This window comes from Lampetra planeri, unplaced genomic scaffold (genome assembly GCF_965212315.1).
Source record: "Lampetra planeri unplaced genomic scaffold, kcLamPlan1.2.h2 scaffold_118, whole genome shotgun sequence".
In the NCBI taxonomy this organism is placed as follows: Eukaryota; Metazoa; Chordata; class Hyperoartia; order Petromyzontiformes; family Petromyzontidae; genus Lampetra; species Lampetra planeri.
In genome coordinates, this window is record NW_027613893.1 from 208681 (window position 1) to 279272 (window position 70592).

General features: G+C 52.7%; 3 protein-coding genes across 10 annotated transcripts in view; 1 reads left to right on the forward strand and 2 right to left on the reverse strand.

Moving 5' to 3' along the window:
- Window positions 1–2922: 2922 nt before the first annotated feature.
- On the forward strand, window positions 2923–14771 carry LOC144738830 (uncharacterized). 2 transcript variants are annotated; one of them, XM_078621819.1, is made up of 8 exons: window positions 2923–3227; window positions 4427–4508; window positions 5871–5914; window positions 6614–6695; window positions 8011–8147; window positions 10347–10398; window positions 12408–12462; window positions 13228–14771. In XM_078621819.1, the coding sequence occupies exons 1-8, from the start codon at window positions 3192–3194 to the stop codon at window positions 13403–13405; spliced, it is 666 nt and encodes a 221-aa protein (XP_078477945.1). In that variant the 5' UTR covers window positions 2923–3191; the 3' UTR covers window positions 13406–14771. The 2 variants fall into 2 exon arrangements, with proteins under 2 accessions (XP_078477945.1, XP_078477944.1); XM_078621818.1 differs by lacking the exon at window positions 2923–3227 and having other exon boundaries at window positions 3531–4508.
- Window positions 14772–27074: 12303 nt separating this feature from the next.
- On the reverse strand, window positions 27075–33993 carry LOC144738833 (chitin-binding domain protein cbd-1-like). Its single transcript, XM_078621829.1, has 5 exons — window positions 33730–33993; window positions 33274–33295; window positions 32324–32482; window positions 28118–28276; window positions 27075–27776 (listed from the first exon to the last, which is right to left on the reverse strand). Exons 1-5 carry the CDS (start codon window positions 33985–33987, stop codon window positions 27769–27771), a joined length of 606 nt encoding a protein of 201 aa, XP_078477955.1. The 5' UTR covers window positions 33988–33993; the 3' UTR covers window positions 27075–27768.
- Window positions 33994–43261: 9268 nt separating this feature from the next.
- Window positions 43262–70592, reverse strand: part of LOC144738832 (chondroitin proteoglycan 2-like) — a 29526-nt gene continuing 2195 nt past the window's right edge. The window contains exons 2-24 of one of the 7 annotated variants that reach the window (XM_078621821.1): window positions 69578–69763; window positions 67248–67269; window positions 64846–64992; window positions 62274–62432; window positions 60614–60772; window positions 60292–60339; window positions 59143–59301; window positions 58673–58714; window positions 57494–57652; window positions 57048–57089; window positions 55915–56073; window positions 55220–55261; window positions 53565–53723; window positions 52863–52904; window positions 51289–51447; window positions 50959–51000; window positions 49492–49650; window positions 49162–49203; window positions 47590–47748; window positions 46511–46669; window positions 46111–46158; window positions 45635–45799; window positions 43262–43731 (exon numbers count right to left, since the gene is read on the reverse strand). In XM_078621821.1, coding sequence (XP_078477947.1) covers window positions 43724–43731; window positions 45635–45799; window positions 46111–46158; window positions 46511–46669; window positions 47590–47748; window positions 49162–49203; window positions 49492–49650; window positions 50959–51000; window positions 51289–51447; window positions 52863–52904; window positions 53565–53723; window positions 55220–55261; window positions 55915–56073; window positions 57048–57089; window positions 57494–57652; window positions 58673–58714; window positions 59143–59301; window positions 60292–60339; window positions 60614–60772; window positions 62274–62432; window positions 64846–64992; window positions 67248–67269; window positions 69578–69646 — 2349 coding nt within the window. In that variant the 5' untranslated portion in view covers window positions 69647–69763 and the 3' untranslated portion in view covers window positions 43262–43723. The remainder of the gene's footprint in view (window positions 43732–45634; window positions 45800–46110; window positions 46159–46510; window positions 46670–47589; window positions 47749–49161; window positions 49204–49491; window positions 49651–50958; window positions 51001–51288; window positions 51448–52862; window positions 52905–53564; window positions 53724–55219; window positions 55262–55914; window positions 56074–57047; window positions 57090–57493; window positions 57653–58672; window positions 58715–59142; window positions 59302–60291; window positions 60340–60613; window positions 60773–62273; window positions 62433–64845; window positions 64993–67247; window positions 67270–69577; window positions 69764–70592) is intronic. The other 6 variants (XM_078621823.1, XM_078621824.1, XM_078621822.1 and 3 more) reach the window with 6 other exon arrangements.

Genomic DNA, 70592 nt, shown 5'->3' on the forward strand with positions numbered 1-70592 from the left:
TTCACAATGGCCGTGTCAGATTCATAATGGCCGTGTCAGATTCACAATGGCCGTGTCAGATTCACAATGGCCGTGTCAGATTCATAATGGCCGTGTCAGATTCACAATGGCCGTGTCAGATTCACAATGGCCGTGTCAGATTCATAATGGCCGTGTCAGATTCATAGTGGCCGTGTCAGATTCATAATGGCCGTGTCAGATTCACAGTGGCCGTGTCAGATTCATGATGGCCGTGTCAGATTCATGATGATCATGTCAGATTCACAATGGCCGTGTCAGATTCACAATGGCCATGTCAGATTCAAAATGGCCGTGTCATATTCACAATGGCCGTGTCAAGTTCATAATGGCCGTGTCAAGTTCATAATGGACATCTCCTTGATTCTGGGTGTGTGTGTCTCTCTCTAATGGGGTTCACAATGGCCGTTTGTCAGCTTCACTATGGCCGTGTCAGGTTCACAATTGCCGTGTCAGATTCATGGTGGCAGTGTCAGATTCATACTGGCCGTGTCAAGTTCATAATGGCCGTGTCAAGTTCATAATGGACATCTCCTTGATTCTGGGTGTGTGTCTCTCTAATGGGGTTCACAATGGCCGTTTGTCAGCTTCACTATGGCCGTGTCAGCTTCACAATGGCCGTGTCAGATTCATAATGGCCGTGTCAGATTCATAATGGCCGTGTCAGATTCACAATGGCCGTGTCAGATTCACAATGGCCGTGTCAGATTCATAATGGCCGTGTCAGATTCATAATGGTCATGTCAAGTTCATAATGGCCGTGTCAGATTCATAATGGACATCTCCTTGATTCTGGGTGTGTGTCTCTCTAATGGGGTTCACAATGGCCGTGTCAGCTTCGCTATGGCCGTGTCAGCTTCACTATGGCCGTGTCAGCTTCATTATGGCCGTGTCAGATTCACAATGGCCGTGTCAGATTCACAATGGCCGTGTCAGGCGCGCTGAGCGAGCGACCCTTGAGATACTGGGTTTCAGGCTCCGTGTTCGCCCGGCTCATCGTTGCCGTTGGGCTTGAATCTGCGTCTGCAGCTGTGACGTTGACAAAACGGAGTCGGCGCAAAGAAGACCGCGTCTCCCCGGGGAGATGGCATCGGTAGATTTCTGCTACGCTTCCGCGCTGAGACGCGGTGGTGGTGGTGGTGGCGCTGCTGGTGGTGGTGGTGGCGGTGGTGGTGGTGGTGGTGGCGCTGCTGGTGGCGCTGGTGGTGGTGGTGGTGGCGGTGGTGGTGGTGATGGCCGCAGTAATTAAACTAAACTCAACCACCCACTCACTCATTTACCCACTCACCCACTCACTCATCCACCCACTCACTCATCTACCCACCCACTCATTTACCCACTCACCCACTCACTCACCCACCCACCCACTCAATTACCCACTCACCCACCCACCCACTCATTTACCCACTCACCCACCCACCCACTCACTCACCCACCCACCCACCCACTCATTTACCCACTCACTCATCCACCCACTCACTCATTTACCCACACACTCAGTTACTAACCCACTCACTCATTTACTCACTCACCCACCCACCCACTCATTTACCCACTCACTCACCCACCCACCCACCCACTCACTCACCCACCCACCCACCCACTCACTCATTTACCCACTCACCCACCCACCCACTCATTTACCCACTCACCCACCCACCCACCCACTCATTTACCCACTCACTCACCCACCCACCCACTCACTCACCCACCCACCCACCCACTCACTCATTTACCCACTCACCCACCCATCCACTCATTTACCCACTCACCCACCCACCCACCCACTCATTTACCCACTCACTCACCCACCCACCCACTCATTTACCCACTCATCCACCCATCCACTCATTTACCCACTCACCCACCCACCCACCCACTCATTTACCCACTCACTCACCCACCCACCCACTCAATTACCCACTCACCCACCCATCCACTCATTTATCCACTCACTCACCCACCCACCCACCCACTCACTCATTTACCCACTCACCCCCCCCACCCACTCATTTACCCACTCACTCACCCACCCACCCACCCACTCACTCATTTACCCACTCACCCCCCCACCCACTCATTTACCCACTCACTCACCCTGCCCACTCACTCACTCATTTACCCACTCACTCACTCATTCACCCACCCACTCACTCATTTACCCACTCACCCCCCCACCCACTCATTTACCCACTCACTCACCCACCCACCCACCCACTCACTCATTTACCCACTCACCCCCCCACCCACTCATTTACCCACTCACTCACCCACCCACCCACCCACTCACTCATTTACCCACTCACCCCCCCACCCACTCATTTACCCACTCACCCACCCATCCACTCATTTACCCACTCACCCACCCACCCACTCATTTACCCACTCACCCACCCATCCACTCATTTACCCACTCACTCACTCACCCACCCACCCACCCACTCATTTACCCACTCACCCCCCCACCCACTCATTTACCCACTCACCCCCCCACCCACTCATTTACCCACTCACCCCCCCACCCACTCATTTACCCACTCACCCACCCATCCACTCATTTACCCACTCACTCACTCACCCACCCACCCACTCATTTACCCACTCACTCCCCCACCCACTCATTTACCCACTCACCCCCCCACCCACTCATTTACCCACTCACCCACCCATCCACTCATTTACCCACTCACTCACTCACCCACCCACTCATTTACCCACTCACCCACCCATCCACTCATTTACCCACTCACCCCCCACCCACTCATTTACCCACTCATTCACCCTGCCCACTCACTCACTCATTCACCCACCCACTCACTCATTTACCCACTCACCCCCCCACCCACTCATTTACCCACTCACTCACCCTGTCCACTCACTCACTCATCCACCCACCCACTCACTCATTTACCCACACACTTACTCATTTACCCACTCACTCATCCACCCACTCACTCATTTACCCACTCACCCACTCACTCATTTACCCACACACTCAGTTACTAACCCACTCACTCATTTACTCACTCACTCACCCACCCACTCACTAATTTACCCACTCAGTTATCAAACGTCAGCGCCTGGGGAGGCGTGTTTGGGTTGCTGGCTAACCCATCCCCTTATTAGCTACACGGGTGGATCTTTTGTCTTCGTCTGTGCGTGTAGGGCAGTGGATGATGTCCGATGGAGGTGCGATGGAAGACTGTGAGGTATTTTATGTTTTATGCGGCAGCCCTGGGTCTGGGTGTCTCTCATCCACCCATTCACCCACCCACTTACTCATTCAACCACCCACCTAACCACTCGCCCACCCACCCACAATCACCCAGCCTCTCATTCACCCACCCACTCATTCACCCACCCACTCATTCACCCACCCACCTACCCACACGTTCACCCGCTCACCCGCTCATCCGCCCGCCCACCCACCCACACGTTCACCCACCCACTCACTAATCCACCCACTCACTCATTCACCCTGCCCACTCATTCACCCACCCACTCATTCACCCACCCACTCATTCACTCACCCACCCACTCATTCACTCACCCACCCACTCATTCACTCACCCACCCACCCACTCATTCACCCTGCCCACTCATTCACCCACCCACTCATTCACTCACCCACTCACTCATTCACTCACCCACCCACCCACTCATTCACCCTGCCCACTCATTCACCCACCCACTCATTCACTCACCCACCCACTCATTCACTCACCCACCCACCCACTCATTCACCCTGCCCACTCATTCACCCACCCACTCATTCACTCACCCACCCACTCATTCACTCACCCACCCACTCATTCACTCACCCACCCACCCACTCATTCACCCTGCCCACTCATTCACCCACCCACTCATTCACTCACCCACTCACTCATTCACTCACCCACTCACTCATTCACTCACCCACCCACTCATTCACTCACCCACCCACTCATTCACTCACCCACCCACTCATTCACTCACCCACCCACCCACTCATTCACCTGCCCACTCATTCACCCACCCACTCATTCACTCACCCACTCACTCATTCACTCACCCACTCACACATTCACCCACCCACTCACACATTCACCCACCCACTCATTCACTGACCCACCAACTCACACATTCACCCACCCACTCACACATTCACCCACCCACTCATTCACTCACCCACTCACCCATACATTCACTCACCCACCAACTCACACATTCACCCACCCACCCACTCACACATTGACCCACCCACCCATACATTCACTCACCCACCAACTCACACATTCACCCACCCACTCACACATTGACCCACCCACCCACTCACTTGCTAATGACACTCCTACCCTGGTCTGTCGAGTTCTCACGCCCCCCTGGTTGCACAGAATCAACCTGGAGACTTGGTGACTCGTTACAGAATCACAGGAGGGGAGCGATGCGTGAAGATTATGGCAGAGCGAGATACCCTTCTGACACGGATGCGAGCGTTATCGCCACGGGTATCTGTCACTTCTTCTTGCGTACGGACGATGTCGTGGATGCAGAGGCAACGACCACATCCACAATAACACTGGTCAACACACTTTTTCTGGCATAAGGTATTCCAACGGTTTTAAGGTCATTTTGTGGGGTGCCGATTCCAAATCTGGCATCAGTTTTTGTCTATCATATCAAATATTGCATTTTCAATAAGAACTGCGGAAGAAAAATATTAAATAAATGTGGATATCTACATAAAATTATATTATAAACACACTATCCTAAAAATACAGCACCATGTTTTAACACTAAAGCAGTCACTGACTCGCAACAACTTGCAATCATAAGTGACAGTTAATTTTCGGGTAAAATCAATGAAAATGGGGTATGCCGATAGCATAAAAAATTAACCCGTAAAAACAAAGTTTTTCACTATAAATCCTTATATGCGTGGCGGCTAGAGTCCTCTCGTCCTCTGGCTTGAGATGGCTGCCACCTATGGGTCAGATGATTGTCTGGCAGCATTAAGCAATTGGTAATTAAATATTTAAAACAATGTAAAATTTTGGAAAAAAATGTTCACGAAAATTAATTGTCACGCACAACGAGTCTGTGCAAAATGTCAGCTCGATTGGATCACAGGAAGTGGGTTAAAAAACGACCGAAAGATTTGCACGGTCGTAAGCGCGCAAGCAAGCAAGCAAACTTAATATAAAGGATTTAAAAATGAGATGTGATGGAGCAAATCTGAGATCAGATTTGGAATCGGCACCCTGAAATTAGTCTAAAACAGCTGCAAAAGTCCAGGCCAGAAAAAATGTTTTTTTTTTGTTGACCAGTGCAATAGAGGTTTCTGTGGGTTAGATCGCTGTGCAAATATATTTAAATGTCGTGTCGTTAAAACCCACCACCGCCCGACACAGCCAACTAGTAAGGGTTGTCACGTTAACAGAACGTGCCAATTCGTCACTAGTACAGCACTAGTGTAGTGTATAGTGTAGTGTGTAGTGTAGTGTATAGTAGTGTATAGTGTAGTGTATTGTGTAGTATACTAGTACAGCACTAGTGTATAGTATGGTGTATAGTAGTGTATAGTGTAGTGTACTAGTACAGCACTAGTGTATAGTGTATAGTAGTGTATAGTGTAGTGTATGGTGTAGTGTATTGTGTAGTATACTAGTACAGCACTCGTGTGTAGTGTATAGTGTAGTGTAATAGTACAGCACTCGTGTGTAGTGTATAGTAGTGTAGTGTATAGTGTAGTGTATAGTGTAATATACTAGTACAGCGCTGCTGTTACTCGCTACTCACAGGAAACTTGCACCCAAGGGTCTGTTGAAAGGCTACATGGGTGGATATTTTGTCTTCGTCTGTGCGTGCAGGGCAGTGGATGGTGTGCGATGGGGATGTGGTCGAAAACCACGAGGTGTTTCTTTTTAAATTTAGCAGCACCGGGAGACACCGAGATTCTGGGTTCAAGCCCTGGGTCTGGGTGTCTCTCTCATCCACCCATCCGCCCACCCACTAACTCATTCACCCACTAACTCATTCACCCACCCACTCATTCAACTACCCATTCATTCACCCACCGACTCATTCACTCACCCACCCACTCACACATTCACCCACCCACCTACCCACTCGTTCACCCACCCACCACTCACCCGCCCACCCACTAACTCATTCACCCACCCATTCACTCACTCATTCACCCACTCATTCACCCACCCATTCATTCACCCACTAACTCATTCACTCACCCATCCTCTCATTCACTCACCCACCCACTCACACATTCACCCACTCACTCTTTTACCCACTCACTCATTCACTCACCCACATACTCATTTTACCCACCCACCTACCCACTCGTTCACCCACCCACCACTCACCCGCCCACCCACTAACTCATTGACCCACCAACTCATTTACCCACCTACTCATTCACCCACCTACTCATTCACTCACCCACCCGCTCACTCATTTAGCCACTCATTCACTCACCCACCCACTCACTCACTCTTTTACCCACTCATTTACTCAGCCACTCACACACACATTCACCTACCCACTCTCACGCCCTGGTCGCACCGAATAAACCTGGAGACTTGGTGACTCGTTACAGAATCACGGGAACGAAGCGATACCTGAAGATTTTGGCGGAGATGGGTACCCTTCCGACGTCTATACAATCATCAACAACATGGGTATCTATGGCACTTTTTCTCCTTCTAGCGTACGGCCTGATGTTGTGGATGCAGAAACGACGACTACAGTTTCACAATTTCTCGGTTCTTTCAGTAAAGTCACGTAGAAGGGAAATAATAAAAGAATGAAAATAAAACGTAATAAAATAAAAATTCTCACGACGTTTCGGCCACAACACAAGCAGCCGTCCCCAGGTGAAGAAACAGGTCTGTCGGAAAGACAGCGTCTGAATGAACACCGCCAAGCTTGGCAGCGTATTTTTAAGCTGCTGGGTTAGAGGAGGAAGGGCGCCTTGACAAAGGAGTTTACATATCAACAGCAAAATTTAGCCTATTGATGGAAAATGCAGATATGGGATTAGTGTATAGTGTGGTGTATAGTAGTGTATAGTGTGGTGTATAGTAGTGTATAGTGTAGTGTATAGCGTAGTGTATAGTAGTGTATAGTGTAGTATACTAGTACAGCACTAGTATAGTGTAGTGTATAGTAGTGTATAGTGTAGTATACTAGTACAGCACTAGTGTAGTGTATAGTGTAGTATACTACTACAGCACTAGTGTAGTGTATAGCGTAGTGTATATTGTAGTGTATAGTGTAGTATACTAGTACAGCACTAGTGTAGTGTATAGTGCAGAGAGACCTGCACCTAGCCTGGCACAGTAGGGGGGTACAGCTGGTGGTGCATCTGCTGATCATCTCAGTCAGCTGACCCATGGCACCTGCTGGGTCTGTCCCATGATCTCCTGCCAGCAGCCAGAGCCTTCGACACTTCACGTGTCTCCCTCAAAGTGCACCTGGCCTGGCACAGGCGCTGTGGTGATGCCACCACCGTCACTTAGTGGCGAATGGCGGCATATTGGTTTTGGTGGTGATGGTGGTGGTAGCGGTGGTGATGGTGGTGAAGGTGGCGGTGGTGACGATGGTGGTGGCGGTGGTGGCGGTGACGGTGGTGATGGTGGTGAAGGTGGCGATGGTGGCGGTGCCGGTGGTGATGGTGGTGAAGGTGGTGGTGGCGGTGTTGACGGTAGTGGTGGTGGTGGCGGTGGTGAAGGTGGTGGTGGCGGTGACGGTGGTGATTGTGGTGAAGGTGGTGGTGGCGGTGTTGACAGTGGTGATGGTGGTGAAGGTGGTGGTGGCGGTGTTGACGGTAGTGGTGGTGGTGACAGTGGTATTGGTGAAGGTGGTGGTGACGGTGTTGATGGTGGTGGTAGCGGTAACGGTGGTGGTGGTGCACCTAGCCTGGCACAAGCGCCGTGGTGTTGATGACATCACCGCCACTAAGTGATGAGCGGTAACAGTTGTTATTATCCACAGAGAGAAACTTAATGGAAAAAGTCACGCTGCACAAGCAAATTTCTTTGCAATGCATCCAGAACCTGGTGCTCACCCATCATCGCTGCCTCCGCAACGTCCTGCACGGTCGACCACTCTCCCCTGACATGAACCAACAGGTAAACAACAATAACAAACGGTAGCAATAACAACAACAAACTCCGATTGGCATGGCTGGCTACGAAGGGTGGTGTGAAAGAAGTTCAACATTCATACATAGACTCAAACAGGAAAACAGACTCGCTCAGAGACCCACAGACTACTCACACAGTAGAGACCCACAGACTACTCACACAGTAGAGACCCACAGACTACTCACACAGTAGAGACCCACAGACTACTCACACAGTAGAGACCCACAGACTACTCACACAGTAGAAACCCACAGACTACTCACACAGTAGAGACCCATAGACTACTCATACAGAGATGCATATACTAATCAAACAGACCCATTGACTCAAACAGAGACCCATAGACTACTCATAGAGAGTCATAAAATCATCACACAGAGACCCATAGACTCATCACACAGAGACCCATAGACGCACACAGAGACCCACAGACTCAAACAGACCCATAGACTACTCATAGAGAGTCATAAAATCATCACACAGAGACCCATAGACTCATCACACAGAGACCCAAAGACTCACACAGATACCCATAGACTACTCAAATAGAGAGTCATAGAATCATCACACAGAGACCCATAGACTCATCACACAGATACCCATAGACTACTCGTAGAGAGTCATAGACTCATCACACAGAGACCCAAAGACTCACACAGATACCCATAGACTACTCAAATAGAGAGTCATAGAATCATCACACAGAGACCCATAGACTCATCACACAGATATCCATAGACTACTCGTAGAGAGTCATAGACTCATCACACAGAGACCCATAGACTCACACAGAGACCCATAGACTCATACAGAGACCCACAGACTACTCAAACAGAGCCATAGACTCACACAGAGACCCATAGACTACCTACTCATAGAGACCCATAGAATCATCACACAGAGACCCATAGACTCATCACGCAGAGACCCATAGACTCACACAGAGACCCATAGACTCACACAGAGACCCATAGACTACTCATAGAGAGTTATAGAATCATCACACAGAGACCCATAGACTCACACAGAGACCCACAGTCTACTCAAACGGAGAGCCATAGACTGACACTGAGACCCATAGACTACTCGTAGAGAGTCATAGACTCACACAGAGACCCATAGACTCACACAGAGACCCATAGACTCACACAGAGACCCATAGACTCACACAGAGACCCACAGTCTACTCAAACGAAGAGCCATAGACTGACACTGAGACCCATAGACTACCTACTCATAGAGACCCATAGAATCATCACACAGAGACCCATAGACTCATCACGCAGAGACCCATAGACTCATCACACAGATACCCATAGACTCACACAGAGACCCACAGACTACTCAAACAGAGAGACATAGACTCACACAGAGACCCATAGACTCACACAGAGACCCACAGTCTACTCAAACGGAGAGCCAGAGACTGACACTGAGACCCATAGACTACCTACTCATAGAGACCCATAGAATCATCACACAGAGACCCATAGACTCATCACGCAGAGACCCATAGACTCATCACACAGATACCCATAGACTCACACAGAGACCCACAGACTACTCAAACAGAGAGACATAGACTCACACAGAGACCCATAGACTCACACAGAGACCCATAGACTCACACAGAGACCCACAGTCTACTCAAACGGAGAGCCAGAGACTGACACTGAGACCCATAGACTACCTACTCATAGAGACCCATAGAATCATCACACAGAGACCCATAGGCTCACACAGAGACCCATAGACTCACACAGAGACCCACAGACTATTCACACAGAGACCCATAGACTCACAGAGACCCACAGACTACTCACACAGAGACTCATAGACTCACACAGAGACCCACAGACTCACAGAGACCCACAGTCTACTCAAACGGAGAGCCATAGACTGACTCTGAGACCCATAGACTCACACAGAGACCCACAGTCTACTCAAACGGAGAGCCATAGACTCACACAGATACCCATAGACTCACACAGAGACCCTTAGACTCACACAGAGACCCATAGACTCACACAGAGACCCACAGTCTACTCAAACAGAGAGCCATAGACTGACACTGATGACCCATAGGGCCCAGTGGCTTGCTAATATCGGACGACTGGTCTCTGACGGCGTCTGTCGGCAGTGACAGACAGACGCGTCTCTGACACCGTCGATTTTACCTTCCAGGAGGATCCCTATGCGATGCAATGCGACAACCTGACTCCGGATTCAGACTTGGGTAAGAATTACACGTCACCTTTATACTGGTAGGAACCTGCTGGTTACACCAGCCCACAGGCGATTATTGTGTCCGTCCGTCCGTCGTGCAGGGAGGGGCTGGATGGGGAGGGAGGGGCTGGGTGGGGAGGGAGGGGCTGGGTGGAGCTGGGTGGGAAGGGTGGGAAGGGTGGGGCTGGGTGGGGAGGGGCTGGTCACCCCTTATAAAACTCAACACGTACACACACAGCATACACACACACACGTACACACACAACATACACACACGTACACACACATGTACACACACACGTACACACACAACATACACACACGTACACACAGCATACACACGTACACACACACGTACACACACAACATACACACACGTACACACACAGCATACACAACACACGCGTACACACACAGCATACACAACACACACACGTACACACACAACATACACATACACACGTACACACACAACATAGGTATGTACGTGTGCGTCACGAAGCCACGGGCATCTTTAACGTCCCCGACAAGCGGGGAGGGCGGCGTGTGCACCCTGCACACCGCCGGTGACGACCTGAAACCGGTCACGGGACTCCCCGAGGTCCACTCAGCCCTAAGACAAGTCACCTGGTCCAGTGGTGTGTGGTCACCCAGAACCGGCATTTATTTATCCAGCAGGGACGACGAATCCGATAAGCTATGAAGCTCTTTGCGTCACGGATGTTCCGTAAAGGGGCACGGGGTCAAAAACGGCAACCAATGGGTACGCACACAACAGGCGTAGACAAATCATCGGCGCTATTGGCAAGCGCTTGCTCCGACAGGTCTGTTGCAGGCTATGTGCGGGCGGGGGGCGGGGGCATCTCTATATTCTTTGGTTAGTTCGGTAAAGTCACTTTGATAGAAAAAAGAATAACAATAAAATAATCAAAAGAAAGTTAATAGAAAATATCACGACGTTCTTGATGACAGCTTGTGTTGTGCGATCGAAACGTCGTGATATTTTTGTTCACTTAATTTTTCTTATTTTATTGCGACTTTACCGAATGAACCGTAGAATATGAAGAAAGTTGTGAGTCAAAATTCATCTCCGTCGATGTTTAAGCAGGCGTTGAATCTCTTTGCAGGGCTGAACGATTTGGGGGAAAATATCCAATCGCGATTTTTCTGGCACATTGCGATTTGATTTGCGATAACAACATTTAAAGTCAAAGCTTCAGTTCAATATTCGCTGTGTAATAGATTTCAAACGTGTGATGGAGCGTTACCCCGTGATACCGTCACAATATGAACTGCTGTATATATATTATAATGCAAGGGTGAGAACTTAAAAGATGTGAACTGCTAATCCTGCATAATGCACGGGCATAATATGACTTTGAAACCCCCCGCCCACCTCCTACGCATTTCACAAGTAGTACTAATCACATACCTGCATTTCCTATAAAGATGCTAAATTCCTCTTGATATGCAAATTCTTTTGTCAAGGCGCTCTTCCCCCTCCAACCCAGCTTAAATATACGCTCCAAGCTTGGTGGTGTTTCATTCAGACCCTGTCTTTTCGACAGACCTGTTCTTCACCTGAGGACGGCTGCTTGCATTGTGGCCGAAACGTCGTGATAATTATTTTATTGTGTTTTATTTGTATTATTTTATTATTTCCCTTCTACTTGACTTTACCGAAAGAACCAAGAAGATGTGAATTGCTTCCGGCGTGTATTTATTAAAATGTTTTAATCGAAACAGAACGAGCAAACGTAGAACAATTGTTAAGTTAAATAAATAAAGTTATAAGAATCAAAAATAAAACCATTCCAATAAGTCCAATAGGACTTTTGAAATCGCAAAAATAAATCGCGGCCTTTGCCATCTGCTAATCGCAATGTTTCAAATTGCGATTTCGATTTGAAATCGATGAATCTTTCAGCCCTCATCTCTTGGCAGCGGTTGCAGGCTCCGTGCCTGTGCCCACTTCACATGTTCTTCGCTCTGACCCCACCACCCCAACTCCGTCTGCAGATCTGCCGAACCAACACTGCTGCGACTACCTCCACTCATCAGCAGTGCCGGCAGCGTGAGTCGACTCAACACACACACGCGCACACACACATGCGCACACACGCACACACGCGCACATGCACACACACACGCGCACACACGCACACACACGCACACACACACGCACTGTCCTTGCACCCTTCACCGTTGTGGCGTTCTCTGGTCCAACGCTGATGGAGAGACGTCCACTGGACGTGAGGGAGGGAATCAGATTATTTATGTCGACTGGAGGAATCTGATGAGTTATGAAGCCCTTTATCACAGCACTTGCCCCGCCACTCTGTGCAGGCTACACTTGGAATCTTTGCCTGTATGGCAGAGGTCGCAACCGGGTACCCGATACCCGTACCCTACCCAATACCCGGCTACCCGTACTCGACCGGGTACGGGTACGGGTACCCGTTTGCGACCCTGGTGCGGCCGGGTACGGGTACGGGTAGGCCGTGAGTCACTGGTGAGTCACCGTTTGTCACTCATTTCCCAATGTCTCGTCTCTTCTCACAATTCAAGTTCCTAGAATCAACCCACCCGCGCCTGCAACGTGGCTTCATCACAGAGGTCGCAATCAGGTACCCGATACCCGTACCCTACCCGTACCCGGCCGGGTACAGGTAGGGTACGGGTACGGCCGGGTACGGGTAAAGAATAAAAACCCGTTTGCAACCTCTGCTGTATAGGCACTGCTGCTCGCTACTCACAGCACGTGACCCCCCCCGCCTCCCCCGGGGGAGTCCTAAGATGCGAACCGCTTTGCCACCCTGCCCCGGCCTCATCTCCTCAGACCGCAGGCTCCCGCCGACGATGGCGGTGGTGGCGGTGGCTACGACGACGGTGGTTGTGGTGGTTGTGGTGGCGGTGAGGAGTTGGAGGAGCAGCTCAACGAGCGACTCCAGTCGGCGCTCACGAGCGCCGTGCGGGCCGCCATGGCTCTGTTTCGGTTCGTCGAGCGCGCGGTTTGAAACGCGCCTCGCCCCATGGGTGCCTTGGGTTCGTGGGTCTCTGCGGTGTGCGAGTCTGTGGGTCTGTGATGAGACTGTGGGTCTCTGCTGTGTGAAGAGTCTGTGGGTCTGTGATGAGACTGTGGGTCTCTGCTGTGTGAGTAGTCTATGGGTCCCTTGGGTTCGTCGTACGAGTCTGTGGGTCTCTGCTGTGTGACCAGTCTGGGTCTTTGATGAGACTGTGGGTCTCTGCTGTGTGATGAGTCTGTGGGTCTGTGATGAGACTGTGGGTCTCAGCTGTGTGAGTAGTCTGTGGGTCTCTGCTGTGTGATGAGTCTGTGGGTCTCTGCTGTGTGATGAGTCTGTGGGTCTCTGCTGTGTGATGAGTCTGTGGGTCTCTGCTGTGTGACAAGTCTGGGTCTGTGATGAGACTGTGGGTCTCTGCTGTGTGACGAGTCTGTGGGTCTCAGCTGTGTGAATAGTCTGTGATGAGACTGTGGGTCTCTGCTGTGTGATGAGTCTGTGAGTCTCTGCTGTGTGATGAGTTTGTGGGTCTGTGATGAGACTGTGGGTCTCTGTTGTGTGACGAGTCTGTGGGTCTGTGATGAGACTGTGGGTCTCTGCTGTGTGAATAGTCTGTGGGTCTGTGATGAGACTGTGGGTCTCTGCTGTGTGAAGAGTCTGTGGGTCTCTGCTGTGTGATGAGTCTGTGGGTCTGTGATGAGACTGTGGGTCTCTGCTGTGTGACCAGTCTGGGTCTTTGATGAGACTGTGGGTCTCTGCTGTGTGACCAGTCTGGGTCAGTGATGACACTGTGGGTCTCTGCTGCGTGATGAGTCTGTGGGTCTCTGCTGTGTGATGAGTCTGTGGGTCTCTGCTGTGTGACCAGTCTGTGGGTCTGTGATGAGACTGTGGGTCTCTGCTGTGTGACCAGTCTGGGTCTGTGATGACACTGTGGGTCTCTGCTGTGTGATGAGTCTGTGGGTCTCTGCTGTGTGACCAGTCTGTGGGTCTGTGATGAGACTGTGGGTCTCTGCTGTGTGATGAGTCTGTGGGTCTCAGCTGTGTGACGAGTCTGTGGGTCTCTGCTGTGTGACCAGTCTGGGTCTGTGATGAGTCTGTGGGTCTCTGCTGTGTGACCAGTCTGTGGGTCTGTGATGAGACTATGGGTCTCTGCTGTGTGACGTGGACGTTTAAAATTAAAAAGTCGAAAATAAAACAAATCTGCCTTTCGAACGCGGCTCCATTCCAGTCGCGTGAAGCCTGCGGCGACATCTGCAACTATCGAGCGGCGTTGAAGGTTCCACAAGCGGAGGTCACCGGTCACCTTTTCTCGGTTTCAAAGCAACAGCGGCGTTGAGGGATTGGAGTTGAATTTCGATTTAAAGCTTTCGTGACTGCAGGGATTCATCTCATTGGTTCTTTCGGTAAAGTCATGTAGAATGTAAATAATAAAATGATAAATAATAAAATAATGCAAATAAAACATTAAATAATTCTCACGACGTTTCGGCCACAACGCAAGCAGAAGACAGACTCTTGTCTTCTCGACAGACCTGTTCTTCACCTGAGGACGGCTGCTTGCGTTGTGGCCGAAACGTCGTGAGAATTATCTTATTATGTTTTATTTTTATTATTTTATTATTTCCCTTCTACGTGACTTTACCGTAAGAACCAAGAAGATGAATCCCTGCAGTCACGAAAGATTTAAATCGATAAATAACACTGGTCAAAAAAAAACACATTTTTTTCTGGCCTGGACTTTTGCAGCTGTTCTAGACTAATTTCAGGGTACCGATTCCAACTCTGATCTCAGATTTGCTCTATCACATCTCATTTTTATGCTATCGGCATACCCCATTTTCATTGATTTTACCCGAAATTAACTCTGTCACTTATGATTGCAAGTTGTTACGAGTCAGTGACTGCTTTAGTGTTAAAATATGGTGCTGTATTTTTAGGATAGTGTGTTTATAATATCATTTAATGTAGATATCCACATTTATTGAATATTTTTCTTCTGCAGTTTTTATTGAAAATGTAATATTTGATATCTCAAAAAACCTGATGTGATAGACAAAAACTGATGCCAGATTTGGAATCAGCAGCTTAACACCGTTGGAATACCTTATGCCAGAACAAGTGTGTTGGCCAGTGTAATAATAGAGGTTTTTCCCCTTTTTTTCTGCCAACAAAACTGAAACCTTTTTACGAGGATTCACGTCTGCATTAACCACAATACTTGCAGTCAAAATGCAAACAAAACACACTATGATAATGTATACGCAACTGATCGGTCCACACCAGGGGCAGCTTTCTTTTGAGCCTCGACCCAATCAGTGCTCGACCAGGAAGATGCCAAAAGGACAATTCATAACACCATTGGAACCTCATTTGCCAGTAGCAAAATATGATAATTGTTTTTTTACCCTTTTATCTGGCAACAAAACTGACACCTTTTTTATAAGGAAGTATTGTGGTCAATGCAAACATGACAATGCCAGATAATAGGGTAAAAAAACAATTATCATATTTTGCTACTGGCAAAAGGAGGTTCCAATGGTGTAAATGCTTTGCCCGAGCTCTCATACTCTGATGGTGCGTTGTCTTTGAGTTGTGCGCCTATTGGCGTCATCTGGTCCAACACCATGTGAGACTAGGCTCTAAGGAAAGCTGTCTCGGGTGTGGACCAATCAATTTCAAGGACAGTGCACATACATTATCAGAGTTGTGTTTTTAGTTTGCATTCCGACTGCAGGTATTATGGTCTTATGTGTGGTGGTCATGATTGCCACACACGTGCCACAACCAGGGGGAGGGGTAGAAACCGGTCCGGACCGGTCGGGCCAACGGCGGTTGGAACCCCTCTGATGGGAGGGGTCTGGCAGGAGCTACGATCCCCCAGAGCCCTGCCCCTCGGGGAGAGAGAGTATATAAGGCGGGTCCCTGAGAGCGCGAGGCAGTCCGTCTCAAGCCGAAGCCAGAAGCCGCCTGAAGAAGAAGAAGACCCTGGACCCCAAGCCGCCGACGTCCTACTAAGGGCCGGGGCTCAGTGCGGTGCCAGTGGTCGTGGGGTTAGGAGGCTGAGGTTCCCTCGGCCTGATGCCCTTGTGAGGGCCAGGTCCCACCAACTCACCCACCAACTCACCCACCCACTCACCCACCCACCTACCAGCTCCCACCCACCCACTCACCCACCTACCAACTCACTCACCCACTCACCCACCTACCAACTCACCCACCTACCAGCTCCCACCCACTCACCCACCTACCAACTCACCCACCCACTCACCCACCCACTCACTCACCCACCCACTCACCCACTCACTCTCCCACCCACCTACCATCTCCCAGTGGTCAGGGACCCACCGGGCCAGCGGTGGGTCAGCCTCCCCTAGGTCTAGCTAGCCGGAGGGCTGAAGTAGGGAGAGTCGTAGGTACGATAGCCTGGAGGCTGTACCTCCCCAGGTTGTGGGTGAAAGGGGCCATTACCCCTTTGTGTTAGGGATTAGTGTAACTGTTTGGTGAAATAAAGTCTGTTGCCTCTACGAAGACTCCGTCTCCCTCCAAGAACATTACAACTGGTGTCAGAAGTGGCCAAGAACTTCGCCTACATGGAGACCAGACAGAAGGCGCTTACCAGGGCTCCAGACAAGGAGGCCGATGCCGCAGCTGCTCCAGAGGCGGAGGCGCCATTCCCGGGGACGGGTCCGCAGCGGCGGGCTCGCAATCTCCGGGCCCCTCAGGGAGCTCGCCACCGTTGGGATGGGCGATCCAGTCGGCACACGCTCGTCTGGCCGATCTCCTGCATGCCGCTGCCTCCATCCTCGACGAGCTCACGCTGGGTGGAGCAGTGGCTGCGGGTGGGGGGGCCAGGCCGGAGGTCGGGTGCCGTTCCCGCCGAAACGCGAGGGATTCCCGCGCAAAATTTTGATGTCTCTACCGGGTACGACGTCATTTCCGCCCGGGGATACGTCACTGCCGCTGGGAACGCCGCAGCCGGAAGCGACGTCACTTCCTGCCGGGGGTTTCACCACTTCCTCCGGAAATGACGTCAACTGCCCCGGAAGTCACGTGCCCCAGGGGGCGCGCGTCACTTCCGGCCTTGCCGCCCTCCTACCCGAGGCTGCCGCGTCATCGGAGATGCGACCGCCGCTTCTGGCGGACATTTTGTTGTCCGACGGCCCTACAAACGCCACGCTTGGTGCGCAGCTTGCCTCGGGGGTGGGGGGGACTACATCCCTGGCCTGCAACAGCGCTTGCCGTCTCTACAAGTCTTCGCGGCTAAAGGCGGAGACTGGGCAGCTTTTGCCCGACGATTCGTGGCAAATGCTGAGACGGCAGGGTGGACTGCGGACATTGCTCTCCGAGCTTTGCCTTCCGCACTGGACGACATCGCTTTGGCTACGTTCCTCCTCATCCCACGGAAGGATCGCTCCACGCTACAGGACGCCCTCAATCGGATGGCTTTGGTGTACGGGCCCCCATCGGAGGCTGACGAGACACCCCTCGCCTACCAGAGCGCACTGATGGCGCTGGCTCAAGCGGCCTACCCTCGGATGGACGACGTGGGCCTCGACACCGTTGTGCTTGAGAAGATGTTGCTGCTGGCACGTGAGTTGCGAATCGCCATTCACGTCAAGGACGAGGCGAATCTCTCCTCACTGCGCGCTCCCCACTATCTACATACGGAGCTGCTCCTCCAGCGGGACGGGCAGGTGGCGGCGTGTGCCACGCGCATCGCTGCGCAGGAGAACGAGGTCCTGGACAACCAGGCCTTTGCATCACAGCACGCCGCAAGCTGGAGAGCGACCGACCGGCCTCGCCAGGGTGAGCCTCGGCGGAGACACGGTTCCCCGCGGGCATGGGCCCGCGTCACGTCCTACAACTGCGGCCAGCAAGGTCATCTGTCATCGGGCTGCCCAGCTCCTCGACGCCGCGCTCCGGGTCGGCCGCCGTCGTCCCCCCGCACGCCTGCCGCTCCACGGGAACCGCAGGCAAGTCGCGACACCTCACGCATTCGGCCCCTGCTCTCATCTCACACTCCTCGTTTCCATGTGTAATGCGAGCAAGGATTGAGGGGGGGTGGAGTCTGGGTCACGTGGGGAGTGGGTGGAGTTAGGGTCACGTGGGGGAGAGGATTTAGGGAGAGAACCGGAAGGGGAAAGGGGAGTTGAGACTGAGTGAAATACGAGGAGGCCACGCTGGGCAAGACGGAGAGTGTGGCGCGGTTGCCACGCAGTGGGAGACGTCGACACCGACGGCCATCGGTGTCAGACGAAGAGAGCTAACGGGGCAGTGAGAGGCTAGCTGTGAAAGGGGCAGCAGTGACGCTAGATAGCGGAGCAGCGGTGTGGCTGCAAGGATTGCCTGACGGGGCAGCAGTGAGACTGCATATTGGAGCAGCAGGGAGACTGCACAACGGAGCAGCCGAGGGCTGTGGAGAGGTCATCGAGCGGGACGCGGGCCTGAGCGAGACGCCGTGGTACGGAGATTCTACGAACCCAATAAAGGACAACGGAGATCGACATCTGAGAGCGAGTCCTTTATTACACATGTACCGCTCCGTCGCGTTGGGTCGAATGGTCAGGGCCGGGATAGTGTTGATGTTCGGCAGCCACTCCGACCAGTTCAGTGGTCGGAGTTGGCCCACAGGGTTGTCGCCGCGGCTACGGGCTCTTCCGTTATCATCGGCGCCATCGAGGGAGTTGAATTTCGGTTACTGGTTGATACGGGCGCTTCAGCAACCATAATTTCTGATGTCATTTACAATGTGCTGCCCCAGAGGTGTCAGGCGCTCGCCCCGGTTTCCGTCCCTTGCTTTGCAGCAAATGGAGGTTCCTTGGGAATAATTGGTCAGATAACGGCACAAATTTGTATTGGCGATATTAAATTAACGGGTTCCATTTTGGTTTCACAGACCCTTGCTGTTCCCTGTTTGCTGGGCACAGATTCCCTCGGCAAATTGCCCATTAAAATTTTGATTGACAAAGGCTGCATTGAGCTCCCTTCGGGCCGCCGGATGTCGTTCCTGCCCTCACCCACCCGGCAACGCACGGCTTGCGCGACCGTTCCGGCGATGGCGTCCCAAACCGTTCGGATTCCGCCGGGCGCGCAAATGTTAATTCCGCTTCGGTTGCGGAAACCGCTCGGGTCGGAGACAATGTCGGGTATTTTGCTGGCTCCTTCCAACACGGCCGTACGGGGATTGCAGCTGGTGGGAGCACAAACACTTGTGCCTGCTGATGGACAACCCTTCATTCAGGTGCTGAATGCAGGGTTGCGGACAAAGGTCGTGCACCAGGGGGCTGTGATTGCTCATGCATCGCTGCCACTCCACACTGACTCCATCGTGGCTCATGTGGATGGTACGCCTCGGTCCGAGGCGCATTCTGACACCGGTGATGGTTGGATGGATTCTTTCTATTCGGGGGCTGAAAATCTTCCTGAGTCCCAGCGATTGCGATTGCGTATACTACTCCGTGAATTCGCCGATGTTTTTAGCAAGCACAAATTTGATATCGGGTGTGTAGTAACGCTCACGACTCGTTCACACCGGAGTTGGAGGCACACTTGTTTATTTAACACCAACGTTGTGACCTACACATTTGAGGGGGTATCGGCCCCCTCACCCGTCTATCTGAGGACACACCTCTCTAGCTAACCCTAGCCTGCCTCTGAGTCCTCCACTAATGGGCTAGGGGAGGCTATCTTGGCCCGACACTGGTCAGTCGGGCCCGGTACCCAGAGTCCAGACCAGCACCGGCTCTGGCTCTGGTACCATGCCACTGGCTCGAGCCTGCGCGGTCCTGATAAGGACGGCGTACCAGGGGGAGTCCAGGGCTCTATCTCAGACGTCTTCCGCCTCCTCTTCTTTAGCTAAACATCACTCCCGAGCCCTTCGATACAATCCCCTTTTATACCCAACCCCTCCCTGAGGGGTGGGGCCCCGGGGGATCATAACGACCGAATCGACCCCCCAGGGTGTCTGGCGCGGACGTCGCAGAGGGCACCTGCTTGTGCACACATGTAGCCCCGCCTACTGTGTTTGTTTACCATAGGCTGCCATGCATAACGGGCTCTCTCTCTAACACCCCTACATCACTCCCCCCCGCATAGCATGCAGCCGTCCCGGCTGCCAACATACAAAAATTTGACAATAAAGGTGCCTTCACCCCCTGACCGCGCGTGTGCCTCACTATTTTTTGAACAATAACAGGAACCAGAACAAGAACGCAACAACAAGATGAGAAACAACCCGACGCACCCCCCCGAATAAATACGAATTCCGTAAAAAAAAACAGCTTATATACAACCAGCAGGGAACCCACCCCGCACACACAACAAACGGTGAACCCAGCATATGTACATCCGAGGAGCGGGAACACACCATCCACACAACACCCAATAAACACAACAGCTATGTACACATTTTCCGGCCTCACAACAGTTTGCGCATTTTAGCGCGCGTCCTTGCAGCGGGCCCCTCACACGGGGTAACCCCGCGTGGCGGACAATCAGGTGGCGACTGTCCGTCTTGAGGTGAGCATTCCTCTGACTCCGCGTGACCCTCGGCATCCGCAGGAGGGGTGATCGGGCGTGAGCCCGTCACTCCTGATGCTCCTGAAGGTGGCACAGCCGGCAAGGCATTTGGTGAGAGCGACGGAGACGGACCCAGCAAGTCGGCCGACCCCCCACATGTTTGGCCACGCGCGTGTGAAGTGGGGTTGTGAACCGCAGCGAAGGGTTTTAATCTGGAGGGGTGCACGAACCATCGCCGCTTCCCCCACTTGATGCGCACGCACTGCGGACGTAACACCTCCACCACTTCCACAGGGCCCCGCCACGGCCGCACAAGTTTAGAGGAGGTTGCCAGTGGCACCTGGGGGCAGTGCAACCATGCCTTGTCCCCCGGCTTCCACTGCAGCATGTGCGCTCGACTCAATCTGAGGCGCTCATTTGCCTTCTGACGGAGGTCAGAGTTTTGCATTGCAGCATCCCGTGCCTCGGTCAATTTGTCCAGATTAAATTTAACGTGGTCAGCCAGATTAGTTTTTCCCTGCGGCACGGGGATCCGCAACTGGGCACGAACAGGCGGGTCTGGTTCTCGGCCGTACATAAGGTAAAAGGGAGAAAACCCCGTAGCCGCATGGGGTGCCATCCGGTACGCCGCCAAGACCCCCTGAATTTGTAGGTCCCAATCCGTTTGCGAGTCCGAAACTTGTTGTGATAACATGGACGAGATGGTGCGATGCAAACGTTCGACCATCCCGTCAGTTTGTGGGTGATATGGGGAGGTCCGAATTTTCTTTGTGCCCAGGAGATCGCAGACTTGTCTGAGTAGTTTACCGGAAAAATTTCTGCCCTGGTCGGTCAGCAGCCTCTCCGGAGCACCTTTGTCCAGGACATAACCCTGAACAAAGGCCTCCACGATGGCTGCTGCCGACTGGTTGGCCAAAGGCCAGGCCATAGGCCAACGTGTAAAATACTCGACACCCGTCAACAAATATCTATTCCCTCTGGGGGTGGCGGGGAATGGTCCCAAAATGTCCAGAGCGACCAGCTCGTTTATCCTGGACACTTTGATCGATTGCAAGGGCGGGTTAGACTCCCGTGCCGGCGGTTTGCGTTGTGCACATTGAGGGCACGATCCCAACAAATCCCCCACATCCCTCGTCATGCCAGGCCAGTAAAAATCAAGTTGCAGCAAGGCGAGAGTCTTTTGGGTCCCCAGGTGTAGGAGGCGCTCATGAGCGGCCCATACCACCCTACCCCGCAACCCAGTAGGGACAACCAGCCGATGTCGACGTGACTTCCCGTCCCAATGCATTAGCAGACCTTGGCACATTTCCCATGCGTCGGAACCACCACTTTTTCCCCCCGCCGCACCGCCAACGCGACGTCGCCACCCGAGGAGGGAGACATCCTCCATCTGGAGGCGCCCCCATTCAATGACGGGCAACCCCAACAGGGAATCTTTGCCCTGCTGTTTGATCGAATTAGGAACCATTGCATCGTCGTCGTTGGCGGCCGCCAAGACAGGTACCGATGTGTCCCCTGGAGGCCTGCAACGTCCAGACCCCAGGAGGCATGCACACTCGGAGGTGGTTGGCAAGCGTGACAGAGCGTCCGCGTTGGTGTGGCGAACGCCCTTACGGTATGTGGTTTGGAAATCGTAATCCTGGAGGACCTCCAACCATCGGGACAATTGTCCCGATGGCTGTTGAACCCTCAGGGCGTACTGCAGTGCCGCATGATCTGTGCGGACGGTGAAATGCCGACCGTACAGATATGGGCGATACTGTTGGACGAAATGGACAATTGCCAACAGTTCCCTACGGGTGACACAATACCGTTGCTCCGCTGGAGACAACACCCGACTGCCGTACGCAACCACATGTTCCACGCCGTCAACCACCTGGGAGAGCACGCCCCCAATACCCGTGTTGCTCGCATCGGTGTCGAGCAAGAACGGTTTTGAAAAATCAGGGTAAATCAGGGGAGGAGCGTTTACCAAAGCATCCCGAAGGGAGCAAAAAGCAGCCTCCTCCTCCTGACCCCAGCAAAACCGAACCCCTTTAGATGTTAAAGCATGTAGGGGTTTGGCGATAGTCGCAAAATTAGCGACGAAGCGTCTATAATACGACGCAAACCCAATAAAACTCCTAACCTCTCCCACTGAGGTGGGAGTCGGCCAGGAGCTTACACACTGCGTTTTGGCGGGATCGGTAGAAATACCTGAGCGCCCCACGATGTGCCCCAAATAACGCACCGACTCGCGTAACAAATGGCATTTTTGGGGCTTAAATTTCAAATTAGCAGCCCGCATCTTTAGGAAAACCGCCCGCAACCTCTGGAGATGTTCCTCAAAAGTTTTGCCAAAGACAATGACGTCATCCAAATAAATCAGGCACGACTCCCATTGCAATCCAGCCAAAACCAATTCCATCAACCGCTGGAAAGTTGCCGGCGCTGAGTGTAAGCCCATCGGCAACCGGTTGAATTGAAACAGGCCGTGCGGAGTACGGAAAGCAGTTTTAGGCTTTGAATCATCGTCCAGAGGAAGCTGCCAGAATCCCGAAAGTAAGTCCAATGTGGAGAAGAATCGCGCTCCCGCCAAGGCGTCAAGCGATTCGTCCATCCGTGGGAGCGGGTATGCGTCGGCAACCGTAATTTTATTAAGGCGCCGAAAGTCAACGCAAAACCGCAACGAACCGTCCTGCTTCTTAACCAGGACGATCGGCGCTCCCCAAGGGCTGTTGGAGGGAGAAATTATGTCGGCGGCTAGCATGTCATCAACAGCCGATTTGACATGGTCCTTTTCGGCGGGACTCAACCGAAAAGGATTTTGGCGTATTGGCGCGCTGTCACCCGTATCAATATGGTGACGCAGCAGATGAGTGCAACCCAAATCGTATTTATCCCGACTGAAAACGTCGGAAAATTCCCTCAGTAGTGTCTTAAGACGTTGGCGCTCTAAATTTGACAGGTCCGTCGATCCCGCGCAAAGCGCCTCGAGCCACCCTTCATCGCTGTCTGAATGTGGTCGCGGTGCAGGGGCAGCGCCGACATGACTCGCGACGGGTTCCTCACAGGGCACCGGCGTTGCGTGAGCAAGCACGGTCCCCTGTGGGACCACCACCGTCTGCGAGCCCACATTGAGGACCGCGATGAAGGGTTCTCCATCCCCTCTCACTATGGTCTGGGCCGGGAGTAAATTAGGTCCACTGACCCCGGCCCTAGACGGTCCCAGCAAAACCCCTTGAGCCCCAATGCCCTTAGCGAAGGGCCGCCGAAGTCTCAAAGGAATTAACATTTGCGCCCCCGGAGGAACGCGCACCGTTCTATCTACGAACGCCGGCACCGTCGCAAACGCCGTCCGGCTCGTAGCGGGGGATGGCAAAAACGCCATGCGTCGGCCCGATGGGAGCTCAATGCATCCCTGGTCGATTAATATCCTAATCGGCATTTTGGCCAGGAAATCCGTCCCCAGCAGGCACGGAACCGCCAGCGAGGAGGAAACAAAAATCGGCCCAGATAATTTAATATCCCCGACACAAATTTGGGCTCGAATTTGTCCGATGATGCCAAGTGAACCCCCGTTAGCAGCAAAGAATGGCACATTAACAGGCATCAAAGGACGGCTCTGGGCAGGGAGAATGTTATAAATCAACTCCGAAATAATGGTCGCCGATGCTCCTGTATCGACCAGGATGCGCACCTCGACCCCATCTATGTGACCCACAACGGCCGACGACCCCGATGACGCGGCTACAACCCGATGGGCCAACACGGACCACTGGCTGGGTTCAATGTGAGTACCCAGAGCGGTGCGTGTTGGTGCCATGGTACGCGATATTTGCCCCCCCTTCGCTGCGGTGTTCGAGTGTGTGACGGGCGTGTACGTGGGCCAAACATGAGGGGTGCCGCGACTCGCCGGATTATGATGGTGGAGCTTGTGACGAGGGCCGGCGTCCCGTTGAGGTGTCGTTCCGCGCTGCCGAGGAGAGCGGCACCCCGAGGCGACGTGGCCCCGGATGCCGCAGTTATAACAGCGTGGAAGCGCTGGTGGCGACGATGGACGTTGTAGACGGCTTGAACCGGCCCGGTCCTCCCGCGCTCCCGCTCCGTGCTGCCGTTGATGGTTGATGGCGCAAACCTCTTCCGCCGGGAGGGTGGCCGCAGCGACGGCGCGCCCGCTCGCCGCCTTGCTGGCCTTCCGTCGTTGAGAGGACAGGTTTGCGTGGAGGAGACGGGCCGCTTGGAGGGAGCACATCTCTGCATCGTCCTGTGCGACAATGACGATGTCTAAGTCGTCCGCCAGCAGAAGTATCTTCTCTGTCACCATGGCGTCGACACCCTCGTCATCCATTCGTGGAAAGGCCTCCTTCGCCAGTGCCAGGAGGCTTGTGCGGTACGCCAGGGGCGACTCGTTCGTCCCCCGCTGGCGATCGTAAAAGAGTTGGCGACAGTCCGATGGTGGACCATATACCGCCGACAGCACCTGCATCGCCTTCCGCAGCGTGGAGCGCCTCTCCTTTGAAGCCGATGTTAGAGTGGCGAGGGCGTCGCTGTCGAGAAGTGCTGGCAGCGCGCGGAGAGCCTCGGCGTCTGTCCACTGTGCCATCTCCTGGTGAGCGAGGAAGCGCCGCTGGAAGCCGCCCCAGTCGCCATCCTCGCCCACAAATTCCTTGAGTGGAGGTAGCCGCTGATGTAAGGCAGCGGCTGCAGAGGAAGAACGCACTCCCTCGTCCGCCTCACTCAACTCAGCGTCGGCACGAACCAGCGATGGCATCGCCGGTCGCACCCGTGGTGACGCGGCAGGCACTGTACTCCCGCCGTTGGACGCGATGCTTAGAGCGGCCACGCCCTCAACAGCAGCTGCGGCGATGGCGGGAGTTTCAAAATGTTGCTCCGTTGAAATGGCGGGAAGGCGCTGTGGTCGTTGGCTGCTGTTGCCTCGTGGCGGTCCCGCAGCCCCCAGCCGCGTGATGTTGTCGAGCATGGCGGCTGCGGCGTACAGCAGCTCGGCCAGCTTCGCGTGCGCCTGCCTCAGCCCCTCCGTCGACGGCTCCCCTTCCTCCAGCTGCTGTGGTGTGGATGCACCCAGCCCCGGCTGCTCGATGGCATCTTCAGCCATCTCGGGCCCTCCGACTGCAGCGGTGTCCTCCGCCCCTGGTACTCCGACTCGAGTCGTCCGGCGTGTATCCATGTTCGTACTTTGTTTCACTTCTGACGCCAGATGTAGTAACGCTCACGACTCGTTCACACCGGAGTTGGAGGCACACTTGTTTATTTAACACCAACGTTGTGACCTACACATTTGAGGGGGTATCGGCCCCCTCACCCGTCTATCTGAGGACACACCTCTCTAGCTAACCCTAGCCTGCCTCTGAGTCCTCCACTAATGGGCTAGGGGAGGCTATCTTGGCCCGACACTGGTCAGTCGGGCCCGGTACCCAGAGTCCAGACCAGCACCGGCTCTGGCTCTGGTACCATGCCACTGGCTCGAGCCTGCGCGGTCCTGATAAGGACGGCGTACCAGGGGGAGTCCAGGGCTCTATCTCAGACGTCTTCCGCCTCCTCTTCTTTAGCTAAACATCACTCCCGAGCCCTTCGATACAATCCCCTTTTATACCCAACCCCTCCCTGAGGGGTGGGGCCCCGGGGGATCATAACGACCGAATCGACCCCCCAGGGTGTCTGGCGCGGACGTCGCAGAGGGCACCTGCTTGTGCAAACATGTAGCCCCGCCTACTGTGTTTGTTTACCATAGGCTGCCATGCATAACGGGCTCTCTCTCTAACACCCCTACAGGTGCACTAAATCTATTGAACCACCACATTGATACGGGCGATTCCGCTCCCATTCTCCCTCCAAGAACATTACACCGGTATAAAAGCCAGAGCGCTGAGACCTCTGGCTCAGTTCTCCTCACACGAAGACCGAAGCCCGCGCTGAAGAAGATAGGGACCCTGGCTCCCAGCCTTCTAGCCCTTCTAAGGCATGAGGCTCTGCATGACCAGAGTTAGCCTCCCCTAGGTCCCAGCCAGAGGACGCTAGGTGATGCGGGTAGACTCGTGTGTAGTTACCGCCAAGCCCGGAGGCTGTACCTCAGGTTAGTTGGTAAGGGGACCGTATACCTCTGTGTGTGTTAGGGACCGTGTCGAAAGAAAGACAATGAACAGTGTGTGGCTCAAAGGAGTTTATTTGTCCGTGATTCAAGACACTACACAAAGACAAAGCTCCCACGTGTGGCCTCTAGCAGGCTGTAGGGGCAAGTGCCGTTAGTAGTGAGTAGCTGTGCCTATAGACACAAAGATAAAGGTCCCCCGTGTAGCCTCTAGTGGGCTTTAGGGGCAAGTGCTGCTAGTAGCGAGGAGGAACATCAGCTCCTATGATGATCATGGTGATTGTAGTGATAGTGGTGGTGATGGTAGTGATAGTGGTGGTGATGGTAGTGATAGTGGTGGTGACGGTAGTGATAGTGGTGATGGTAGTGATAGTGGTGATGATGGTAGTGATAGTGGTGGTGATGGTAGTGATAGTGGTGGTGATGGTAGTGATAGTGGTGGTGACGGTAGTGATAGTGGTGACGGTAGTGATAGTGGTGGTGATGGTAGTGATAGTGGTGGTGATTGTAGTGATAGTGGTGGTGATGGTAGTGATAGTGGTGATGGTAGTGATAGTGGTGGTGATGGTAGTGATGTGGTGGTGATGGTAGTCACGATGATTATGGTGATGGTAGTGATGTGGTGGTGATGATGGTGTTGGTGGTGGTGATTATGATGGTGGTGAATTGATGGTGATGATGGTGGTGATGTGGTGGTGATGGTGACATTGCAGGAGGCGTCTTCATTTCCTGGAAGTCCCGTGACTCCAACCTAGACTCCTGCGGGCACACAGAGAGAGAGACTTAAGGTGGTACGGGTTTACCCCACCGCCACCACCAGCACTACCACCTCCACCACCACTAGCACCTCCATCACCACTAGCACCACTAGCACCACCGCCACCACCTAGGTCTGCGCCGTGATCTCCTGCCGGCGGGCGTTCGACGCTTCACGTGGCTTCAAGGTGCACATGGCCTGGCACAAGCGTCGTGGTGACGTCACCGCCTCTTAATGGCGAATAGCAGTTGTTGTGTGTGTGCACAAGTGAGGAGGTGAATGAATGGGTGGGTGAATATTTGAATGGGTGATTGAGTGGATAGGGTGAATGTGCCATACGTACTGGGCCAGTCGCACACGCTGATGGCCGGGTTGAACACCAGGTTGGCTGGACATTGCTTGTGGTACGTCAGGGAATTGGAGCAGTGGTAGAAGCTCTGGGAGTCTGAGGGGTCTGCGTACATCCCATCAGCCTTGTCCTGGCAGAAAGCCGAGTTCACCACTGCAGGAGACAAAGGTGGAGCTGTTAGCGTGTCTCTGTGTACGTGGGTCTCTGTGTGATGAGTCTGTGGGTCTAAGTGTGATGAGTCTGTGGGTATCTGTGTGTTGAGTCTGTGGGTCTCTGTGTGATGAGTCTGTGGGTCTCTGTGTGATGAGTCTGTGGGTCTCTGCTTGATGAGTCTATGGGTCTCTGCGTGATGAGTCTGTGGGTCTCTGTGTGATTAGTCTGTGGGTCTCTGTGTGATGAGTCTGTGGGTCTCTTAAGTGATGAGTCTGTGGGTCTCTGTGTGATGAGTCTGTGGGTCTCTGCGTGATGAGTCTGTGTAAAACAAACCCCTACCTCGTGGTGCTGGACGGGCAATGCTGTCGTGGACAGTGCTGAGGGGGGGAGGGCCAATTCCGATTGGCCTTTCCCCTCATGGCATCTGTGACCACCACAGCGGCTAAATGGGGGCTAAACTCCGACTAAAAAATGTAATTAACAAGCTTGTGCCGGAGGCCCCGGGGAGACAGGCGTCTCCTGGCCAAACCCCATTTGGCGGAGCCAGGAGATTGAATCTTTACCCTCGGGGCTCCTCTAGAAACAACAAAAAACCACTACGGATGGCCACGTGGACTATTCGAATGCTCACTGCGGAGGAGAGCCTGCCACTCTGTCGGGAGCTGGACCAGTACCGCCTGGATCTCTGTGGTATTCAGGAGGTCCGGTGGACCGGCTCTGGCTCCTGCCACGATGAGGGGTCGACAGTCCTCTACTCGGGGCAGGAGACTGCCAAACAACAGGGTGCGGCTCTTCTTCTGAACAAAAGAATGAAGGGGGCATGGGAGCGTGGCAGTGAGGTGTGGGAAGCTGTAAGCCCCAGGCTAATTTGGGCTCTCCTTCCCATCGACCAAAGGTGAGGAGTGGTGGTCGTGGTTATTTATGCCCCCACCGAAGACGAACATCCGTGGAGGGATGCAGGCAAAGGCTGATGAGTCAGATGCCTTCTATGACCTGTCACAGGTGCTAGCTAAAGTGGCCCCTCGGGATAGAGTGATCTTGTTGGGTGATTTTAATGCCCGAGTTGGTCATGATGCTGGCACCTGGTCTGGAGTGATTCGAAGGCATGGGCCAGATTAGCTCAATAACAACGATAGGAGGTTGCTAGATTTTTGTGCAGCCCATGGGCTTGTAATTATCAGCACGCTGTTCCTGCATCGGCGCATCCATACAACATCATGGATGCATGCCGGGTCCAAGCAAGAACATCTGCTGGACTACGTAGTGACGGAACAGCGGATGCGGGCCCATGTCCTTGACACCAGGACCTACCGTGGAGCTGATCTACCCTCTGACTATCGACTAGTCATCTGTAAGATGCGCATGCCATTCTTCCACTCCGGGTGGGGGGAGTACACCCAGGACCCCATTCAAACCTAAGGTTGCCTGGTCTCAGCTAGCTGATCGCTTGCGGCTGGGGTTGGCATCGTCCCCCACTCCTCCAGATTTCGAGAGTAAATGGGTGAGGTTAAGGACTGTGACTCAGACAGCTGCAATGGCTGCTTTGGGTACGCGGTCAAGACCTCCCCAGAGACCCTGGCTGACAGAGGAGGTGTTCAGGACAGTTGAGAAAAAGCGACAGGCCCACTCTCATCGGGTACAACATCCCATGTCAGTGAGCCGTGAGGTGCTGCATGGGTGGTTGCCGCGGGTTACTGAGGAGATGGAGTCTGCCTCAATGGGCCGCGATCACAAATCCCTATTTAATTCTATCAAAAAAGTAACCTGCAGCGACACACCTATTACCATCATTAGGGGAAAAACAGTGATCCAATCTCCGACCCCCAGGAACAGGTTGGCAGATTTGCTGAGCATTTCTGTGAAGTCCTGGGGGAGGAGAAATCCCTCCACATGGAAAACATCGTGGGACAAAGTGGGAATGACCCTGCTGAGGCTGCGGTGCCTCAAATATTGGAAGAATTCACCCCCTGTGAGTGGCTGGCTGAGGTGCCATCAGTTGAGGAAGTTCTGAAGGTGATCCAGAGTCTGAGACTGGGATAGGCACCGGGCAGAGATGATCTCCCAAACGAAATTTTGAGGGAGGGTGGCTTTTGTGCACAGACTGCCCTATATGACATCATAACAACAGTCTGGACCACTGGTCGGGTTCCGCATGATTGGAAGGATGCCCTGGTGGTCCCCATCTTTAAGAAGGGGGACCGCACAGACTGTAACAACTACAGGGGCATCTCACTCCTCTGTGCTGGTAAAGGTCCTGGCAAGGATTATTCAACATCGCCTTGCTAGGCACGCTGAGGAGAGGCGGAGCCCCAATGCGGTTTCAGGAAAGGGCGGTCCTAGACAGATGCCATATTTTCTGTCCGTTTGCTACAGCAGAGGTGTCGGGAATTCCAACAAGACTTACATCTCTGCTTTTTTGACCTGGTAAAGGCCAATGATACCATCAGTGGGCCTGGGCTCTGGGTTGTTCTTCGTGCTTTCGGTGTCCCTGACTCATTGCTCAGGATCATTAAGGACCTTCATGATGGTGAGCGGGACCGGGTAAAACTACGTGGCTAGGAGTCAGAGCCATTCCCTGTTCATCTCGGGGTGCGTCAGGGATGTCCTCTGGCTCCCACATGATTTCACATCTATTTCGACCACGTAGTTCTTGAAACCTTCAATGGCTGTATCACAATAATTTTCATCTGGTACACATACAATGGGAGCCTGATCGATGCCCGGGTGCAGTCAAGGGATGGCTCCCTATTGCTCAACCACGGTATGTATGCCGATGATCTGGTAATTGCTGCTCACTCAGAGGAGGAGTTGGAGGTGCTGCAGCTGAACCTGGAGTGTGTCACTAAGAGGTGGTGACTTACCATCAGCCCCACCAAAACTAAGCACCTGCCTGGGTGTTTTGTACCATCGGACACTCCACCCCCACAACTCCCAATTGGTGATGGGGCAGTTGTGGAGAGAATGGAGAGTTTCCCATACCTGGGTAGTGAGCTCATGAACGGCTCCAGTTTGACAGCAGAGGTCTCACTCCGAATCAGTCGAGCGGCATTATCTTCTCATCGGTTGCGTAACGCTGTGTGGAGGCAACCTGGTCTGTCGCGCCGCACGAAGCTTCAGGTCTTTTTGGCCACAGTCTTTCCCTCCCTTTTCTACGCTTGCGAAACGTGGACCCTCCTAATGGAACAACTTCGCCGGTTAGAAACATTTAGGCTGGCCTGCCTACGATCCATCCTGGGTTTAACCAGGCTGAATTGCGTGAGGAGCTCACAAATCCTTGAAAGATCTGGACAAAGTTCCATCGGTGAGCTTCTCCGGCAGGCAAGGCTGCGTTGGCTAGGTCATGTAGCCCGCATGCCCAGCTACCGCATGCCTAAATAGCTTTTGTTCGGCCGGATCGAGGGGGCTAAACGGGCGCGGCACGGGCTAGAAAAGAGATGGAGTGACGTGGTACAGGAGGACGTGGAGCTGAGTGGACTTGCCGATGACTGGTACCAGCGGTGTCAAGATCGGCCTCTGTGGAGGAGGCTCGTGAAGGACGCTACTGTGCAGTTGGAGGCAGTCGCCCTCCAACAACAACAGGGCAGATGAGCGACACTCACAACAACGAGCAGAGCACCGGGTGGCTAAAGCACAGCAAGTTGGCACAGTCGATGGCACAGGTGGTACATCGGCAAGTCATCTCGGTCATCTCAGTCAGTTGATCCGAGGCACCTGGGTCTGCCCGGTGACCTGCTGCCGGCAGGCATTAAACACTTCACGTGGCCTCAACGTGCACATAGCCTGGCACAAGCGTCTCGGGGACGTCACCGCCACCACGAAGCTTGTGCCGGTGGTTGTTGTTGAGTAGGCGTACAAGTGAGGAGATTAATTAATGGGTGGGTGAATGAGTGAGTGGGTGGGTGCAAGAGTGGGTAAATGAATTAATGAGTGGGGGATTTAGTGTGCGAGTGGGTAGGTGAATGAATGGATGGGTAAATGTGTGAGTGGGTGAGTGAGTGGGTGAATGGGTAAGTGAGTGAGTGGATGGGGTGAATGTGCCATACGTACCGGGCCAGTCGCACACGCTGATGGCCGGGTTGAACAGCAGGTTGGCTGGACATTGCTTGAGGTACGTCACGGAATTGGAGCATTGGTAGAAGCTGTGGGGGTATGCAGGGTTTACGTACAGCCCATCGGCCTTGCCCTGACAGAATACCGGGTTCATCACTGCAGGAGACAAAGGTGGAACTGTTAGCGGGTCTCTATGTGATGAGTCTATTGGTCTCTGTGTGAGTAGTCTGTGGGTCTCTGTGTGAGTAGTCTGTGGGTCTCTACTGTGTGAGTAGTCTGTGGGTCTCTGGTGTGTGAGTAGTCTGTGGGTCTCTACTGTGTGAGTAGTCTGTGGGTCTCTACTGTGTTAGTAGTCTGTGGGTCTCTACTGTGTGAGTAGTCTGTGGGTCTCTACTGTGTGAGTAGTCTGTGGGTCTCTACTGTGTGAGTAGTCTGTGGGTGTCTACTGTATGAGTAGTCTGTGGGTCTCTGTGTGTGAGTAGTCTGTGGGTCTCTATTGTGTGAGTAGTCTATGGGTCTCTACTGTGTGAGTAGTCTGTGGGTCTCTGCTGTGTGAGTAGTCTGTGGGTCTCTACTGTGTGAGTAGTCTGTGGGTCTCTACTGTGTTAGTAGTCTGTGGGTCTCTACTGTGTGAGTAGTCTGTGGGTCTCTACTGTGTGAGTAGTCTGTGGGTCTCTACTGTGTGAGTAGTCTGTGGGTGTCTACTGTATGAGTAGTCTGTGGGTCTCTGTGTGTGAGTAGTCTGTGGGTCTCTATTGTGTGAGTAGTCTGTGGGTCTCTACTGTGTGAGTAGTCTATGGGTCTCTACTGTGTGAGTAGTCTATGGGTCTCTACTGTGTGAGTAGTCTGTGGGTCTCTACTGTGTGAGTAGTCTGTGGGTCTCTACTGTGTGAGTAGTCTGTGGGTCTCTGTGTGTGAGTAGTCTGTATCAGGAGTAAAACTCTCACCGTAATTTCCCATTCCTCTTCCCTGTAAAATGTAAACAAAGCAAAGAATGAGCACACGATGGAAGAGGAACTCAAAACATCATCGGTATCGTCACATGTCAACACAACCTATTAACATAGAGACATTCTCTCGGCTACTTCTCTACAGGGTAGAAAGCTGTAATTGTGTTACCCAGGTCGCTTTTAGGAACACAAACAACAGGGGATAGACATCTGAAAATCCGAGATTGTTGATTGGAAGACCCCCCACATGTCGACGTTTAAAGCATCCAGTAGGGTTCAGTGTCAATGACCGAGACTCACAGAGCCAGACTAAGGCTCCCTCCCATAGGGTTCAGTGTCAATACCCCAGGACTCACAGAGCCAGACTAAGGCTCCCTCCCATAGGTTTCAGTGTCAATCACCGAGACTCACAGAGCCAGACTAAGGCTCACTCCCATAGGGTCCAAAACTCACGTTCGCGTTGCTGAGAGCCAGCGAGCTGGCCAGCAAGACGATCACCAGGGGCACGATGCTCTGAGCCATTGTGGACACGGAGAGAGGATGCAGCAGGTAGCGGCGGTGTCCTGAAGTGGTCCTGAAGTGGTCTCCTGAAGGTCTCCTGGAGGTGTCAGACGGAGTGATGCGGCTGCTTGAGATTCGTCGCCCCTTTTTATGGGCGAGCGGCGGCGTGAGGTCACCGCCCTCCAGGGCCGCGGGGAACCTCGAAACCATCGGGGAGGGGAGGCACACCCAGCTCGCATCATCTAATGACGATGACCTCCTCCACTTCCTCCTCCTCCATTCCTCTACTCCCACCTCCTCCACCTGCTCCATCCTCCACTCCCTCCACCATCCTCCACCTCCTCCACTCCCTCCCTCCACCTCCTCCATTCCCTCCACCTCCTCCACTCCCTCCCTCCACCTCCTCCACTCCCTCCTCCTCCACTCCCTCCCTCCACCTCCTCCACTCCCTCCACCTCCTCCACCTCCATCCTCCACTCCCTTCTCCTCCACTCCCTCCACCTCCTCCATCCTCCTCGACCTCCTCCATCCTCCTCGACCTCCTCCTCCACTTCCTCCACCACCTCCTCCACCTCCTCCACTTCCTCCACCTCCTCCACTCCCTCCACCTTCACCACCTCCTCCACCTCCTCCTCTCTCCCTCTCACGACGCCTCTTAAGATCATCGTTTATCGACGATGACGCCTCCACTCTTGGTGGGGGGGTGGGGGGGGGTAAGAAAGACGGCTGTGTAGGCGTTGGTTGCTGACCACCCATCCCATCATGCGTCACTCACCCACACACTCACTCACACACTCACTCACCCACTCACTCACCCACTCACACACTCACTCACACACTCACTCACACACTCACCCACTGACACACCCACACACCCACTCATACACTCACTCACACACCCACTCACCCACTCACTCACACCCACTCACCCACACACTCACTCACCCACACACTCACCCACACACTCACTCACACACTCACACACTCACTCACCCACTCACACACCCACTCACTCACACACCCACTCACCCACTCACTCACACACCCACTCACCCACACACTCACTCACCCACACACTCACCCACTCACACACTCACTCACCCACTCACTCACCCACTCACTCACCCACTAACACACTCACACATCTCTGTGGGTCTCTATGTATATCTGTGGGTCTCAATGTATATATGTGGGTCTCTGTGTGTCTCTGTGAATCTTTGTATCTCTATGGGTCTCTGTGTATCTCTATGGGTATCTGTGTGTCTCTGTGGGTCTCTCTGTATCTCTGTGGGTCTCTATGTATCTCTGTGGGTCTCTACGTCTTTGTAATTTCCACGCGAAGACGACGACGATGATGTTGATGATCACAAGCCTCTCGCTCAGCAGCTGTCAATCCTTGGTGGCTCAGATCGCTTTTGAATTTTTTTTTTTACTTTTTAAACCGAGATGACGACCTAGTAGTTCAGTGGAAGTCTCCCACCCGGTTAAACACACGAATAGTTTCTTATGAATTTCGATTTAAAGCTTTCGTGACTGCAGGGATTCATCTAATTGGTTCTTTCGGTAAAGTCACGTAGAAGGGAAGTAATAAAATAATAAAAATAAAACATAAAATAACGCAAGCAGCCGTCCTAAGGACGAAACGTCGTGAGAATTGTATTTTATCATGTTTTATATTTATTATTTCCCTTCTACGTGACTTACCGAAAGAACCAAGAAGAAGTTTCTTATGAGTTCTGCTGCTGCTCAATAACACAAAATAATCACGGCAATTTCCCTCCAGCGGTGGTATTTGAAGAGGTCACACGGGGAGGAAGGTTTGATTTTGTTTTTTTAATCTTTGACGGGGAAATGATGCAACTGAGCGATTAGCGACTGACGCCTTCGTGTGTTCTATAAATACAGACGACGAGATCGGTGACTCGGGGCGACTCTGTGTCTGTGTGTGTCTGTGTGTGTCTGTGTGTGTCTGTGTGTGTGTGTCTGTGTGTGTGTGTCTGTGTGTGTGTGTCAGTGTGTGTGTCTGTGTGTGTGTGTCAGTGTGTGTGTCTATATGTGTCTGTGTGTGTCTATATGTGTGTGTGTCAGTGTGTGTCTGTGTGTATGTCTATGTGTGTGTCTGTGTGTGTGTCTATATGTGTGTCTGTGTGTTTGTGTGTGTGTCTGTGTGTATGTGTGTATGTGTGTGTCTGTGTCTTTATGTGTGTGTCTGTGTCTTACTGTGTGTGTGTGTGTTTGTGTGTGTGTCTGTCTGTATGTGTGTGTCTGTATGTGTGTGTGTGTGTGTCTGTGTATGTGTGTGGCAAAACAACCTCCTACCTCCTCGCGGTGCCGGACGGGCAACACTGTCGTGGGCAGTGCTGTGGGGGGAGGGCCAATGCCCATTGGCCTCTCCCCTCATGGCGTCTGTGACCACCACAGTGGCTAAACGGGGGCTCTGGACGGGTGCGAGGGGCTGGTAACCCCTCCACCTTCAATTAACCACCACTAAACTACGATTTAAACATAAACCTGTAATTAATAAGCTTGTGCCGGAGGCCCCGGGGGGTCAGGCTTTTATGACGTCTCCTGGCCAAACCCCATTTGGCGGAGCCAGGAGATTGAATTTTAACCCTCGGGGCTCCTCCAGTAACAACGAAAAACCATTGCGGATGGCCACGTGGAATGTTCGAACGCTCACTGCGGAGGAGAGGCTGCCACTCCTCTGTCGGGAGCTGGACCGGTACCGCCTGGATCTCTGTGGCATTCAGGAGGTCCGGTGGACCGGTTCTGGCTCCTGCCACCATGAGGGGTGGACAGTCCTCTACTCGGGGCAGGAGACTGCCAAACAACAGGGTGTGGCTCTTCTTCTGAACAAAAGAATGAAGGGGGCGTGGGAGCGTGGCGGTGAGGTGTGGGAAGCTGTAAGCCCCAGGATACTTTGGGCTCGCCTTCCCATCAACCAGAGGCGAGGAGTGGTGGTCGTGGTTACTTACGCCCCCACCGAAGACGAACATCCGTGGAGGGATGCAGGCAAAGCCGATGAGTCAGACGCTTTCTATGACCTACTGTCACAGGTGCTGGCTAAAGTGGCCACTCGGGACAGAGTCATCTTGTTGGGTGACTTCAATGCCCGAGTTGGTCATGATGCTGGCACCTGGTCTGGAGTGATTGGAAGGCATGGGCCAGATCAGCTCAATAACAACGGTAGGAGGCTGCTAGATTTCTGTGCAGCCCATGGGCTTGTAATTACCAACACGCTCTTCCGGCATCGGCGCATCCACACAACATCATGGATGCATGCCGGGTCCAAGCAAGAACATCTGCTGGACTACGTAGTGACGGACCAGCGGATGCGAGCCCATGTCCTTGACACCAGGACCTACCGTGGAGCTGATCTGCCCTCTGACCATCGACTAGTCATCTGTAAGATGCGCCTGCCATTCTTCCACTCCGGTGGTGGGTGTACACCCAGGATCCCATTCCAACCAAAAGTGGCCTGGTCTAAGTTAGCTGATGAAAGTTGCAAGCGAGAATTTCATCATCGCTTGCAGCTGGGGTTGGCATCGTCCCCCACTCCACCTGATGTCGAGGGTAAATGGGCGAGGTTTAAGACTGTGACTCATGCAGCTGCAATGGCTGCTTTGGGTACGCGGTCCAGACCTCCCCGGGAACCCTGGCTGACGGAGGAGGTGTTCAGGTTAATTGAGAAAAAGCGACAGGCCCACTCTCATCGCCTACAGCATCCCACGTCAGAGAATGAGGAGGTTTACCGCAGCCTTCGCTCGGAGGTTCGGAGAGCCGTAAGGCGCTGTAAGGATGGGTGGTGGTCGCGGGTTGCTGAGGGGATGGAGTCTGCCTCAGTGGCCCGCGATCACAAATCACTATTTAACTCCATCAAAAAAGTAACCTGCAGCGCCACACCTATTACCATCATTAGAGGAAAAAACGGTGATCCAATCTCCGACCCCCAGGAACAGGTTTGCAGATTTGCTGAGCATTTCTGTGAGGTCCTGGGGGAGGGAAAATCTCTCAGCCAGGAAAACATCATGGCACAAAGTGGGGATAACCCTGCTGAGGCTGCGGTGCCTCAAATATTGGAAGAGGTCACCCCCTGTGAGTGGCTGGCTGAGGTACCGGCTGTTGAGGAAGTACTGAGGGCGATCCGGAGTCTGAGACCAGGGAAGGCACCGGGCAGAGATGATCTCCCAGGCGAAATGCTGAGGGAGGGTGGCGTTTGTGCACAGACTGCCCTATATGACATCATAACAACAGTCTGGACCACTGGACGGGTTCCGCAGGACTGGAAGGATGCCCTGGTGGTCCCCCTCTTTAAGAAGGGGGACCGCACAGACTGTAACAACTACAGGGGCATCTCACTCCTCAGTGTGCCGGGTAAGGTCCTGGCAAGGATTATTCAACATCGCCTTGCTAGGCATGCTGAGGAGAGGCTTGCGGAGCCCCAATGTGGTTTCAGGAAAGGGCGGTCCTGCACAGATGCCATATTTTCTGTCCGTCTGCTACAGCAGAGGTGTAGGGAATTCCAAAAAGACCTACATCTCTGCTTTATTGACCTGGTCAAGGCCTATGATACCATCAGTAGGACTGGGCTCTGGGTTGTTCTTCGTGCTTTCGGAGTCCCTGACCCTCTGCTCACGATCATTAAGGACCTTCATGATGGTGAGCGGGCCCGGGTAAAACTACGTGGCCGGGAGTCGGAGCCTTTCCCTGTACACCTTGGGGTGCGACAGGGATGTCCTCTGGCTCCCACATTATTTAACATCTATTTCGACTGCGTAGTTCGTGAAGCCTTCAATAGCTGTACCGGGGGAATTACCATTTGGTACAGATATAATGGGAGGCTGATCGACGCCCGGGTGCGATCAAGGGATGGCTCCCTATTGGTCAACCACGTTATGTATGCCGATGATTTGGTAATAGCTGCTCATTCAGAAGAGGAGTTGGAGACGCTGCTGCTGAGGCTGGAGTGTGCCACTAAGAGGTGGGGCCTTACCATCAGCCCCACCAAAACTAAGCACCTGCCTGGGTATTTTGTACCATCGGGCACTCCGCCCCCACAACTCCCAATCGGTGATGGGGCAGTTGTGGAGAGAGTAGAGAGTTTCCCATACCTGGGCAGTGTGCTCATGACCAGCTCCAGTTTATCAGCAGAGGTCTCACTCCGAATCAGTCGAGCGGCAATATCTTTTCATCGGTTGCGTAACGCTGTGTGGAAGCTACCTGGTCTGTCGCTCCGCACGAAGCTTCAGGTCTTCTCGGCCACGGTCATTCCCTCCCTTCTCTACGCTTGCGAAACGTGGACCCCCCTAGTGGAGCATCTTCGCCGGTTGGAAACATTTAGGCTGGCCTGCCTACGATCCATCCTGGGTTTGACCAGGCTGGATTGTGTGAGGAGCTCACAAGTCCTTGAAAGATCTGGGCAAAGTCCCATCAGTGAGCTCCTCCGGCAGGCAAGGCTGCGTTGGCTGGGTCATGTAGCCCGCATGCCCAGCCACCGCATGCCTAAACAGCTTTTGTTCGGCCGGATCGAGGGGGCTAAACGGGCGCGGCACGGGCTAGAGAAGAGATGGAGTGATGTGGTACAGGAGGACGTGGAGCTGAGTGGACTTGCCGATGACTGGTACCAGCGGTGTCAAGATCGGCCTCAGTGGAGGAGGCTCGTGAAGGACGCTACTGGGCAGTTGGAGGCAGTCGCCCTCCAACAACAACGGAGGGCGGAGGAGCGACGCTCACAACAACGAGCGGAGCGCCGGGTGGCTAAAGCACAGCAAGTTGGCACAGTAGGGGGCACAGGTGGTGCATCAGCCAGTCATCTCGGTCATCTCGGTCAGTCGACCCGTGGCACCTGGGTCTGCCCCGTGACCTCCTGCCAGCGGGCGTTCGACACTTCACGTGGCCTCAAGGTGCACATGGCCTGGCACAAGCGTCGTGGTGACGTCACCGCCACTTAGTGGCGAATGGCGGTTGTTGTTGTGTATGTATGTCTGTGTGTATCTGTGTGTGTGTCTGTCTGTCTGTGTGTGTGTCTGTCTGTCTGTGTGTGTCTGTCTGTGTGTGTGTGTGTCTGTATATCTCTATGCGTCTCTATGCATGTCTATGGGTCTCTATGTATCTCTATAGGTCTCTGTGTATCTCTATGAGTCTAGATGTATCTCTATGGGTCTCTATGCATGTCTATGTGTCTCTATAGGTATCTGTGTATCTCTGTGGGTCTAGATGTATCTCGATGGGTCTCTGTATCTCTATGGGTCTCTAGGCTTTTGTAATTTCCACGCGACGACGATGATGATGATGGTGATGATCAAAAGCCTCTCGCTCGATCAGATTGATGGCTCAGATCGCTTTTGAACATTTTTTTTTTTTTAAACCGAGCTGACGACCCAGCAGCTCAGTTGGAGTCTCGTACCCGGCTAAACACACGAATTGCTTCTGATTATCTTCTTTGTTCTTTCGGTAAAGTCACGTAGAATGGAAATAATAAAATAATAAAAATAAAACATTCAGACGCTGTTTTCTCAACAGACCTGTTCTCCACCTGAGGACGGGTGCTTGCGTTGTGGCCGAAACGTGGTGAGAATTGTATTTTATTATGTTTTATTTTTATTATTTTATTACTTCCCTTCTATGTGACTTTACCGAAAGAACCAAGAAGATGAATCCCTGCAGTCACGAAAGCTTTAAATCGAAAAATGCTTCTTATTAGTTCGGCTACTGCTGCTGCTGCTGCTAACGACACAAAATATTCACGGCAATTTCCCTCCAGCGGCAGTATTTGAAGAGGTCACCCCAGGAGGAAGAATTTATTTGTTTTATTTTTGACGGGGATACGATGCAACCTAAATTCTTGGCGATTAGTGACTGACGCCTTTCGTGTGTTCTATAAATACAGACGATTAGATCGGTGCCTTGGGGCGACTCTGTGGGCGATGCGCGGGCGGGTATGTGTGTGTCTGTGTGTGTATGTAGGTGCGGCTGTGTGAGTGTGTGTGTCTCTATGCAAAACAACGGGGAGTGGCTCTTCTTATGAACAAAACATTAAAGGGGTGTAGGAGCGTGGCGGTGAGGTGTGGGAAGCTGTAAGCACCAGGATACTTTGGGCTCGCCTTCACATCGACCAAAGGCGAGGAGTGGTGGTCGTGGTTACTTATGCCCCCACTAAAGGCGAACATCCGTGGAGGGATGCAGGCAAGGCCGATGAGTCAGATGCCTTTGACCTCCTGTCACAGGTGCTAGCGAAAGTGGCCACTCGGGACAGAGTCATCTTGTTGGGTGACTTCAATGCCCGAGTTGGTCATGATGCTGGCACCTTGTCTGGAGTGATTGGGAGACATGGGCCAGATCAGCTCAATAATAACGGTAGGAGGCTGCTAGATTTTTTTAGTTGCTGCTGCTACTGCTGCTGCTACTGCTGCTACTGCTCGCTAACAGCACTTGCCCCGACGGTCTGTCACAGGCTACACGTGGGGCGGGGAGATGTTTGTCTTTGTGGGTTCCAAAAGGTCTCGCCCCCGATGCATCATTGGCCCCCGGGTCGACCTTTCGAAGACAAAGCGATGGGTGGAGTTTTCTTTTTTATCATTAACTGGTGGGAATTGCCCGGCATTGCCCGGGCAAAAAAGACACACACACACATCGACTTACACACACACATATACATATGGACTCACACACACACACATCGGCTTACACACATCGACTCACACACACACATCGACTTACACACACAGACATCGACCCACACACACAAAGACATCAATTTACAAACACACACATATGGACTCACACACACATCGACTAACACACACAAACACATCGACTTACACACACACGCAGACATCGGCCCACACACACAAACACATCAACTTCCACACGCAACAACAACAACCGCCATTCGCCACTAAGTGGCGGTGACGTCACCACGACGCTTGTGCCAGGCCATGTGCACCTTGAGGCCACGTGAAGTGTCGAACGCCCGCTGGCAGGAGGTCACGGGGCAGACCCAGCAGGTGCCACGGGTCGACTGACTGAGATGACCGAGATGACTGGCTGATGCACCACCTGTGCCCCCTACTGTGCCCCCTACTACGCACACACACACACGCGCACACACACACACTGTCCTTGCACCCTTCATCATTTTGGCGTTGTTCTCTGGTCCACCGCTGGTGGTGAGACATCTACTGGATGTCTGTGACACGTCCAATGGACGTGAGGGAGTGAATCAGATTATTTATGTCGACTGGAGGAATCCGATGAGGTATGAAGCCCTTTATCACAGCACTTGCCCTGCCACTCTGTTAAGGCTACACGGGTAACCTTTGTCTCTGCCTGTATGGGCGCTGCTACTCACTACTCACGGCATGTCAGGGGTCTCCACGGAGCTGCATCCTCCTGACCCACCTGACGCTCTTGTCCATGTCCCTGTTCCACTGGTGTCGTTCGAAGGAACCAGCCGTCCCCTACGATGGCCACGCAAGACACGCAGCGCTAAATCCCGCCGGTTTTCACAATAACCTCCTTAATTCTAGATTTGAAGCTTTCGTGACTGCAAGGATTCATACTCTTAGTTTTTTTCGGTCAAGTCACGTGGGTAAAAAATTAAAATTAATAAAAATAAAATAAAAATCACGACGTTTCGGCGGCAACGCAAGCTTCCGTCTTCAGGTGGAACCGTCACAGCACGACTGCTGTATGAAGTGAGATGCTCTCTTACTAAGATACTCTCCTACTTGATACAGCACGATCGCTAACTGACCCACCGAGCCAGCGGTGGGTCAGTTAGCCTCCCCTAGGCCCCAGCCGGAGGACGCTAGGTGATGCGGATAGACTCGTGTGTAGTTATCGTCAAAGCCCGGAGGCTGTACCTCCTGAGGTTGAAGTTTCATGTACTAGGTGTGGCCCTGTGAGCCGTTCGGCTCTTGAATCGGGTGCAAACGCAACAAACAAAAAAACTAAAACATGAACAAGAAAACATCTTAAAGTGACTATGTGACTGAGTGCAAACAGAAAATCCAAGAAAAGACAGCAAAATATTGCAGAAAAAGCACCGTACACCAACGCTGTGTGCAAAAATCCCAGTGGGATGCAAGTCAAACAACAACAACAACCACAAGACAACTTAGATTAAGGCCATCAGTCTAACTCTGTACTACAACAACACAAACATGGCCAAACCGAAAAACTTTTCAAAAATCACCAAAATAAAGCCATGAAAGCGATGAAACAGTGCAGGTCATAGGAACTGTGACCGAATTTTCACAATAAACGATGTGAACAACATGTACCACCACCAAAACCCTGCAGCCGTAGCTGGCTGCATGAGTCACTCCACAACAGCAGCAGGAGCATCAGTCGGAGTGTCAACATTTTTCAATGCACCTTTAAGATCAGCGCACTAAATCAAAACGCAGGTTAGTGGGTAAGGGGACCGTATACCCCTCCGTGTGTGTTAGGGACCGTGTCGAAAGAAAGACAATGAACAGTGTGTGGCTCAAAGGAGTTTATTTGTCCGTGATTCAAGACACTACACAAAGACAAAGCTCCCCCGTGTAGCCTCTAGCAGGCTGTAGGGGCAAGTGCCGTTATTAGTGAGTAGATGTGCCTATAGACACAAAGATAAAGGTCCCTGTGTAGCCTCTAGCGGGCTTTAGGGGCAAGTGCTGCTAATGGCGAGGAGCAACATCAGCCCCTATGATGATCAAGGTGATTGTAGTGATAGTGGTGGTGACGGTAGTGATAGTGGCGGTGATAGTGGTGGTGATGGTAGTGATGTGGTGGTGATGGTAGTCACGATGATTATGGTGATGGTAGTGATGTGGTGGTGATGATGGTGTTGGTGGTGGTGATTATGATGGTGGTGAATTGATGGTGATGATGGTGGTGATGTGGTGGTGATGGTGACATTGCAGGAGGCGTCTTCATTTCCTGGAGGTCCCGTGACTCCAACCTAGACTCCTGCGGGCACACAGAGAGAGAGACAAAGGTGGTACGGGATTACCCCACCACCAGCACTACCACCTCCACCACCACTAGCACCACCACTAGCACCACCACTAGCACCACTACCTCCACCACCACATCCACCACCACCATCTCTACCTCCACCAGCACGACCTCCACCACCACCATCAGCACGACCACTGCCACCTCCACTAGCACCTCCACCACCTCCACCACCTCCACCAGCACCACCACCAGCATGACCACTACCACCACCACTACCACCACCAACTCCACGACTACCTCCACCACCACCACATCGACCACCACCACCTCTACCTCCACCGCCACTGAGATGCTGTCTAGGAGCTCTTTCAGAAGCGACGTGGCCCATCACAAAAGATGACAACAGCTCAACCCAAGTGACTGATATCATCACCATCGTCGTCGTCACCATCGCCATCGTCACCACCACGTGTAAATGTACAGCAGCAGCAGCAGCAGCAGCCAAACAGCTCTAAAACAGCGTGGTGGTGACATCGATTCTTAAATGTGGAGGGGAAAAACCAAAGGACCCAGAGACAAATCCACGGGGTGTGGGAAACTCTGCACTCTCTCCACAACTGCCCTAATCACCAATTGGGAGTTGTGGGGGTGCAGGGTACGATGGTACAAAATACCCAGGCAGGTGCTTAGTTTTTATGGGGTGATTAAATTATCGCTTGCAACTTTCATCAGCAAGCTGAGACCATGCCACTAAGCCCATGGGCTGCACAAAAATATAGCAGCCTCCTGCCATTGTTATTGAGCTCATCTGGCCCATGCCTTACAATCACTCCAGACCAGGTGCCAGCATCATGACCAACTCAGGCATTGAAGTCACCCAACAAGATGACTCTATCCCGAGGGGCCACTTTAGCTAGCACCTGTGACAGGAGGTCATAGAAGGCATCTGACTCATCGGCCTTGCCTGCATCCCTCCACGGATGTTCGTCTTCAGTGGGGGCATAAGTAACCATGACTACTACTCCTCTCCTCTGGTTGATGGGAAGGCGAGCCCAACGTAGCCTGGGGCTTACAGCTTCCCATACCTCACCGTCACACTCAGAAGAAGAGCTCCCTGTTGTTTGGCAATCTCCTGCCCCGAGAAGAGGACTGTCCACCCCTCATGGTGGCAGGAGTCAGAGCCGGTCCACAGGACCTCCTGAATACCACTGAGATCCAGGCGGTATCGGTCCAGCTCCCGACAGAGGAGTGGCAGCCTCTCCTCTGCGGTGAGCGTTAGAACATTCCATGTGGCCACACGTAGTGGGTTTTTGTTGTTTCTGGAGGAGCCCCGAGGGTAGAGATTCAGTCTCCTGGCTCCGCCAAATGGTGTTTGGCCAGGAGACGTCATAAACGCCTGTCCCCCCGGGGCCTCCGGCACAAGCTTATTAATTACATTTTTCCGTCGTGGTTTAGCAGTAATTAATTGAAGGTGGAGGGGTTACCAGCCCCTCGCACCCGTCCAGAGCCCCCTTTTGGCCGCTGTGGTGGTCACAAACGCCATGAGGGGAAAGGCCAATCTGAATTGGCCCTCCCCCCACAAGCACTGCCCACGACAGCGTTGCCCGTCCGGCACCACGAGGAGGTAGGGGGTTGTTTTGCTAGAGAGAGCACACACACACACGCACACATACACAGACACACACATACAGAGACACAGACACACAGACAGACACACACACATAGACACAGACACATGGACAGACAGACACACACATAGACACACACAGACACATGGACAGACAGACATACACAAACACACAGACACACACACAGACACACAGACACACACAGACACACACAGACCCACATACAGACACACACACACAGACCCACGCACAGCGCACACGCACAGCACAGACAGCCGACCCACCTTGGCTTGGCCACACGCAAGCACCGAGCCGCTGGTTGAACACCAGGCCTTGCTGGCAGAGCTTGTAGTAGGTGTAGTGGTTGGAGCAGTGGTAGAAGGCGTTGGTGTTCCCAGGGTCCGCGAACATCCCGTCCACCTTCGCCTTGCAGAAGTCCACCACGTACTCTGCGCACCACAGGCAAAGGTGTCCCGTGTAGCCTCTAGCAGGGCAGTAGGGGCAAGTGCTGTGAGTAGCAGCAGCAGTGCCTATAGACACAGACAAAGGTGCCCCGTGTAGCCTCTAGCAGGGCTGTAGGGGCAAGTGCTGTTAGTAGCAGCAGCAGTGTCTAGACACAGACAAAGGTGCCCCGTGTAGCCTCTAGCAGGGCTGTAGGGGCAAGTGCTGTTAGTAGCAGCAGCAGTGTCTATAGACACACAGACAAAGGTGCCCCGTGTAGCCTCGAGACGACACGAGATTGCACGAGTTGAGGGCTTACGTGGTTTGGTGGTTCCCTTGGTGGTCGTTGTTGCGTCGTCGTGTGAAACTGCACACACGACACAGACACAGACTCAGTGTGTGAGTAGTCTGTGGGTCTCTACTGTGTGAGTAGTCTGTGGGTCTCTACTGTGTGTGCAGTCTATGGGAGTCTACTGTTTGAGTAGTCTGTGGGTCTCTGTGTGAGTAGTCTATGGGTGGGTGAACGAGTGGGTGAATGAGCGCATTAGTGAGTGAATGAATGGGTGGGTGAATGAGTGAGTGGGCAAATGAGTGAGTGGGTGGGTTAGTGAACGGGTGGCGAGGTGAATTGGTGACTGTGTGTGTGTGTGTTTGCGTGAATGGTTGGGTGAGTGGGTGAATGGGTGAGTGAGTGGATGGGGTGAATGTGTGATACGTACCGTCCCAGTCACATCTGTTTTTGGCCGTGTTGAACACCAGGTTGGCTGGACATTGCTTGTGGTACGTCAGGGAATTAGAGCAGTGGTAGAAGCTGTGTGAGTCTGAGGGGTCTGCGTACATCCCATCGGCCTTGTCCTGACAGAATCCCGAGTTCACCACTGCAGGAGACAAAGGTGGAGCTGTTAGCGGGTCTCTGTGTGATGAGTCTGTGGGTCTCTGTGTGATGAGTCTGTGGGTCTCTGTGTGATAAGTCTGTGGGTCTCTGTGTGATGAGTCTGTGGGTCTCTGTGTGATGAGTATGTGGGTCTCTGTGTGATGAGTCTGTGGGTATCTGTGTGATGAGTCTGTGGGTCTCCGCATGATGAGTCTATGGGTCTTTGTGTGACGAGTCTGTGGGTCTCTGTGTGATAAGTCTGTGGGTCTCTGTGTGATGAGTACGTGGGTCTCAAATGAGTAGTCTGTGGGTCTCTGTGTGATGAGTCTACTGGTCTCTATGTGATGAGTCTATGGCTCTCTGTGTGATGAGTCTATGAGTCTCTGTGTGATGAGTCTACGGGTCTCTGTGCGATGAGTCTGTGGATCTCTATGTGAAGAGTCTATGGGTCTCTGTGCGATGAGTATGTGGTCCTCTGTGTGATGAGTCTATGGGTCTCAAATGAGTAGTCTATGGGTCTGTGGGTGATGAGTCATTGGGTCATTATGGGAGTCTACCTGTCTCTGTGTGAGTTGTCTGTGGGTGGGTGAATGAGCGTGCGAGTGGGTAGGTGAATGAATTTGCGGGTCAATGAGCACAAATGGGTTGGTGAATGAATGAATGAGTGGGTGATTGAAAGAGTGCGTGAACGAATGAGTAATCGAGTGAGTGAAGGAGCGCACGAGTGGGTAGGTGAATGAATTTGTGGGTCAATGAATGAGTGCGTGCGTGAATGAATGAGTGAGTGAAGGAGCACACGAGTGGGTAGGTGAATAAATTAATGAGTGGGTAAATGAATGAATGAGTGGGTGAATGAGAGTGTGAGTGGGGAGGTGAAGTAATGAGTGGGTAAGTGATTGGATGGGGTGAATGTGCCATACGTACCGGGCCAGTCGCACACGCTGATGGCCGGGTTGAACACCAGGTTGGCTGGGCATTGCTTGTGGTACGTCAGGGAATTGGAGCAGTGGTAGAAGCTGTGGGAGTCTGAGGGGTCTGGGTACAGCCCATCAGCCTTGTCCTGGCAGAATCCCGAGTTCACCACTGCAGGAGACAAAGGTGGAGCTGTTAGCGGGTCTCTATGGATCTCTGTGTAATGAGTCTATGGGTCTCAAATGAGTAGTCTATCAGGTCTCTTGGTGATGAGTCTGTGGGTCTCTGAGTGATGAGTCTATGGGTCTCTTGGTGATGAGTCTATGGGTCTCTTGGTGATGAGTCTATGGGTCTCTTGGTGATGAGTCTATGGGTCTCTTGGTGATGAGTCTGTGGGTCTCTGAGTGATGAGTCTATGGGTCTCTTGGTGATGAGTCTATGGGTCTCTTGGTGATGAGTCTATGGGTCTCTTGGTGATGAGTCTATGGGTCTCTTGGTGATGAGTCTGTGGGTCTCTGAGTGATGAGTCTATAGGTCTCTGAGTGATGAGTCTATGGGTCTCTTGGTGATGAGTCTGTGGGTCTCTGAGTGATGAGTGTGTGTAAAACAACCGCCTACCTCCTCGTGGTTCCGAACTGGCAACGCTGTCGTGGACAGTGCTGAGGGGGGGAGGGCCAATTCCGATTGGCCCTTCCCCTCATGGCATCTGTGACCACCACAGCGGCTAAATGGGGGCTCTGGACAGGTGCGAGGGGCTGGTAACCCCTCCACCTTCAATTAACTACCACTAATCTACGACCGAAAAATGTACTTATCAAGCTTGTGCCGGAGACCCCGGGGGGACAGGCGTCTATGACGTCTCCTGGCCAAACTCCATTTGGCAGAGCCAGGAGACTGAATCTTTACCCTCGGGGCTCCTCCAGAAACAACAAAAAAGCCACTACGGATGGTCACGTGGAATTTTCGAGCGCTCACTGTGGAGGAGAGGCTGCCACTCCTCTGTCGGGAGCTGGACCGGTACCGCCTGGATCTCTGGTATTCAGGAGGTCCGGTGGACCGGCTCTGACCTCCTGCCAGCGGGCGTTCGACACTTCACGTGGCCTCAAGGTGCACATGGCCTAGCACAAGCGTCGTGGTGACGTCACCACCACCTAGTGGCGAATGGCGGTTGTTGTTGGTGGTGATGATCATCATCACCACCATCATCACCATCACCACCATCACCTCCATCACCACCACTATCACCACCCCCATCACCACCACCACTATCACCACCATCACCCCCATCACCACCACCCCCATCACCACCATCACCCCCATCACCACCATGACCACCATCACCACCACTATCACCACCCCCATCACCACCATCACCCCCATCACCACCATCACCCCCATCACCACCACCCCCATCACCACCATCACCCCCATCACCACCATCACCACCACCATCACCACCATCACCACCATCACCCTCCCGTCTTCTACAGAGGCCACGACACCATCGTCAAGGCGTGCAATGGAGATGGAGGGGAGTGTGGGGGGGGTGGTGACGTCACGTGACGACACGAGTTGAGGGCTTACGTGACTTGGTGGTTGCCTGGGTGGTTGCTGCTGCGACGTTGCCTGCAACGGCACAAACGACACAGACACAGACTCAGTGTGTGAGTAGTTTATGGGTCTCTACTGTGTGAGTAGTCTGTGGGTCATTGTGTGAGTAGTCTGTGGGTCTCAACTGTTTGAGAAGTCTATGGATGGGTGAACGAGTGGGTGAATGAGCGAATTAGTGAGTGAATGAATGGGTGAATGAGCGTGCGAGTGGGTAGGCGAATTAATGAGTGGGTGAACGAATGAATGGGTGAATGAGTGAATGGGTGAGTGAGTGATTGGATGGGGTGAATGTGCCATACGTACCGGGCCAGTCGCACACGCTGATGGCCGGGTTGAACACCAGGTTGGCTGGGCATTGCTTGTGGTACGTCAGGGAATTGGAGCAGTGGTAGAAGCTGTGGGAGTCTGAGGGGTCTGGGTACAGCCCATCAGCCTTGTCCTGGCAGAATCCCGAGTTCACCACTGCAGGAGACAAAGGTGGAGCTGTTAGCGGGTCTCTATGGATCTCTGTGAAATGAGTCTATGGGTCTCAAATGAGTAGTCTATGGGTCTCTTGGTGATGAGTCTGTGGGTCTCTGAGTGATGAGTCTATGGGTCTCTTGGTGATGAGTCTATGGGTCTCTTGGTGATGAGTCTATGGGTCTCTTGGTGATGAGTCTATGGGTCTCTTGGTGATGAGTCTGTGGGTCTCTGAGTGATGAGTCTATGGGTCTCTGAGTGATGAGTCTATGGGTCTCTTGGTGATGAGTCTGTGGGTCTCTGAGTGATGAGTGTTTGTAAAACAACCGCCTACCTCCTCGTGGTTCCGAACTGGCAACGCTGTCGTGGACAGTGCTGAGGTGGGGAGGGCCAATTCCGATTGGCCCTTCCCCTCATGGCATCTGTGACCACCACAGCGGCTAAATGGGGGCTCTGGACAGGTGCGAGGGGCTGGTAACCCCTCCACCTTCAATTAACTACCACTAATCTACGACCGAAAAATGTACTTATCAAGCTTGTGCCGGAGACCCCGGGGGGACAGGCGTCTATGACGTCTCCTGGCCAAACTCCATTTGGCAGAGCCAGGAGACTGAATCTTTACCCTCGGGGCTCCTCCAGAAACAACAAAAAAGCCACTACGGATGGTCACGTGGAATTTTCGAGCGCTCACTGTGGAGGAGAAGCTGCCACTCCTCTGTCGGGAGCTGGACCGGTACCGCCTGGATCTCTGGTATTCAGGAGGTCCGGTGGACCGGCTCTGACCTCCTGCCAGCGGGCGTTCGACACTTCACGTGGCCTCAAGGTGCACATGGCCTAGCACAAGCGTCGTGGTGACGTCACCGCCACCTAGTGGCGAATGGCGGTTGTTGTTGGTGGTGATGATCATCATCACCACCATCATCACCATCACCACCATCACCTCCATCACCACCACTATCACCACCCCCATCACCACCATCACCACCACTATCACCACCATCACCCCCATCACCCCCATCACCACCACCCCCATCACCACCATCACCCCCATCACCACCATGACCACCATCACCACCACTATCACCACCCCCATCACCACCATCACCCCCATCACCACCATCACCCCCATCACCACCACCCCCATCACCACCATCACCCCCATCACCACCATCACCACCATCACCACCATCACCACCATCACCCTCCCGTCTTCTACAGAGGCCACGACACCATCGTCAAGGCGTGCAATGGAGATGGAGGGGAGTGTGGGGGGGTGGTGACGTCACGTGACGACACGAGTTGAGGGCTTACGTGACTTGGTGGTTGCCTGGGTGGTTGCTGCTGCGACGTTGCCTGCAACGGCACAAACGACACAGACACAGACTCAGTGTGTGAGTAGTTTATGGGTCTCTACTGTGTGAGTAGTCTGTGGGTCATTGTGTGAGTAGTCTGTGGGTCTCAACTGTTTGAGAAGTCTATGGATGGGTGAACGAGTGGGTGAATGAGCGAATTAGTGAGTGAATGAATGGGTGAATGAGCGTGCGAGTGGGTAGGCGAATTAATTAGTGGGTGAACGAATGAATGGGTGAATGAGTGAATGGGTGAGTGAGTGATTGGATGGGGTGAATGTGCCATACGTACCGGGCCAGTCGCACACGCTGATGGCCGGGTTGAACACCAGGTTGGCTGGGCATTGCTTGTGGTACGTCAGGGAATTGGAGCAGTGGTAGAAGCTGTGTGAGTCTGAGGGGTCTGGGTACAGCCCATCAGCCTTGTCCTGGCAGAATGCCGAGTTCACCACTGCAGGAGACAAAGGTGGAGCTGTTAGCGGGTCTCTGTGTACGTGGGTCTCTGAGTGATGAGTCTATGGGTCTTATTGTGATGAGTCTGTGGGTCTGAAATGAGTAGTCTATGGGTCTCTTGGTGATGAGTCTGTGATGGGGCAGTTGTGGAGAGAGTGGAGAGTTTCCCATACCTGGGCAGTGTGCTCATGACTGGCTCCGGTTTAACAGCAGAGGTCTCCGAATCAGTCGAGCGGCATTATCTTTTCATCGGTTGCGTAACGCTGTGTGGAAGCTACCTGGTCTATCACTCCGCACGAAGCTTCAGGTCTTCTCGGACACAGTCATTCCCTCCCATCTCTATGCTTGCAAAACGTGGACCCCCCTAATGGAGCATCTTCGCCGGTAAGAAACATTTAGGCTGGCCTGCCTACGATCAATCCTGGGTTTAACCAGGCTGGATTGTGTGAGGAGCTCAGAAATCCTCGAAAGATCTGGACAAAGTCCCATCGGTGAGCTCCTCCAGCAGGCAAGGTTGCATTGGCTGGGTCATGTAGCCCGCATGCCCAGCCACCGCATGCCGAAACAGCTTTTGTTCAGCCGGATCGAGGGGACTAAACGGGCATGGCACGGGCTAGAGAAGAGATGGAGTGATGTGGTACAGGAGGACGTGGAGCTGAGTGGACTTGCCGATGACTGGTACCAGCGGTGTCAAGATCGGCCTCTGTGGAGGAGGCTCGTGAAGGACGCTACTGGGCAGTTGGAGCCAGTAGCCCTCCAACAACAACGGAAAGCGGAGGAGCGATGCTCACAACAACGAGCGGAGCGCCGGGTGGCTTAAACAGCAAGTTGGCACAGTAGGGGGCACAGGTGGTGCATCAGCCAGTCATCTCGGTCATCTCAGTCAGTCGACCCGTGGCACCTGCTGGGTCTGCCCCGTGACCTTCTGCCAGCGGGCGTTCGGCACTTCACGTGGCCTCAAGGTACACATCAGAGGTCACAACCGGGTACCCGATACCCGTACCCTACCCGATACCCAGCTACCCGTACCAGGCCGGGTACCGGTACAGGTTGCCGTTTGCGACACTGGTGCGGCCGGGTACGGGTAAGGAATCAAAACCCGTTTGCGACCCCTGGTGCACATGGCTGAGCACAAGCGTCGTGGTGACGTCACCGCCACTAGTGGCGAATGGCGGTTGTTGTCATTGGTGGTGATGATCATCATCACCACCATCACCTCCATCACCACCACTATCACCACCCCCATCACCACCATCACCACCTTCACCACCACCATTACCACCCCCATCACCACTATCATCACCATCACCCTCCCGGCTTCTACAGAGGCCACGACACCCTCGTCAAGGCGTGCAATGGAGATGGAGGGGAGTGTGGGGGGGGTGGTGGTGACGTCACGAGTTGAGGGCTTACGTGACTTGGTGGTTGCCTGGGTGGTTGCTGCTGCGACGTTGCCTGCAACGGCACAAACGACACAGACTCAGTGTGTGAGTAGTCTGTGGGACTCTACTGTGTGAGTAGTCTGTGGGTCTCTACTGTGTGAGTAGTCTGTGGGTCTCTGCTGTGTGAGTAGTCTGTGGGTCTCTACTGTGTGAGTAGTCTGTGGGTCTCTACTGTGTGAGTAGTCTGTGGGTCTCTACTGTGTGAGTAGTCTGTGGGTCTCTACTGTGTGAGTAGTCTGTGGGTCTCTGTGTGTGAGTAGTCTGTGGGTCTCTACTGTGTGAGTAGTCTGTGGGTCTCTGTGTGTGAGTAGTCTGTGGGTCTCTACTGTGTGAGTAGTCTGTGGGTCTCTGTGTGTGAGTAGTCTGTGGGTCTCTACTGTGTGAGTAGTCTGTGGGTCTCTGTGTGTGAGTAGTCTGTGGGTCTCTACTGTGTGAGTAGTCTGTGGGTCTCAACTGTTTGAGAAGTCTATGGGTGGGTGAACGAGTGGGTGAATGAGCGAATTAGTGAGTTAATGAATGGGTGAATGAGCGTGCGATAGGGTAGGCAAATTAATGGGTGGGTGAATTAATGAGTGGGTGAATGAATGAATGATTGGGTGAATGAATGTGTGGGTGAATAAGTGAATGGGTGAATGAGTGAGTGAGTGGATGGAGGTGAATGTGCCATACGTACCGGGCCAGTCGCACACGCTGATGGCCGGGTTGAACACCAGGTTGGCTGGACATTGCTTGTGGTACGTCAGGGAATTGGAGCAGTGGTAGAAGCTGTGTGAGTCTGAGGGGTCTGGGTACAGCCCATCAGCCTTGTCCTGGCAGAAAGCCGAGTTCACCACTGCAGGAGACAAAGGTGGGGCTGTTAGCGGGTCTCTATGGATCTCTGTGTAATGAGTCTATGGGTCTCAAATGAGTAGTCTATGGGTCTCTTGGTGATGAGTCTGTGGGTCTCTGAGTGATGAGTGTGTGGGTCTCTTGGTGATGAGTCTATGGGTCTCTTGGTGATGAGTCTATGGGTCTCTTGGTGATGAGTCTATGGGTCTCTTGGTGATGAGTCTGTGGGTCTCTGAGTGATGAGTCTATGGGTCTCTGAGTGATGAGTCTATGGGTCTCTTGGTGATGAGTCTATGGGTCTCTTGGTGATGAGTCTGTGGGTCTCTGAGTGATGAGTCTATGGGTCTCTTGGTGATGAGTCTATGGGTCTCTGAGTGATGAGTTTATGGGTCTCTTGGTGATGAGTCTATGGGTCTCTTGGTGATGAGTCTGTGGGTCTCTGAGTGATGAGTCTATGGGTCTCTGAGTGATGAGTCTATGGGTCTCTTGGTGATGAGTCTGTGGGTCTCTGAGTGATGAGTGTGTGTAAAACAACCGCCTACCTCCTCGTGGTTCCGAACTGGCAACGTTGTCGTGGACAGTGCTGAGGGGGGGAGGGCCAATTCCGATTGGCCCTTCCCCTCATGGCATCTGTGACCACCACAGCGGCTAAATGGGGGCTCTGGACAGGTGCGAGGGGCTGGTAACCCCTCCACCTTCAATTAACTACCACTAATCTACGACCGAAAAATGTACTTATCAAGCTTGTGCCGGAGACCCCGGGGGGACAGGCGTCTATGACGTCTCCTGGCCAAACTCCATTTGGCAGAGCCAGGAGACTGAATCTTTACCCTCGGGGCTCCTCCAGAAACAACAAAAAAGCCACTACGGATGGCCACGTGGAATTTTCGAGCGCTCACTGCGGAGGAGAGGCTGCCACTCCTCTGTCGGGAGCTGGACCGGTACCGCCTGGATCTCTGTGGTATTCAGGAGGTCCGGTGGACCGGCTCTGACCTGCCAGCGGGCGTTCGACACTTCACGTGGCCTCAAGGTGCACATGGCCTAGCACAAGCGTCGTGGTGACGTCACCGCCACCTAGTGGCGAATGGCGGTTGTTGTTGGTGATGATCATCACCACCACCACCATCATCACCATCACCACCATCACCACCATCACCTCCATCACCACCACTATCACCACCCCCATCACCACCATCACCACCATCACCACCACTATCACCACCATCACCCCCATCACCCCCATCACCACCACCCCCATCACCACCATCATCCCCATCACCACCATCACCACCATCACCACCCCCATCACCACCATCACCCCCATCACCACCATCACCCCCATCACCACCATCACCCCCATCACCACCATCACCACCACCATCACCACCATCACCACCATCACCCTCCCAGCTTCTACAGAGGCCACGACACCATCGTCAAGGCGTGCAATGGAGATGGAGGGGAGTGTGGGGGGGGTGACGACACGAGTTGAGGGCTTACCTGACTTGGTGGTTGCCTGGGTGGTTGCTGCTGCGACGTTGCCTGCAACGGCACAAACGACACAGACACAGACTCAGTGTGTGAGTAGTTTATGGGTCTCTACTGTGTGAGTAGTCTGTGGGTCTCTGCTGTGTGAGTAGTCTGTGGGTCTCTACTGTGTGAGTAGTCTGTGGGTCTCTACTGTGTGAGTAGTCTGTGGGTCTCTGCTGTGTGAGTAGTCTGTGGGTCTCTACTGTGTGAGTAGTCTGTGGGTCTCTACTGTGTGAGTAGTCTGTGTGTCTCTACTGTGTGAGTAGTCTGTGGGTCTCTACTGTGTGAGTAGTCTGTGGGTCTCTACTGTGTGAGTAGTCTGTGTGTCTCTACTGTGTGACTAGTCTGTGGGTCTCTGCTGTGTGAGTAGTCTGTGGGTCTCTACTGTGTGAGTAGTCTGTGTGTCTCTACTGTGTGAGTAGTCTGTGGGTCTCTACTGTTTGAGAAGTCTATCGGTCTTAGTGCGAGTAGTCTATGGATCTCTACTGTGTGAGTAGTCTATGGGTGGGTGAACGAGTGGGTGAATGAGCGAATTAGTGAGTTAATGAATGGGTGAATGAGCGTGCGAGTGGGTAGGCAAATTAATGGGTGGGTGAATGAATGAATCGGGGGGGTGAATGAGTGAATGGGTGAGTGAGTGGATGGGGTGAATGTGCCATACGTACCGGGCCAGTCGCACACGCTGATGGCCGGGTTGAACACCAGGTTGGCTGGGCATTGCTTGTGGTACGTCAGGGAATTGGAGCAGTGGTAGAAGCTGTGGGAGTCTAAGGGGTCTGGGTACAGCCCATCAGCCTTGTCCTGGCAGAATACCGAGTTCACCACTGCAAGAGACAAAGGTGGAGCTGTTAGCGGGTCTCTGTGTACGTGGGTCTCTGAATGATGAGTCTATGGGTCTTATTGTGATGAGTCTGTGGGTCTCTGTGTGATGAGTCTACGTAAAACCACCACCTACCTCGTGGTGCCGGACGGGCAACGCTGTCGTGTACAGTGCTGAGGGGGGGAGGGCCAATTCCGATTGGCCTTTCCCCTCATGGCATCTGTGACCACCACAGCGGCTAAATGGGGGCTCTGGACAGGTGCGAGGGGCTGGTAACCCCTCCACCTTCAATTAACTACCACTAATCTACGACCGAAAAATGTACTTATCAAGCTTGTGCCGGAGACCCCGGGGGGACAGGCGTCTATGACGTCTCCTGGCCAAACCCCATTTGGCGGAGACAGGAGATTGAATCTTTACCCTCGGGGCTCCTCCAGAAACAATAAAAAGCCACTACGGATGGCCACGTGGAATTTTCGAATGCTCATTGCGGAGTAGAGGATGCCACTCCTCTGTCGGGAGCTGGACCGGTACCGCCTGGATCTCTGTGGTATTCAGGAGGTCCGGTGGACCGGCTCTCACCTCCTGTCTGCGGGCGTTCGACACTTCATGTGGCCTCAAGGTGCACATGGCCTGGCACAAGCTTCGTGGTGACGTCACCGCCACCTAGTGATGATTGGCGGTTATCGTTGGTGGCGATGATCATCATCACCACCATCACCACCACTATCACAACCCCCATCACCACCACTATCACCACCCCCATCACCACCACCACTATCACCACCCCCATCACCACCATCACCACCATCACCACCACCACCACCATCACCACCACCACCACCCCCATCACCACCATCACCATCATCACCACCATCAACCTCCCAGCTTCTACAGAGGCCACGACACCCTCGTCAAGGCGTGCAATGGAGATGGAGGGGAGTGTGGGGGGGGTGACGTCACGAGTTGAGGGCTTACCTGACTTGGTGGTTGCCTGGGTGGTGGCTGCAGCGACGTTGCCTGCAACGGCACAAACGACACAGACACAGACTCAGTGTGTGAGTAGTTTATGGGTCTCTACTGTGTGAGTAGTCTGTGGGTCTCTACTGTGTGAGTAGTCTGTGGGTCTCTGCTGTGTGAGTAGTCTGTGGGTCTCTACTGTGTGAGTAGTCTGTGGGTCTCTACTGTTTGAGAAGTTTATCAGTCTTAGTGCGAGTAGTCTATGGATCTCTACTGTGTGAGTAGTCTATGGGTGGGTGAACGAGTGGGTGAATGAGCGAATTAGTGAGTTAATGAATGGGTGAATGAGCGTGCGATAGGGTAGGCAAATTAATGGGTGGGTGAATTAATGAGTGGGTGAATGAATGAATGTGTGGGTGAATAAGTGAATGAGTGAGTGGATGGGGTGAATGTGCCATACGTACCGGGCCAGTCGCACACGCTGATGGCCGGGTTGAACACCAGGTTGGCTGGGCATTGCTTGTGGTACGTCAGGGAATTGGAGCAGTGGTAGAAGCTGTGGGAGTCTAAGGGGTCTGGGTACAGCCCATCAGCCTTGTCCTGGCAGAATACCGAGTTCACCACTGCAGGAGACAAAGGTGGAGCTGTTAGCGGGTCTCTGTGTACGTGGGTCTCTGAATGATGAGTCTATGGGTCTTATTGTGATGAGTCTGTGGGTCTCTGAGTGATGAGTCTATGGGTCTTATTGTGATGAGTGTGTGGGTCTCTGTGTGATGAGTCTGCGTAAAACAACCGCCTACCTCCTCGTGGTTCCGAACTGGCAACGCTGTCGTGGACAGTGCTGAGGGGGGGAGGGCCAATTCCGATTGGCCTTTCCCCTCATGGCATCTGTGACCACCACAGCGGCTAAATGGGGGCTCTGGACAGGTGCGAGGGGCTGGTAACCCCTCCACCTTCAATTAACTACCACTAATCTACGACCGAAAAATGTACTTATCAAGCTTGTGCCGGAGACCCCGGGGGGACAGGCGTCTATGACGTCTCCTGGCCAAACCCCATTTGGCGGAGACAGGAGATTGAATCTTTACCCTCGGGGCTCCTCCAGAAACAATAAAAAGCCACTACGGATGGCCATGTGGAATTTTCGAATGCTCATTGCGGAGTAGAGGATGCCACTCCTCTGTCGGGAGCTGGACCGGTACCGCCTGGATCTCTGTGGTATTCAGGAGGTCCGGTGGACCGGCTCTCACCTCCTGTCAGCGGGCGTTCGACACTTCATGTGGCCTCAAGGTGCACATGGCCTAGCACAAGCTTCGTGGTGACGTCACCGCCACCTAGTGATGATTGGCGGTTATCGTTGGTGGCGATGATCATCATCACCACCATCACCACCACTATCATAACCACCATCACCTCCATCACCACGACTATCACAACCCCCATCACCACCACTATCACCACCATCACCACCCCCATCACCACCATCACCACCACCATTATCACCACCACCCCCATCACCACCATCACCACCATCACCACCATCAACCTCCCAGCTTCTACAGAGGCCACGACACCCTCGTCAAGGCGTGCAATGGAGATGGAGGGGAGTGTGGGGGGGGTGACGTCACGAGTTGAGGGCTTACCTGACTTGGTGGTTGCCTGGGTGGTGGCTGCTGCGACGTTGCCTGCAACGGCACAAACGACACAGACACAGACTCAGTGTGTGAGTAGTTTATGGGTCTCTACTGTGTGAATAGTCTGTGGGTCTCTGCTGTGTGAGTAGTCTGTGGGTCTCTACTGTGTGAGTAGTCTGTGGGTCTCTACTGTGTGAGTAGTCTGTGGGTCTCTGCTGTGTGAGTAGTCTGTGGGTCTCTACTGTGTGAGTAGTCTGTGGGTCTCTACTGTTTGAGAAGTTTATCAGTCTTAGTGCGAGTAGTCTATGGATCTCTACTGTGTGAGTAGTCTATGGGTGGGTGAACGAGTGGGTGAATGAGCGTGCGATAGGGTAGGCAAATTAATGGGTGGGTGAATTAATGAGTGGGTGAATGAATGAATGAATGTGTGGGTGAATAAGTGAATGAGTGAGTAGATGGGGTGAATGTGCCATACGTACCGGGCCAGTCGCACACGCTGATGGCTGGGTTGAACACCAGGTTGGCTGGGCATTGCTTGTGGTACGTCAGGGAATTGGAGCAGTGGTAGAAGCTGTGGGAGTCTAAGGGGTCTGGGTACAGCCCATCAGCCTTGTCCTGGCAGAATACCGAGTTCACCACTGCAGGAGACAAAGGTGGAGCTGTTAGCGGGTCTCTGTGTACGTGGGTCTCTGAGTGATGAGTCTATGGGTCTTATTGTGATGAGTCTGTGGGTCTCTGAGTGATGAGTCTATGGGTCTTATTGTGATGAGTGTGTGGGTCTCTGTGTGATGAGTCTGCGTAAAACAATCCCCTACCTCCTCGTGGTTCCGAACTGGCAACGTTGTCGTGGACAGTGCTGAGGGGGGGAGGGCCAATTCCGATTGGCCTTTCCCCTCATGGCATCTGTGACCACCACAGCGGCTAAATGGGGGCTCTGGACAGGTGCGAGGGGTTGGTAACCCCTCCACCTTCAATTAACTACCACTAAGCTACGACCGAAAAATGTACTTATCAAGCTTGTGCCGGAGACCCCGGGGGGACAGGCGTCTATGACGTTTCCTGGCCAAACCCCATTTGGCGGAGCCAGGAGATTGAATCTTCCCCCTCGGGGCTCCTCCAGAAACAACAAAAAAGCCACCACGGATGGCCACGTGGAATTCTCGAGCGCTCACTGAGGAGGAGAGGCTGCCACTCCTCTGTCGGGAGCTGGACTGGTACCGCCTGGATCTCTGTGGTATTCAGGAGGTCCGGTGGACCGGCTCTGACCTCCTGCCAGCGGGCGTTCGACACTTCACGTGGCCTCAAGGTACACATGGCCTGGCACAAGCGTCGTGGTGACGTCACCGCCACCTAGTGGCGAATGGCTGTTATCGTTGGTGGCGATGATCATCATCACCACCCCCATCACCACCATCACCACCACTATCACCACCACCATCACCTCCATCACCACCACTATCACAACCCCCATCACCACCACCCCCATCACCACCATCACCACCATCACCCTCCCAGCTTCTACAGAGGCCACGACACCATCGTCAAGGCGTGTGATGGAGATGGAGGGGAGTGTGGGGGTGGTGGAGTTGACACGAGACGACACGAGACGACACGAGTTGAGGGCTTACGTGGCTTGGTGGTTGCCTGGGTGGTCGTTGTTGCGTCGTCGTGTGGAACTGCACACACAACACAGACACAGACTCAGTGTGTGAGTCTGTGGGTCTCTGTTGTGTGAGTAGTCTATGGGTGGGTGAACGAGTGGGTGAATGAGCGCATTAGTGAGTGAATGGGTGGGTGGGTGAATGACTGAGTGGGCAAATGAGTGAGTGGGTGGGTTAGTGAACGGGTGGCGAGGTGAATTGGTGACTGAATGTGTGTGTGTTTGCGTGAATGGTTGGGTGAGTGGGTGAATGAGTGATTGAGTGGATGGCGTGAATGTGCGATACGTACCGTCCCAGTCGCATATGTTTTTGGCCGGGTTGAACACCAGGTTGGCTGGACATTGCTTGTGGTACGTCAGGGAATTGGAGCAGTGGTAGAAGCTGTGTGAGTCTGAGGGGTCTGCGTACATCCCATCCGCCTTGTCCTGGCAAAAAGCCGAGTTCACCACTGCAGGAGACAAAGGTGGAGCTGTTAGCGGGTCTCTGTGTACGCGGGTCTCTGTGTGATGAGTCTTCGGGTCTCTGTGTGATGAGTCTACGGGTCTCTGTGTGATGAGAACGTGGGTCTCAAATGAGTAGTCTTTTGGTCTATGTGCGATGAGTCTGTGGGTCTCTGTGTGATGAGTCTGTGGGTGTCTGTGTGATGAGTCTGTGGGTCTCAAATGAGTAGTATATGGGTCTCTATGTAATGAGTCTCAAATGAGTAGTCTATGGGTCTCTGTGTGATGAGTCTATGGGTCTCAAATGAGTAGTCTATGGATCTCTGTGTTATGAGTCTATGGGTCTCAAATGAGTAGTCTATGGATCTCTGTGTGATGAGTCTATGGGTTTCAAATGAGTAGTGTTCTGCCTCATGGCAGGAGTTTTGCCTCACGGCAGATGGGGGGGAAAGGCGTATGTACACAGGAATTTCCTGTTTTTGATGCTGGTTTTGGTCACGTGACCAGGAAGTTGCGAATTAAGATTCCCGCTTAACCACGCGGGCGTCGGCCATTTTGCACATAATTCAAGATGGCGGCACACATAATTCAAGATGGCGGCACACAGAATTCAAGATGGCGGCACACATCGCGTCCCAGTGAAGCCAGCCACAATTGTCCATCGTGGGAGCTTAAGAAGCATTGTCTGTAAGTTCGTGTATGTTCTTATAATATTGGCAATGCTGTTATAATGTTAGAATGACCGTTATAAGGATGTAAATGTCGTTATAATGCCGTTAAATTGTTATGATAAATACGAGGCCTAGTTAACAACGAAGCCTGCAACTTTCCTTATTGTGAATGTCACTTGTAATTGAATAAGTCGAGTCAAACTTGTACCCAAGTAACTTTATTGCGATCCTGAGAGCAAGGATGACGAAATATCTCATCCACAGTTTAGTGTTATGTGTAATACTGTTCATTTGGGGTGCAGTGTGATGAATACACGATGTGCCTTTATGTAACACAGCAGCTTATGCTCTTGTATAGTTATTCAGTGGTAATGTAGGTGCCTGCCCTCTCCAGGATCTATTGTTTAGAAATATGTTATCTAAGACAATGTTATGATGCTGTGGTATTCATTCATTGTGTTGGTGTTTCCGGGTTATAACAGATGCTGTATCTGTGTTTTCTCACCGGTTTTACCTCGTTAAACTCAATAAATGACGTTTGGAGTTGGACGTTCATCCTGGCTCCGAGGGTTTATTGAACGCGAGGTTAACTACTCAGCTAGCGGTGCAACGCAGCGCACAGCGAGGCCGAGACAAGTAGTCTATGGATCTCTGTGTAATGAGTCTATGGGTCTCAAATGAGTGGTATATGCGTCTCTGGGTGATGAGTCATTGGGTCCCTATGTGAGTCTATGGGTCTCAGTGTGAGTTGTCTGTGGGTGGGTGAATGAGCGTGCGAGTGGGTAGGTGAATGAGTGAATGGGTGAGTGAGTGGATGGGGTGAATGTGCCATACGTACCGGGCCAGTCGCACACGCTGATGGCCGGGTTGAACACCAGGTTGGCTGGGCATTGCTTGTGGTACGTCAAGGAATTGGAGCATTGGAAGAAGCTGTGGGAGTCTAAGGGGTCTGGGTACAGCCCATCAGCCTTGTCCTGGCAGAATGCTGAGTTCACCACTGCGGGAGACAAAGGTGGAGCTGTTAGCGGGTCTCTGTGTGATGAGTCTTCGGGTCTCTGTGTGATGAGTCTACGGGTCTCTGTGTGATGAGTCTGTGGGTCTCTGTGTGATGAGTCTGTGGGTCTCTGTGTGATGAGTCTACGGGTCTCTGTGTGATGAGTCTGTGGGTCTCTGTGTGATGAGTCTGTGGGTCTCTGTGTGATGAGTCTGTGGGTCTCTGTATGATGAGTCTACGGGTCTCTGTGTGATGAGTCTGTGGGTCTCTGTGTGATGAGTCTGTGGGTCTCTGTGTGATGAGTCTGTGGGTCTCTGTGTTATGAGTCTGTGGGTCTCTGTGTGATGAGTCTCTGGGTCTCTGAGTGATGAGTCTGTGGGTCTTATTGTGATGAGTCTGTGGGTCTCTGTGTGATGAGTCTGTGGGTCTCTGTGTGATGAGTCTGTGTAAAACAACCCCCTACCTCCTCGTGGTGCCGGACGGGCAACGCTGTCGTGGACAGTGCTGAGGGGATGAGGGCCAATTCCGATTGGCTTTTCCCCTCATGGCATCTGTGACCACCACAGCAGCTAAATGGGGGCTCTGGACAAGTGCGAGGGGCTGGTAACCCATCCACCTTCAATTAACTACCAAAACAAAAAGTAACTTGCAGTGCCACACCGATTGCGGATTTGCTGAGCATTTTTGTGAGGTCCTTGAGGAGGGGAAATCCTTCAGCCTGGAAAACATGGTGGGACAAAGTGGGGATGACCCTGCTGAGGCTGTGGTGCTTCAAATATTGGAAGAAGTCACCCCCTGTGAGTGGCTGGCTGAGGTGCCATCAGTTGAGGAAGTACTGAAGGCGATCCAGAGTTTGAGACTGGGATAGGCACCGGGCAGAAATGATCTCCCAAGCGAAATTCTGAGGGAGGGTGGCGTTTGTGCACAGACTGCCCTATATGACATCATAACAACAGTCTGGACCACTGGACGGGTTCCGCAGGATTGGAAGGATGCCCTGGTGGTCCCCCTCTTTAAGAAGGGGGACCGCACAGACTGTAACAACTACAAGGGAATTTCACTCCTCAGTGTGCCGGGAAAGGTCCTGGCAAGGATTATTCAACACCGCCTTGCCAGGCACGCTGAGGAGAGGCTTGCGGAGCCCCAATGCGGTTTCAGGAAAAGGCGGTTCTGCACAGATGCCATATTTTCAGTCCGTCTGCAACAGCAGAGGTGTAGGGAATTCCAACAAGACCTACATCTCTGCTTTTTTGACCTGGTAAAGGCCTATGATACCATCAGTAGGCCTGAGCTCTGGGTTGTTCTTCGTGCTTTCGGTGTCCCTGACTCATTGCTCACGATCATTAAGGACCTTGATGATGGTGAGCGGGCCCGGGTAAATCTACGTGGCTAGGAGTCAGAGCCAATCCCTGTTCACCTTGGGGTGCGACAGGGATGTCCTCTGGCTTTCACATTATTTAACATCTATTTCGACCACGTGGTTCGTGAAACCTTCAATGGCTGTACCAGAAGAATTTTCATTTGGTACACATACAATGGGAGCCTGATCAATGCCCGAATGCGGTCAAGGGATGGCTCCCTATTGCTCAACCATGGTACGTATGCCGATGTTCTGGTAATTTCTGCTCACTCAGAGGAGGAGTTGGAGCTGCTGCAGCTGAACCTGGAGCTTGCCGCAAAGAGGTGGGGACTTACCATCAGCCCCACCAAAACTAAGCACCTGCCTGGGTGTTTTGTACCATCGGACACTCCACCCCCACAACTCCCAATTGATGATGGGGCAGTTGAGGAGAGAGTGGAGAGTTTCCCACACCTGGGCAGTGTGCTCATGACCGGCTCTGGTGTGACAGCAGAGGTCTCACTCCAAATCAGTCGAGCGGCAATATCTCGTCACCGCCACCACGATGCTTGTGCAGGTGGTTGTTGTTGTTGTTGAGTAGGTGTACAAGTGAGGAGATGAGTGAGTGGGTGAGTGAGTGAGTGAATGAGTGAGTGGGTGAATTAGTGAGTGGGTGAATGAGTGAGTGGGTGAATGAGTGAGTGGGTGAGTGAGTGGGTGAATGAGTGAGTGGGTGAATGAGTGAGTGGGTGAATGCGTGAGTGGGTGAATGAGTGAGTGGGTGAATGAGTGAGTGGGTGGGTGAATGAGTGAGTGAGTGGGTGAATGAGTGGGTGAATGAGTGAGTGGGTGAGTGAGTGAGTGGGTGAATGAGTGAGTGGGTGAATGAGTGAGTGGGTGAATGCGTGAGTGGGTGAATGAGTGAGTGGGTGAATGAGTGAGTGGGTGAGTGAATGAGTGAGTGAGTGGGTGAATGAGTGGGTGAATGAGTGAGTGAGTGGGTGAATGAGTGAGTGGGTGAGTGGGTGAATGAGTGAGTGGGCGAGTGAGTTGGTGGGGTGAATGTGCGATACGTACCGTCCCAGTCACATCTGTTTTTGGCCGGGTTGAACACCAGGTTGGCTGGACATTGCTTGTGGTACGTCAGCGAATTGGAGCAGTGGTAGAAGCTGTGGGAGTCTGAGGTGTCTGGGTACAGCCCATCAGCCTTGTCCTGGCAGAATACTGGGTGGGTCAAACGTTGCAGGAGACGGTAGAGATGTTAGAGAAGGTAGAGATGTTAGCAGGTCTCTGTGATGAGTCTGTGGGTCTCTGTGTGGTGAGTCTATGGGTCTCTGCTGTGTGATGAGTCTATGGGTCTCTGTGTGATGAGTCTATGGGTCTCTGTGTGGTGAGTCTATGGGTCTCTGCTGTGTGATGAGTCTATGGTTCTCTGCTGTGTGGTGAGTTTATGGGTATCTGTGTGATGAGTCTATGGGTCTCTGTGTGGTGAGTCTATCGGTCTCTGTGTGAGTAGTCTGTGCATCTCTGTGTGAGTAGTCTGTGGGTCTCTATTGTGTGAGTAGTCTGTGGGTCTCTACTGTGTGAGTAGTCTGTGGGTCTCTACTGTGTGAGTAGTCTGTGGGTCTCTGCTGTGTGAGTAGTCTGTGGGTCTCTACTGTGTGAGTAGTCTGTGGGTCTCTACTGTGTGAGTAGTCTGTGGGTCTCTGTGTGAGTAGTCTGTGGGTCTCTGTGGGTGAGTAGTCTGTGGGTCTCTGTGGGTGAGTAGTCTGTGGGTCTCTACTGTGTGAGTAGTCTGTGGGTCTCTGTGGGTGAGTAGTCTGTGGGTCTCTACTGTGTGAGTAGTCTGTGGGTCTCTGTGCGATTAGTCTGTGGGTCTCAACTGTGTGAGTAGTCTGTGGGTCTCTGTGTGTGAGTAGTCTGTGGGTCTCTACTGTGTGAGTAGTCTGTGGGTCTCTGCTGTGTGAGTAGTCTGTGGGTCTCTGCTGTGTGAGTAGTCTGTGGGTCTCTGCTGTGTGAGTAGTCTGTGGGTCTCTGTGTGTGAGTAGTCTGTGGGTCTCTACTGTGTGAGTAGTCTGTGGGTCTCTGTGGGTGAGTAGTCTGTGGGTCTCTGTGGGTGAGTAGTCTGTGGGTCTCTACTGTGTGAGTAGTCTGTGGGTCTCTGTGGGTGAGTAGTCTGTGGGTCTCTACTGTGTGAGTAGTCTGTGGGTCTCTACTGTGTGAGTAGTCTGTGGGTCTCTGTGTGTGAGTAGTCTGTGGGTCTCTGTGTGTGAGTAGTCTGTGGGTCTCTACTGTGTGAGTAGTCTGTGGGTCTCTGTGGGTGAGTAGTCTGTGGGTCTCTGCTGTGTGAGTAGTCTGTGGGTCTCTGTGTGTGAGTAGTCTGTGGGTCTCTACTGTGTGAGTAGTCTGTGGGTCTCTGTGGGTGAGTAGTCTGTGGGTCTCTGTGGGTGAGTAGTCTGTGGGTCTCTACTGTGTGAGTAGTCTGTGGGTCTCTGTGGGTGAGTAGTCTGTGGGTCTCTACTGTGTGAGTAGTCTGTGGGTCTCTGCTGTGTGAGTAGTCTGTGGGTCTCTACTGTGTGAGTAGTCTGTGGGTCTCTACTGTGTGAGTAGTCTGTGGGTCTCTACTGTGTGAGTAGTCTGTGGGTCTCTGTGTGTGAGTAGTCTGTGGGTCTCTGTGTGTGAGTAGTCTGTGGGTCTCTACTGTGTGAGTAGTCTGTGGGTCTCTGTGGGTGAGTAGTCTGTGGGTCTCTGCTGTGTGAGTAGTCTGTGGGTCTCTGCTGTGTGAGTAGTCTGTGGGTCTCTGTGTGTGAGTAGTCTGTGGGTCTCTACTGTGTGAGTAGTCTGTGGGTCTCTGTGTGTGAGTAGTCTGTGGGTCTCTGCTGTGTGAGTAGTCTGTGGGTCTCTGTGTGTGAGTAGTCTGTGGGTCTCTACTGTGTGAGTAGTCTGTGGGTCTCTACTGTGTGAGTAGTCTGTGGGTCTCTGTGGGTGAGTAGTCTGTGGGTCTCTGCTGTGTGAGTAGTCTGTGGGTCTCTACTGTGTGAGTAGTCTGTGGGTCTCTGCTGTGTGAGTAGTCTGTGGGTCTCTGTGTGTGAGTAGTCTGTGGGTCTCTGTGGGTGAGTAGTCTGTGGGTCTCTACTGTGTGAGTAGTCTGTGGGTCTCTACTGTGTGAGTAGTCTGTGGGTCTCTGTGGGTGAGTAGTCTGTGGGTCTCTGTGGGTGAGTAGTCTGTGGGTCTCTACTGTGTGAGTAGTCTGTGGGTCTCTGCTGTGTGAGTAGTCTGTGGGTCTCTGCTGTGTGAGTAGTCTGTGGGTCTCTGCTGTGTGAGTAGTCTGTGGGTCTCTGTGTGTGAGTAGTCTGTGGGTCTCTGCTGTGTGAGTAGTCTGTGGGTCTCTGTGTGTGAGTAGTCTGTGGGTCTCTACTGTGTGAGTAGTCTGTGGGTCTCTGTGTGTGAGTAGTCTGTATCAGGAGTAAAACTCTCACCGTTATTTGCCTTGTCTATTCCCTGTAAAATGTAAACAAAGCAAAGAATGAGCACAGGATGGGAGATGAACTCAAAACATCATCGGTATCGTCAAATGTCAACAAAACCTATTAACATAAAGACCTTCATCTGTGTAAGGGGCCGTCCATAAATGACGTCACGCGATTTGGGACGATTTTTGACCCCCCCCCCCCAAACCATATTTACATTTTGAAAATAAAACATGCTTCAAATCGCTTTAAACTATTGTCATTGTAGTGCGTGTTTAATGTGGCGCTGCACTCTGATGTTGTAGGAGTGTTGTTATAACGATTCTATATTTATTTTAAGTTTCGCATTTTTATGTGACGTCACATTTCTCAAACCCACCCCCCCCCCCTCGTCACACATCGTCACAAATGTCTGACCCCCCCCCCCCTAGGTGCGTGACGTCATATATGGACGGCCCCATATGTCTCGCACCCCTTCGCTCGGATACTTCTCTACAGGGTAGAAAGCTGTAATTGTAAAATTTCGATGTAAAGCTTCTTTCGTGACTGCAGGGATTCATCTTCTTGGTTCTTTCGGTAAAGTCACGTAGAAGGGAAATAATAAACTAATCAAAATAAAACATAATAAAATACAATTCTCACGACGTTTCGGCCACAACGCAAGCAGCCGTCCTCAGGTTGAGAACAGGTCTGTCGGGGAGACATTCAGACGCTGTCAGACGCTGTCTCCCCGACAGACCTGGTCTTCACTTGAGGATGGCTGCTTGCGTTGTGGCCGAAACGTCGTGAGAATTATTTTATTATGTTTTATTTTAATAATTTTATTTTGTTTGATTTTTATAATTTTATTTTGTTATATTTTTATTATTATATTATTTCCCTTCTACGTGACTTTACCGAAAGAAGCTTTAATTGTGTTACCCAGGCAGCTATTAAAGACAAACAACAGGAGGTGAACATCTATCTTCCATCTATCCGTATAAATGAAGACCTCCTTCATCTGTGTATGTCTCAACAACAACAACCTATTTAAGATCCATCCCTACAGGGTAGAAAGCTACAAATTGCGTTGCCCAGGTCGTTTTTAGTAACACAAACAACATGGGATAGACATCTGAAAATCCGAGATTGTTGATTGGAAGACCCCCCCACAGTATGAGACATCTCCTTTACCAGTGGCAAAATATAGTGATAGGTTTTTACCCTTTCAACTGGTACAAAACTGACACCTTTATACAATATTCTTAGGTTTTTTTCGGTAAAGTCACGTAGGTAAAAAAATGTAAATTAATAAAAGTTAAATAAAAATTAATAAAAGTAAAATAAAAATATACAAGGCATCATGTTTGCATTAACCACAGCACAAGCAGTCAAAATGCAAACAAAAAGAAACATCATTATCAGAGTTGTTTCTTTTTGTTTGCATTTTGAGTGCTTGTGTTGTGGTTAATGCAAACATGATGCCTTGTATAAAGGTGTCAGTTTTGTACCAGTTGAAAGGGTATGACCCCCTACATGTCGACGTTTAAAGTGCCCCACAAACACCAAACGTGGTTCAGTGTCAATCACCGAGACTCACAGAGCCAGACTAAGGCTCAACCCCATAGGGTTCAGTGTCAATCACCGAGACTCACAGAGCCAGACTAAGGCTCACTCCCGTAGGGTTCAGTGTCAATCACCGAGACTCACAGAGCCAGACTAAGGCTCAACCCCATAGGGTTCAGTGTCAATCACCGAGACTCACAGAGCCAGACTAAGGCTCCCTTCCGTAGGGTTCAGTGTCAATCACCGAGACTCACAGAGCCAGACTAAGGCTCACTCCCATTGGGTTCAGTGTCAATCACCCAGGACTCACAGAGCCAGACTAAGGCTCCCTCCTGTAGGGTTCGGTGTCAATCACCGAGACCCACAGAGCCAGACTAAGGCTCCCTCCCATAGGGTTCAGTGTCAATCACCGAGACTCACAGAGCCAGACTAAGGCTCCCTCCTGTAGGGTTCAGTGTCAATCACCGAGACTCACAGAGCCAGACTAAGGCTCCCTCCCATAGGGTTCAGTGTCAATCACCGAGACCCACAGAGCCAGACTAAGGCTCCCTCCTGTAGGGTTCAGTGTCAATCACCGAGACTCACAGAGCCAGACTAAGGCTCCCTCCTGTAGGGTTCAGTGTCAATCACCGAGACCCACAGAGCCAGACTGAGGCTCACTCCCATAGGGTTCATTATCAATCCCCCAGGACTCACAGAGCCAGACTAAGGCTCCCTCCTGTAGGGTTCAGTGTCAATCCCCCAGGACTCACAGAGCCAGACTGAGGCTCCCTCCCATAGGGTTCAGGACTCACGTTCGCGTTGCTGAGAGCCAGCGAGCTGGCCAGCAAGACGATCACCAGGGGCACGATGCTCTGAGCCATTGTGGACACGGAGAGAGGATGCAGCGGGGAGCGGCGGTGTCCTGGAGTGGTCCTGAAGGTCTCCTGGAGGTCTCCTGGAGTGGTTCTGAAGTGGTCCCGGAGTGGTCTGAAGGTCTCCTGGAGGTGTCAGACGGAGTGATGCGGCTGCTTGAGATTCGTCGCCCCTTTTTATGGGCGAACGGCGGCGTGAGGTCACCGCCCTCCAGGGCAGCGGGGAACCTCGAAACCATCGCCCCGGGGAGGGCTTTAGTTTGTGTGTCTATCGGCCACAGTCATTCCCTCCCTTCTCTACGCTGGTAATTGCATCCAGCATCATCGGGCAAATGTTGTGGTTTCACGCTTCAACACACCGGTGTGGGGGTAAAGCAGTGAACTATTTTGTCTTTTGTCAACGTGACACTTTTTTACTGATTGGCCGTGTCGGGTGGTGTGGAGGGTTACGACACATTTATAAATAACGCGATCTAACACCCAAAAACGTTGATTATGAACAACATGTACTAGCAAAACCATGCAGCCATAGCTGGCTGCATGAGTCACAATCATCATCAGATAGAAATGAATGAGAAAACAAACATAGCAAACATGGAAATATAATGCACTACAACACACACAGAGAGTCAGCCAACACCATAGTCAACACCCCACCTGGTTGATTAACGTTCTCCAAAAGTCATCTTCTTGGTTCTTTCGGTAAAGTCATCACGTAGAATGGAAATAATAAAATAATACAAATAAAACATAATAAAATAATTCTCACGACGTTTCGGCCACAACGCAAGCAGCCGTCCTCAGGTGAAGAACAGGTCCTCAGGTAAAGAACAGGTCTGTCGGAAAGACAGCGTCTGAAGACAGATCTGTTCTTCACCTGAGGACGGCTGCTTGCATTGTGGCCGAAACGTCGTGAGAATTGTATTTTATTATGTTTTATTTTTATTATTTTATT

Bases quoted from the DNA above. Each gene is read 5' to 3' on its own strand.
- LOC144738830 (XM_078621818.1), top strand. From the start codon at position 4,343: ATGACACTCCTACCCTGGTCTGTCGAGTTCTCACGCCCCCCTGGTTGC. The intron at 4,509-5,870 runs GTATCTGTCACT...CTGTGCGTGCAG, and splicing joins TGCGAGCGTTATCGCCACGG to GGCAGTGGATGGTGTGCGAT. The intron at 6,696-8,010 runs GTATCTATGGCA...TATTATCCACAG, and splicing joins TACAATCATCAACAACATGG to AGAGAAACTTAATGGAAAAA.
- LOC144738833 (XM_078621829.1), bottom strand. From the start codon at position 33,987: ATGGTTTCGAGGTTCCCCGCGGCCCTGGAGGGCGGTGACCTCACGCCG. The intron at 33,296-33,729 runs GTGAGTTTTGGA...TACATTTTACAG, and splicing joins TGGCTCTCAGCAACGCGAAC to GGAAGAGGAATGGGAAATTA. The intron at 28,277-32,323 runs GTACGTATGGCA...TGTCTCCTGCAG, and splicing joins CAGCGTGTGCGACTGGCCCG to TGGTGAACTCGGCTTTCTGC.